The sequence below is a fragment of the Ostrea edulis genome, chromosome 1, assembly GCF_947568905.1.
Source record: "Ostrea edulis chromosome 1, xbOstEdul1.1, whole genome shotgun sequence".
Taxonomy (NCBI): domain Eukaryota; kingdom Metazoa; phylum Mollusca; class Bivalvia; order Ostreida; family Ostreidae; genus Ostrea; species Ostrea edulis.
In genome coordinates, this window is record NC_079164.1 from 86,594,210 (window position 1) to 86,652,729 (window position 58,520).

Sequence of the window (58,520 nt, forward strand, 5' to 3'; positions counted from 1 at the left end):
TGTGATTGATCAAAGGATTATGGCCATTAATTCCGAAATACGAATTACAACTAATTAGCAATTGAATTAGGAGAAGGAAGATATTTTACTAATTAAACATAAAAGTATACATGATGAATATTTGATGATGTGTTGAACTTTCCAAACTTATGTAAAGACTAAGAAATAGTTTTGCACTGCAGATAGTATAACTACACAAAATTTTGTAAAAGTTCATCAACAAAATAATTTGCGATTGTTTGCGCCTCTTACCATGCCACTTTTATATTTTAAAAAAAACCCACGTGTGTATGTTTACTCGGATAATTACCCTGGTCTACTATACCAATGTTTTGGTGTGGAAGATTTGATTAAAAGGTTTGGCATTCACGATTGTTTCTTTTACATCCCATTGAATAATGTTTCACTCAAACAGTGGCGTCACCAGCGGTTGATGAAAGGTGAAGATAACGAACAGTGATAAATCCCATAGGCAATGCAAAACAGACAGCATTTAAGCCAATAATAGGTTGTATTGGGAAACTAGATCGTTATAACGACCATAGAATTTGCGAAATGCTGAATTCTATCGAGACTGTTGAAACCCCTGTACCATCAACTTGTTTGTCAGTAGCTTGTCTCCATTCAAAAACTGACTATACGCAGAACAAGCTCTTGCGTATCGAATCAGTTGAGAAAAATGAACTCCATATAACTCATATTTGCTGCCTTCAATTCATTTGAAGAGAGCACCCATTCAACTGATGAGAGAAATAATTAATTTGATTCAGTTTATGAAAGTATTAATTGATTTGATGCGCGCATTAATTCAGTTGATGAGAGCAGTAATTGATTTGATGCGCGCATTAATTTAATTGATGAGAGCAGTGATTGATTTGATACGCACACCAATGTAAATGAAAGGTAAAAATACATGAAACGCCAAATTAACATAAAGTCAAATTATTACAGATATCTTCAATTCTTTGAAAATATCATCAATTCAATCACTGCGCTCAATAATTGAATTGATGTGTGCATCAAATCAATTATTGCTGTCTTCAATTCCATTGATGAAAGCATCCATTCCACTGACGAGAGTAATGATCAATTTGATGCGCGCATTAATTCAAGTGTTGAAAGCAATTATTGATTTGATGCGCGAATCAATTAAATTATTGCTCTCATCAATTCAATTGAAGCGCATCAAAGTGGTTGAATTATTGCTCACAAAATTTAATTTGGAGCTCGATATAAATGATTTGATGATCTCTTGAATTCAATTGAAGATATCTTTTAATTCTTTACAACACTTTTATATATATATATAAAATAATGCGCAAAGAAATTCTTTTTTAAAGAGAGCATAAATTCAATTAAAGAGATCATTAATTCAATTTAGGGTATGTTAGATTGCGCGCATCAATTGAATTAATAATATCATGAATTCTATTGTAGAGAGCAATAATTCAATTATTGTGCGCACAAATTGATTGGATTTGCGCTGCAATTCAATTGAAGAGAACAATAATTGAATTATTGCGAAAATTAATTGAATTGATGAGCGCATTAATTGAATTATTGCTCTCTTTAACTGAATTGTAGCGCGCATAAATTCTATAGTTGGTATCACCATTCGTTTGAAGAGAGCAACAATTCATTTATAGCGCTCATGCATAATTAATGCTATCAATAATCCAATTAATGTGCACAATAATTCAGAATTGAAGGTATCATTAATTATTTTAAGAGATTTTTTATTGAATTGTTGCGCGTATGAATGAATTGAGATATCTTCAAATGATTATTGATATCTTCAATTATTTTAGTTTATATTGATTTGGCGCTCCATAAAAATAAACCAGTGAGAGAATTTAAGATGTCAAATCGGTAATTGTCCAATCGAAATGAAGTTAGTCAATTGTAGTTCCATATATTTAAAGAATTTTTTTTCCTTGCGCGATTTTTCTCAATTCCTCTTCTTCTTTTCTCTTAATTTTTGTACCCCTAATTAGGAAATTTTGTGTAATTTGTAGAAATAACCAAATGTATGCAAAGGAACTATTTGCTGTTGGTAGCTGAGGCTACTTCCTGAGGTGCATTCCGGCTGTTTACACACATGTGAAAAACACGTAAATTTGAGGGTAGTCTTGTTTGCGGGCAATTTTTTTTTTTCGAAAATGCAGCCTAGGGTGTTGCTTTTCTGGTGTCGGAAAACGAGATGAGTAACATAGAACGTTTCCGACTGCATTATTCGGCATCAATTCTGTAAACTGATTTTTAATGATTTTTCCCCTCTATAGTAATATATAGTGAAAATAATTACCGGTGTGATACCTATATTTTCCAACAATTTCAGCAATACCGCGAAGTAGGTCGTAGAGTTCGTGGAATGTGTATACTGAGATGCGGTCAGACGGCACTAAAAACCGATCTACTTAGGTGTCTTCATAGTTTCAAATGACAAGCAATAAATTTCAATAAATAAAAAATCACGCGGAAAATACACAGTGAATGTAAGTATATCAGAATGACCTCTAATGTTGGACTGCTTCACAAATGAATCGAGAATCCCATCCTAGTTCATCATTGAGCTTTGAACGAGGGGAGTTAAATCTTAAACATGTTATTAGTTTGGCTGCCTCAACTTGAATGTCTTCTAATAATTTAGCGTCTTTTTTCTGAGCAATTATCCAAATCAACATCAGAATATTCAAGAACAGATCTAATAAATTCCAAATATATGTATATCTTAATCAGTGTTTTACGGTTAACCTTATACTTTAGCATTCGAAGAGTGTTTAATCTTTTTGTAGCCTTTTTGTGAATTGAAAGTAGATCCACAAATCATCATTCTGAAAATGGAGACCTAAGTGGGTGTGGAATTTACAATGTCTGGTCCACGTTCACCAAACTTAACATGATGATAACGACAAAGTCGATCAATGGAGAGTTCCTCTGTCTAATCCAAGTACTGTAAACCTATTATATTTGGCGGAAATCGTTTTTTCAACAAGTTAGCGTAGATTTGATTTAGCGTATTCCTGAATTACTTTAAACATCTAGATTTACGGATGGCATTTAGCGATGTACTTGATTTAGCGGAAGCTGCGTTTCGCCAAAGGCGCTAAATTGAATACACAACTAAATGTAATACATTTACAGTATTATGTATACAACTTATGAAAATCCTCCCAAGGATACTTAAAACTCATCGCGTGCCAGAGAAAATGCTGACCGACGGACTGAGAGAGTGCTTAATACTAAAGGGCACCCACCACATGGCGGAGCCTGAATAAAATCAAAAGGCCTTTAACACTTTGAAAGGATTATGGATCTTAAAATGCTTACCCCCATACAGCGGTGGTTACGCAGAGATCTGGATGAAAAAATAAAACAACCAATCAATTCTTATCTGTCGACGTTTTATTGATTATAGCTAATTTTCTGTAACAAGTTGCAGTGAAAGAAAGACAACTACTTCTGTGTCTGAAATTCTAACACAGCTGGGGTCCTCCAACTATAATGTGCGAAATAAACTATTCATCTGCTATAGACAATCTGTCTTCAGTCTGTATTTTCCATAGAAACCATTAATTTCATATTGAATAGTGCAATTAACATATTTTACACATATTCAGTTAATTTGTTGTTACTATATTGAATATACATTGATCATATAGACTTGATTATACTGTCTGTGTATTAGTTTTGCATATGTACTACCCATCAAAAATTAGAATATACGGATAATTGTCCAGTTTAAAGTATGCAAATATGACATTTATATATCTGTTAAGATCTTAAAATCAATGTATTCATAGTCTACTTTTCGTTCAGGATGAGAAAGCATTATCAATGAAAACATAAATCGGAGCAATACATTTTTTATATGAAACATTGCGTTCGATTTAAAAGAAGTGTACGAGTTAATAAACAAAGGATCAATATCAATTGTTGTAGTTTAGGAATTTAGCAACAATTAAGAAATATGGTGATACATATGGAATGTTTTTTTTAATGTATGCAATGCGCAGTGTTAACAAATTCTCGTGCATTAGTGTACACATTATCTTATTGCAATGTAATCAGGTACATGCAGTACATTGAACAATAAAAATGATTTACAACAGAGGTATAATGAATTGCAATAAGATTCGGACACAAGTTATAAAACTTATATTAATCCGTTTCCTTTAAGGTGATAAAACATTTGTGATAGTGATCTGCTTAGATTGGTGGTATAAGATGGTGATAAACATTTGTGATAGTGATCTGCTTAGATTGGTGGTATAAGATGGTGGTAAACATTTGTGATAGTGATCTGCTTAGATTGGTGGTATAAGATGGTGGTAAACATTTGTGATAGTGATCTGCTTAGATTGGTGGTATAAGATGGTGGTAAACATTTGTGATAGTGATCTGCTTAGATTGGTGGTATAAGATGGTGGTAAACATTTGTGATAGTGATCTGCTTAGATTGGTGGTATAAGATGGTGATAAACATTTGTGATAGTGATCTGCTTAGATTGGTGGTATAAGATGGTGATAAACATTTGTGATAGTGATCTGCTTAGATTGGTGGTATAAGATGGTGATAAACATTTGTGATAGTGATCTACTTAGATTGGTGGTATAAGATGGTGGTAAACATTTGTGATAGTGATCTGCTTAGATTGGTGGTGGTGGTATAAGATGGTGATAAACATTTGTGATAGTGATCTGCTTAGATTGGTGGTATAAGATGGTGATAAACATTTGTGATAGTGATCTGCTTAGATTGGTGGTATAAGATGGTGATAAACATTTGTGATAGTGATCTGCTTAGATTGGTGGTATAAGATGGTGGTAAGCATTTGTGATAGTGATCTGCTTAGATTGGTGGTATAAGATGGTGATAAACATTTGTGATAGTGATCTGCTTAGATTGGTGGTATAAGATGGTGGTAAACATTTGTGATAGTGATCTGCTTAGATTGGTGGTATAAGATGGTGATAAACATTTGTGATAGTGATCTGCTTAGATTGGTGGTATAAGATGGTGGTAAACATTTGTGGTGATCTGCTTAGATTGGTGGTATAAGATGGTGGTAAGCATTTGTGATAGTGATCTGCTTAGATTGGTGGTATAAGATGGTGATAAACATTTGTGATAGTGATCTGCTTAGATTGGTGGTATAAGATGGTGGTAAACATTTGTGATAGTGATCTGCTTAGATTGGTGGTGGTGGTATAAGATGGTGATAAACATTTGTGATAGTGATCTGCTTAGATTGGTGGTATAAGATGGTGTTTAACATTTGTGATAGTGATCTGCTTAGATTGGTGGTATAATATATTGTTTTGCCAGTAATCATCTACTCTCGTGCATTACGTGGACATCATCTAACCATCGTGCTTTCCGTCTGTCTATCTATAATCACTCGAGCAGACCCGGGTTATGGTAATACGTTGTATGCCTTACATTTTTTAAGTTATGTAACATATAATGGAACTATTTTTCTAATATAAGTAATTGTAATGAATCCTACATGAATTAAGGTCACTGACAGGTAATTCTTTAAAATTAAAAATACATACTTCAAATTAAAATCTTTACCTTACCTAATTTTATCTATCTATCTCTCTATCTATCTATCTCTCTCTATCTCTCTATCTATCTCTCTATCTATCTATGGTGACTGATAAACCCAAAATGATTTTTAACTTTTATAACATATACAAATGTAACTTATAAAATCAATGGAAGAAAATCAGGTAAAATTTAGAGAGTTTAAAGAGATCATTAAGTTCTGGATGTGATGAGAACGATAACAGTCTAGTCCCTTCACTTGGAATTTAAAGAAGTTATAGAGAGGGAAGGAACACGGTCTATACCTACTGAAGAAGTGAATTTCTTCTCGTGTCGCGGCAGGCGTTGGCACGTTAAAGAACCCACACTGCTACAGGCCTGAGCGCTAAGCATACGTCTAAATTTGTGGTATTTCACCTACAGCTGGTGACGTCTCAATATAAGTGAAAAATTCTTGATGGGATGTAAAACAAACAACCAACACACCATATACCCTAGCAGTGCTCTACTATACATCTCAACATCACACTGTCACTACAAACACCTTAATATCAACTCTGTCACTACAAACACCTTAATATCAACTCTGTCACTACAAACACCTTAATATCAACACTGTCACTACAAACACCTTAATATCAACACTGTCACTACAAACACATCAATATCAACTCTGTCACTACAAACACCTTAATATCAACTATGTCACTACAAACACCTTAATATCAACTATGTCACTACAAACACCTTAATATCAACTCTGTCACTACAAACACCTTAATATCAACTCTGTCACTACAAACACCTTAATATCAACTCTGTCACTACAAACACCTTAATATCAACTATGTCACTACAAACACCTTAATATCATTCTGTCACTACAAACACCTTAATATCAACTCTGTCACTACAAACACCTTAATATCAATTCTGTCACTACAAACACCTTAATATCAACTCTGTCACTACAAACACCTTAATATCAACTCTGTCACTACAAACACCTTAATATCAACTCTGTCACTACAAACACCTTAATATCAATACTGTCACTACAAACACCTTAATATCAACTTTGTCACTACAAACACCTTAATATCAACTCTGTCACTACAAACACCTTAATATCAACTCTGTCACTACAAACACCTTAATATCAACTCTGTCACTACAAATACCTTAACATCAACTCTGTCACTGCAAACACCTTAATATCAACACTGTCACTACAAACACCTTAATATCAACTCTGTCACTACAAAACCTTAATATCAACTCTGTCACTACAAACACCTTAATATCAACTCTGTCACTATAAACACCTTAATATCAACTCTGTAACAATTTGCACTACGTGTGATAAGAAATAAAAATGCAATGTTGACGTAACCAGTTTAGGTTACCAAGCCAACCGAACTCTGTAACTTTTTGAATTGGCTCTTGAATATTATTACATTGCATTATTAAACCCTGCGGTGATTTATTTTCAACTTGGGTGAGTTAGCAGTGGCCAATGCTTTTGAGTTTTCTATCTATCGATACATTAAGAAGAGTACGATCTATACTATAAATCACTTGCTTCGTGAGATTCTATGTTCGTGATTTTGTCATGTCGGACTACGGTTTTGGTCTTAAAGTTATCTTTAACACACATTGTTATCTAATTATGAATGGGTAAACATAACAATCAGCTGCCCCAAAGAGTTGAAAATTTTAGCATATTGTGAACCTTAGAACAATTTTCATATTGTATATTTTAGGGGGGGGGGATTATTATGTAAAGTCAAAACAAAAAAAAAAAAAAACAAAAAAAAAAAAAACAAACTTCTGGGGTTATTTTTAACGGAATGAAAATTTTTCCTTCTGTGAGTGTTTCAGGAAATGGAGAGATGTGAAAGGCTATTCCATTTGCAGATTCACTATAACGTACTTGATTTTATTGGTTGTTTTTATGTTCTGTGTTTAAATTTTCCCGCATTTTTATACTAAAATTCCGTTTGTTCACTTACTCGTCTGACGAGTTTATGTCTTAATTCAAGGAGGTACTCTGCATCGTCTAAATGGCTGACTTCCGTTTTAAACATGCATGAAAATATAAATTTTAACAATACTAGTACATTTCTATCTGATTAAATTGCATAGGTGAGTAGCTCATAAGGTTAGCACGTTAGTTGCTGAACAGTAGATCGCGGGTTCGAGTCCAGCAGGGGTTTTAATTGTTTTCCCAGATTGCTTTCTACTAAAACTGCATTTTTGATTAAATAAAATATATTTGATTTACTCCTTTCAGGGCCGTAAGTAGGGTTCTAAATCAGGGGAGGCAGGGGATTGGGGGCCGCCGATTGACTTTACGACTGAAAATGACACTTTTTAAATCCCAATTTATCATGTTTGTGTTTCATTTGTACTATGTAAAGAATCGTAATATGGTGTCAAAGACAAAGGTGCTTGTCTTCATTTTAAACATATATCCTATAATATAACATTTATATAATTTTATTTTCTTTTTTGCCAAAAAATCAGACGAGGCAGTTGCCTCGTCTGCCTCATCGGCAGTTACGGCCCTGCCTTTTATGTAAATTATCGTAGGGAATGGATACACTAGTCACGGGATCGGACCAGGTACGGGGGCCCAAACCAACCACTAGATATATATGCAAGATATGGTGTCCCGCTGGAGTCAGAACTCGGTGACGTTACCGGCATGGTGATAACAGCGTTGCATCTTACATCTTACCTGTTTCACTGCGTGACAGGTGTTTGTGAATGCCAACACTGTTGTGTTATTAACATTGTCCTACTTCATGTTCCAAGAATCCAGACCAGAAATAGGGGTCCACGTAAAAATGGCTGAGAACTAAACAATTTACCATTGGAAATTGAGTTTTTGTGGTTTAAAACAGTTTACTAGATAAGATATGTTGATAAAATGCATTTATCAGTTTCTAGATTTCGAAAGTATTAACTTACATATCCGAAATCTTCCACACTATTCTGAATTTCGCTGCTGTCATAGGCGAGAAACGACTCCGTGACCTGGACCGGTAAATGTCCTAGTAAAAATAAACAAGTGAAATCGAGAGAACGATGACGTATATCTTTGTTATTTTAAGAACCTGTGACTTGAAGTTTGGTCTAAATTCTACTGCCCTTTATCGGCAATGGTGACGTCTCCATATGATTGAAATATTATGAGTAAACAATACACAATCAATCCATATATACTACCCTTTGTAAAACATAAGAGCTTACTTTATAGTTTTACTTTCTTCAACCAGGAACTATCAAAATATGCTGACTCTAAAACAAACATGGTAATATGCCCTACTTTTGTAGAAACAAGATAGGGTGAAAGTGATTTGTACCCGAAATATCACAAAATATTATACAATATTGAGAAATGTCGCGTATGTTCTTTCAAAATCTTAGGTTTTGTGTCATGGTAGGTGTTGGGGCAATAACGAATTCACTTTTAAATGATTCAGATCACTGAAAAGGATCAAATATGTGGCACTTCACACAGAGATATACATGTGTACACGTGTTTAAGATTATGGCATAAGGTGTACATGTATTGAAAATTCGTGCTATGGCCGTTCTTGGAAACTGCTAGTAAGATAAAATAGGATTTTGGAATATTCGCCATATTGATATTGATTCTAAACAACAGTATCACTTTGGTTTGTGCCGTACCCGGGCGCTCCTGACGAGGCGTTCATTGAAGTTACAGTTGATCATAGGCGTGACGCTGCTCATCCTACGGGGGCGCTCCTGACGAAGCGTTCATTGAAGTTATAGTTGATCCTAGGCGTGACGCTGCTCATCCTGCGGTTGGCAGCCATACATATAACAATGTTACAAAACGACGTTGGATCATCACCAATTTCCTGAAGGTCAACATTGTTCTACATTAGACTGTAATATGGGTCTCAATAACGTACCAGTGTGTAAGGACAATTTCTTGGTCTGCGTTGGATAGTGACCGGTATTATATTGCAAAAACGCTACACATGGAGGGGGGGGGGGGTTGCTGTTTTGGTCACCAAAACTATCATTATGAAAACTCAACTGATTCAGAGACTTTTAAATATTTTGACTAATTCAGGATTTGTCCATGTATGATAAAACATTCAGAGAGGATATCTGAGATGTTTATATACAAAACATAACACTTCTGGGAATGAAATTCGATAAATATTATATCACACTCTAATGTTGATCTCGGACCTGGGATTTGTCCCGAGAGTTGATCTCGACCCGAGCCCTACGGGTCCGTGTTTCTGTTCGTCACTTCACCTTTTCATTGGTATGTTTATAATATCTGTCCTAATTTGAAATCTGCTGCATTGATGACAGAAAACAATTGATTGTATAATATGCTAGCCTTGTCTAATGGGTCTGGTCTAGGCCTCAGTGGAACTATTCCTCTCTCTGTTTTCCTTTCACTTATAGCTGGTCTTTTACTCGCAGAAACATTTAGGCTTGGAAGAGCTTTCATGTAAACTAACGTTGATAGAGGAGCTGTTGTGACGGTTCCAGATGTATCAGTGCTGACCCTAAGCCATCCAGTAGTCTTTTCCAAAGATGGGATTTTCTTTTCACATGACAATTTCAAATACACATTTTGCCAAGGCCATGTCAAACGTAAATATAGGTAGTGATTGTTCCTTCGTCAAACGCTGTAAAGCATTCAGAAATGCGAATCACGGGTCTTTCAGATATAACCTTGAAATAAGAGGTCCCATGTCGCAGCAGGCGTTGGCAAGATAAAGAATCCTCACTGCTACGGCCCTGAGTGCTAAGCTCAGGTCTAAATTGTGGCAATTCTGTTGACATTCTTGCTGTGTCAAATGTCAAGCAATTACAAAGCGAAGGTATATTGATACATGCAAGGTGAAGATAACGAACAGTGATTAATCTCATAACTCCTATAAGCAATACAAAATAGATAGTTGGGCAAACACGGACCCCTGGACACACCAGAGGTGGGATCAGGTGCCTAGGAGGAGTAAGCATCCCCTGTTGACCGGTCACACCCGCCGTTAGTCCGAAATATCTGACGTTTTCTTGGCTTTTTCATTGTTTTGATATTTACTGTGCCAGGAAAACGTCAGAACCGGCACCATTACGTAAACTGGAAATTCGCCGCCTCCAACTCATAATTAATCAATAAAACTATGCTTCTTATACTTACTAATACCGATTAAAAGAAAATATCACTTCAGAATTCGATAACAGAAGCACACAATTGTAGTCAACCGAATTTTCGCTGTCATTTGAGCGAACGAGTCACGTGACTCAAAACAGCTCGACAGTTTTTTAAAATGTTTTCATCAGGCTGTTTATGTGATGAATGAACCCATAAAATTGATATTAGTAAGTGTTATGCCCCACACTATGGTAATTTGGTAATTTTCCATTTTTATCTGTTCAGGAGTTATTGTTCTTTTCAATTATTGCAAAGTTTTATTTAGAGTAATCTCCCTTTAACGTTTATTGCCGCCATCTTTTGTTTTCCAACATCTCTATAATTTGTGGCCTACTACAATGTAAGTAGCTATGCATTATATTTGTGCATTTGTAGAATTGTTTTTTACAATATTTAAATGTTGTTCCCATCGTTAGTTTCATTGAGATATTTTATATAACTTTAAATTTAACAGATATTTCTACGGCACGTGTCTTGGGTAGATATTGTAGTCCCTATGAGCTTGAACAATTTATTTTAGGCTTTGTGCAGTTAATTTATAGTAATGTTTGCAATCTATGTGAATTATATATGTAGTTAATGACATATTTCCTGCAATTTTGTTGATAAGTACTTATACAAAGTAAACCCCTATTTGTCAGAAAAAGTTATGGAAAGCACTTGGTGTTATTAAGTATTTTTCTTGAATTTTTCTAATGTATGGTGTGCCATTATAGATATTATTCCAAAATGTAATTTCATTCTTTGTACTTTTACAGCCTTTTACCACACTCACACACACATCTACTCAGCCTCATCTTCATGTATTATGGAATACATCACTTGGGAGAAATAAATATATTATTCAGAATTTGTATTGGAGTAACTGTGTACGATTGGTTATACTACTGCCTCCGGGGCAGAACAGTAAGTACAAGAAGCTTCGTTTTGTTGATTAATTATGAGTTTAACATTGAATTCGACTCCAAAGTATTTAAAATCGGCCCGAGAATGCCGCCTCCAGCTGGAGGCGGCGAATTTCCAGTTTACGTAATGGCGCCGGTTCTGACGTTTTCCTGGCACGGTAAATATAAAAATCATAAAAAAAACCAGGAAAACGTCAGATATTTCGGACTAACCCGTCGTGAGCCCTATATCCTGATCAGGTAAACGGAGTTATCCGCAGTCGAAATCAGTGTGCCAAGAACGGCACATATATATTAACATGCAGTATAACACGACATAGCTACCTAAACAAGCAGGAGACCACGCCTGGACATACAAAACACACAAAGCACTGAAGTCCCACTCTCGCGGAACTTATAGTTATACGTCACGGGTCATTGGAATATCGAACCCGACCACAATCACGTATAATTGGTGACGTCTCAGTTTGGGTGAAAAATTCTCGACGGGACGTAAAACAAACACTAATCAAATACGCTTTTTATTAGTTTGTTTTATGTCCCGTCGAGAATTTTTCACTCATATTGAAACGTCACAGATTATACATATATGTGACCAAAGCCTGGTAAAACTTAACGCCTGTTTACCAAGTTAGGGCCATTGTTTTTAAGGTTATTTAACGTTTTACCATCTGTTCCAAGTTCTTATGTACCCTCTAAATAAACTTAGTAATAGTGTTTCCTTGAATTAACCCCATCGATGTCCTCTAACCCATTCTATCGTCCCATGACGCATAATACATGTTTCACACCTCGAACAAAACACTTTTGCGTGTACCAAATAACTTGGTACACCCCAAGTCCAAGCTTCATGGTTGGGTAACCGTGTCATTGTATCTATAATTATTAAACCAATAATTATCAATGATTGGTAACAATCAAAGAAGGGTGTCGCGCTTTCTGAATTCGTGCGACTTGGTATGGATAATTGAATATTTTAAAAAAATACAACCAAAAAAAAAATGGGTGGCTTGGGCGACCAACAGAAACAAGAGATCAGACAAGCTCTATTTAAGATATATTTACTCTCTCTCTCTCTCTCTCTCTCTCTCTCTCTCTCTCTCTCTCTCTCTCTCTGAGATATTTGTTATGCCCTATCACTAACACTTCATGAAAATAGTATAGGATGCGTACGCAACATCTCGTGTTCGGGCTTCGTTCACAAAGTGATCCATCATTTGAAACAAATTTAAGACACAGGGAAAGTTTTATATCACTCTATCAGCATATCTGATACGTTTTTGTTGGTCAGCCATATAATCTGTTTTCAAGATCATTTTCAGAAATGATATCTAGGAAACGCATGGAAGTATTTTCTATCATGCCCGAAAATGTTCAAAAGAATAGTTTTAGTAAGTTCTTAGCTTATTACCTGATCAACATCTAGGGCTCACGGTGGGTGTGACCGGTCGAAAGGGGATGCTTACTCCTCCTAGGCACCTGATCCCACCACTGGTGTGTCCAAGGATCCGTGTTTGCTCAATTATCTATTTTTTATTGCTTTATGTAGGAGTTATGAGATTAATCCTTGTTCGTTATCTTCACTTTTCATTTCTATCATGCTCAATTAAAGTTTGATTAAATGAAGAGTTTGCATAAAACCTATATCATCACCTGAGGGGATCGATCCACCTTAAAATGTTTTTGAATGGTTGTTTATTTCTTAGATGCTGTGGAATTTGCTAATTTGAATTGTCGCCTTATAGAGATTTATTATGCCGGTTTTCAGTAAATAGTATGTGAAGTCTAGTAATCAGAATAATTTCTTCCGCACATGGGTGTGGTGTTTTATCTTTCTCTTTACTCTTCCGGGAGATATGAATGTGCTTGTCAATGTATGCTTACGGCAAATGTAATACTAGTATTGTTTATGTCTTTTACATTGAAAATCAAAGCGGAGGTTTCAAATTAAAGGGCTCGGGATTTTTCATAAAGAACTGGCTGTCATATTGTAATCATTTTCTTCCACATATGACATACTAAGGACTAATAACACACCAAAGAAAATTGTTTTGTTTAAGTGAAAATTGAAGTTGGGGAAAAATCTATACCCTTGCAGGATTTAAAATCACGATCTACAAACCAGTAACCGCACCGGTTAACCCCACTAATCTAAACAGACTACAAAATATAGAAATACGAGGAATATAATCGAGCAATTGTTTTTCCAAGAAGCCAGCCGTTGTAACATATGTATTGCAGATCGATAACTATTTTCTTCGAACACGTTGATTTCCGGTAGGGGACATGTATTGCTTATACAATACTCCCAGAATAGTTGTTATCAATATATTTATCATGTTCGATGCGATATGAAGGCCGTTACATATATAATTATTTCTTACTTGCCTGATTTATATATAAATGAATGTAAAAGTTTTAGAGCGCGAATAAGAACTCAGAAAGCAGTATTTATATTAAAAGCATATTGTATTCTGTCTTTTTACTTTAAAAATTACAGTTTGATCAGAACTACGTGTATATATTGTTGTTTGATATATAAAGAAAAAGTGAAGACAACGAATAGTGAACAATCTCACGAAGAATACAGAATTTAGAACAGGGCAAACACGAATCCATGGACACACCAGAGGAGGAACCAGATGCCAAGGATAAGCAACCATCTCCTGTTGACCAGTCACGTCCCACCTGTCATGGGTCTATTAAGTAAACAGAGTAATGCGTAGTCAAAATCACTGTAAGGAACGCCTAACAATTGGTATGAAACACGTCAGACAGCAATCAAGCTAATGACAGGTTGTATTTGAAAATAAGATCTCACTGCATTTTCAGAACACTGTTTGTGTCTAAGAATTTGAGGGATACTCCGAAGGGAAATTAAACATAGCCAAATATTTTAAATAAATAATGCTTAACAGTCCCAGAGCAGTGTATCAGTTGCAGTATATTAAATCACGAATTTGGTGCTTCATAACAACGGATGCATGCACGGCTTGGGTAAATTATCTAGTTACAAGACTAGACAACGGAGATTGTCTACTTTTCAATCCCTCTTGAACAGGTTTCAAGGACAACAAAATCATGCTGCGTCTAAGGGTTGTGTCACATGGTGTGTACATTGTACGTGTATCTCATTCATAAAAAGTCCACCATTTCTCCATATGTGTAATGCGGGCGCATTATACATTCCTAAAATCCGATATAGAATATTGAAATTTTATATTAATTAATATATATATTTTCAAATCACACACAGTTCCGTCTGCCTCTACTAACCATTATATCTCATAACGTTATCGTTTTATATCTAAATTAATTTACTTTCACTTTTATTTTTTAATTACCCAATTTTATATTGTCATAGTTTTATGCTTCGATTACTTGTAGTTGTATGTCTAAATAATTTTGCAAATTTTTCCATTGCTATCAATATCGCTTTATGTCTAAATTACTTTACTTTGTAAATTCCCCATGTTTAAATAGTACCTTGAATATTGTGTGGGGGAGGGGGGTGTTGGTACGTTATTATTTTACATTCATAATACAAGTACATTTTTATACGTACATCGCATCAGAATAATTGATATTAGATAGATGCTTATCTAGATACAACTGTATTGTATGTCATGTATATATCATTAGCATGCACTTTTTTGTTGCTGACAATATCATACCTGAAATTATATATTCCGTGTTTACATGTATGGCTAAAAATTTTTATCCAAAATTTTAAAATTAGCCATAGTTAGTCAAAGGTTCTTTTAATCAACACCGTCTGTTCTGAACGATCCCTGGCAATGCTCCTTCCCTTTGGAATTTATCTCTAACATGCATATTATTTTTATTACGTCTTTTATTATATAATTGGATACAAATTCTTCAAATTGTGGAAATTTTAGTACAACATGTATATTGATCGTGACTTTTGTGTGTGTGTGTGTACCGTGTATCAAATATTTGTGAAAATTGCACAGAACCTTAATTAGCCTTTTCGTCAACACAGTGTAGACTTTGGTAGCAAGGGATTGTTTAAAAATTTACGCCCGGTCACATTTTTAAAAAAAATGGAAGTTGTCCACATTTGAAGTGATTTACATGTGTAAAAATGTGTAAAATAATTATGCCCCCTTTGGAAAGAGGGGGTATATTCTTTTGCACCTGTCGGTTGGTCGGTCTTTAGACCAGGTCTTTTCTGCTCAGTATCTTAAGAATCCTTTGCTTGGCAGACATCAAACTTGGTACACTGGTACAACGTAAAGGAGTAGATAACCCCTATTGATTTTGAGGCCATATGGTCAAGGGTCAATCCTCTCTGGACATAAGAAGATACTGTTCACTCAATATCTTGAGACCCCTTTCCTTGCCAGACATCAAACTTGGTACGCTGGTACATTATAAGGTGTAGATGAGCCTTATTGATTTTGGGTTCACATGGTCAGAGGTCAAGGGTTAAACTGAAAATAGTAATATATTGCCTCCTCTATATTTTGAGAATCATTTTGCTTGATTGACACCAAACTTGGTACACTGGTACTATTTCCCAAGGAGGACAAGACCCTTTGATTTTGAGGTCAAGGGTCAATCCACTCTGGACAGTGCGCTCAATATCTTGAATTGTTTTGACACTACTATCAATTTTAAAGTGATACATGTGTGTAATCCTTTTCAGTTTTGCACCACGGGAGTATACATGTTTCTGAAACATTTTTTGTTTGTTTTAAGATACAGAGGTGTACACTGTACATCAAAGTCATGTTATGTCGGGCTAATGAAAAATCATAAGTCCCTTGTACGTCAATACTTGTATTTCATATTGGTGTAGTTAATGAACTCAGTCAGTTCGGAGTAGATAGTTCTACCAACGAGCGAGATTTCACCAACTAGACAAAACTGTGTGTTTACCTCAAGCAGTTTGATTAATAATTAAACAGATGATAGCTTCGATAATTTTTTTCGCATCAGTACGCTGTATGTATCGACTCCCAAATCGATTTTGGACTGTATATAACAACAGACTCCATGTGAGCATTGATCATGGCACAGTGCGAAACCCCTAACACTGATAGTTCCATCAAAGTTCACTGTAGTCCTCAGCGCTTTTTTCTGGATTGCAGGGTCTGTAATTGAGTTCTAGGTTGGAGTGAATTTTCTGTTCGATGTGAAATCATTAAGGTTGGTGCTAGGATGAGGATCACAAGTTATTAAAAGATACTTTATCCTTTTACTTACAATAAAAACAAAAACAAACGTACGTAGCGTTGGCGGATTAAGAAGTTTACAGACCAAAGGACTACAACGACACAACGGTGAGTACGAACTCCAGCAAACAATACTGTAAAATATGTGATATAGTGTATTATAGGAAGAACTTTGATACTGTGACTTCAATGATTTACAATAGCAAATCTTTGATTTGCAGTTGTAAAATCTACTACATGTATATACTTTGACGATAGGAAAAGCTTTGATACTTTTACTTACAGTAGGAAAATCTTGGAAACTTTACTTAGAATAGGAAAAAACTTGGATACCATGATTTACAGTAATAAAAACTTTATTTTTACTTAAAATGGTAAAATTAGAAACAACTTTGATTAACTCCGGAGACAATTTTGATACTTATATTTGTATTTATGAAATGGTCGTAGATTTTTTAAAAAGATTGATGATATTGGTGATGATCTACTTTGATTGAGTCTATACATGGATTTTCAACTCAAAATCTTTGTTTTACTTTATCAAAAAGATCGATACATTGATTTATTGAAGTAAAACTTTCATATCATCATTAACTTTAGAAATAAAACCTTTGATATTTTGATTTCCTGTAGGAAACATTTCAATACTTTAGTTGAATATAAAATACTTTAGCTTACTGTAATATTTTTGTTAGGGTATTAGGTATTAGGCATCTGACCCATGTAAGAACTAATTGAACTTCCCTCCGTGATACAGCTGATCAGTTCGTTAAATTCTCAAATGAAATCCAGCTTCTTGACCAGTAACATGTGCGTCCAACGACATTAAGGTTTCAAAACCACGCCAAGTAGCTATGCCATGCACTCTGAGTCAGTGCGAACCTCTCTCTATATTGAATAGTTCTTTGTCAAAATGTGTGTTTTTCTTTTTTGTGAATTTGACCTTATTTGGGTTGAAATAATACAGACATTTTGCGTAGGATTTCTAACGTGACCACTCTAAAGGAATAACTGCAAGAAATCATGAACAGAAAATATATGCATATATATAAATTTGAAAATGTTCATATCTGCTATCGCTGTCTGTATATCTTAATGCACAGAGAGCAATAACGTCTGTCTGGTTAATATCAAACAGTCTTTTTAGGGGCCCCAAAATTAATATTCCTGGCAAAGTTATTCCTAAAACAATACACAGCTGAATAAAGTAGAATCGAGTATACTGAAATTATTCCCAGCACCACGCTGGAATGGAGGATATTAATGGTACCGCGGGGACCCTGGGATTAATGCAACACCTATTGATTAGGGAAAACTCAGGCCGGGGTTTACCTTGTTTGTATTCAAGTGCTAATCGACTTCATTGATTCCGACGATGCATACAAATTAATATTATGATGTTACAGTGAATGGAAATGTTAATTCATTGTTGTTTTGTTCATTTGATGATAGTTTATATTACGTATTATACGCGTTTATAGCTTGTTAATGATTATGAAAACATAATACAGGAGGGATGTGTTAGCGTCATAATCGAACGAACGCATACTACTTTTCTTCTCATTACGGGCATTTCGACCACATCTGGGTATTCGAAAGCGTCTGATTATATACTCACAACTGCTTGTCTTGTATATTTCTAGATCATGGCAAAATTATTCCGGATCGTGAAACTCCACGACAGATTCAATACAGAAGTCTTCACATTTCAGCTTCCGGCTAAACTAATCAAAGACAACGCCCCCACTTCTTTCTCAAAAGAAATTGTTTATGGCTACCAAAAATGGACAACAAATTTTGTGAAAAGCGAGAAACACTTGGGCGCGTTCCTGAAGCTCCAAACGGCGTCTCCACATGTAGTATGCCGGGTGGACTATGCCTTTACCATGGTTAACACAGAACACTTCACAAAAAACGAAACTTTTATCGAAAAGGGTTCAGAATTCTCAAAAGAATGCGACACCAGGGGACGCCAAACATTCATATCGTTGGAGGATCTGGTGACGCGGACATTTATACAACAAACTGGGGACTTCCTGGTGGAATTGGAACTAAGATATGTGACTACAGCCATGGAATGTTTCATCCGTATTCCAAAAGACTACCATACTAAATACGCAAGCAACACGAAACTTGAAACACCGTATTTTAGTTTCGGATTATTTGACTGGAGTATTTCTCTGTATCCGAACACACCCACTCAAGACACAGAGGGAAATGTTGCAGTGCAGCTGCACAGGCACACTAACTTTGACCATCTGTGTCGAGTTCGGTATGACGTCAGGATTGGTGAAAACCAAGGATTTGAGTCAGGTACCATAGAACAGTGGTTAGACGGAAGTGGAAACGGTGAACCCTACATCATCGGGTCTACAATACATATACTTTCCAGGGGGCGTTCTACTATTCGTGTCCGCGTGAACATGTACTCTGTTGTGTCTATGAGCGAGGCGGCACTTTCGGTCTTAAATAAGAACCGCAATCGCGTGCACTTGTACGACAGAGACAAACAAGCTTGGATGTTAGAATCTGACATCTCAGGAAAATATCTTGCCTTTAAACTCTACTATACCGACGTGTCACATGTTCCCAGAAAATGCACCCGACTTGTCAGCTTTGACTTAGCAGTGTTATCCGTTGACCTTGACCGACCAACGATCAAAGCTAGCAATGGCCCATTTAGCCGATATTACGTACAAGAGGACTTGGATGAAGGATTCAAAATGCACACAAATATTCTGGTTAGAGAGGTGGGTTTATAGACATATAGATTGTAGTGTCAATAATTAAATATCAATAAAATACATACTAGTAGAAAAATAATTAAATAAACTTTGAAAAATAGACGTATAAAGTGTATACACTATATGTATATGATTTTCCGCTACCAGATACCAATGAAATACAAGATCCTACATGGTTATTTCTTCCATGATAATTATGGATGTTGCCCGTCACGAGCTCTTTAAACCAACCCGGGTTACGGATGAATCACGCCGCCAGTTTCTCAAACTCAAATTCAAAGGAATAGACAACTCTTCCTGTCTGGGAGAAAACAACGAAATTAAATCCAACACGAATTTATAATTTCAGAAAATCTTTATGCTAGAAATATGTGTGTGTTATTAGTCGTCCATGCATCTAAACTTTTCAATAACAAACTTTACAGTGCCTAGATATAACCATCTTATACAGAATCCATCTCTTCTTTCATTTATAGTCCAGTTTCAATTGGCGATAGAACTTCATCTCCATTATAAATTCTGTCAAAGATTGTCAGACGATGGGCTGAATATGAAAAGAAAGAATTTTACACATTATCAAAACGGATAAAGAGTAGAGGAATATCAAAACACTGCAGTTGACGCATCGAAACAAAAGTGCATACCTTCTATCCTTCTGTGTTAAGTAAAACAGAAAGAATTGGATGGAATATATATATTGGTTCCAGTTGGTAAAGCTTGTAACTGCATTGCCTTTGTTTGTTAAGCTTATCATTACAACTGTATTTCAAACAAAAGTTGGCTTTAATTTGTTAATCCAACTTCTACTTCAAGTTCCCTTTCAATGATGAAATTCTTCTTCAAAACCATGCTTCAGTTTTAAACACATTTAATATCTCAGTCAATTGGTCAAATGGACAGTTACCTTACCTATACTAAATTCCTAAACTTCACAAAAACCCTTACAAAGATACATTTCTAGATACAGTCAATGTTCTACCAAGACCTTTCCCAAATAAACAGCGTCAAAACTTATGCCTTTTCAACATTTTTGCACGATCATTCCTCACGATGAATTAAAGACTATGTTTTTTGACATTATACACTGTAGTATGCTGCTTAAAAAATTGGAACACGGAACTATTCAATATTTTGTGTTCAGTCATTAAAAAACTTACTTTGTTAAACACCACTGATTCTACACACACGTACTCTGAAGATATTTTTTAAAAATGATGGAGTTCTTTATTGAAAATATCCACAAGGTCTTTGGTGATAAAGTCTTCCAATAGTCTGGTGGAATTCCCATGGACACGAATTGTGTTCCTTTATTAGCTTACTTGATTTTGTATTCTTATTCAAAAGCTTCTACATGAAAAGAAAAAAAATAGCTTGCTGTGGCCTTCAATTCGACATTTAAATATATCAACTACGTTTTATCTATTAACAATACCCATTTTCATTCATACATGTATGTCGATTTGATATATTCAGTGAACTCAAAATAAAGGACACCACCGACTCTTCCATATCTGCTTCCTATTATTGAGCATATATGTTTACGGCAAATTAATAACTGAAATGGGTGATAAACGGGATGACTAGAGCTTCTCCATCATCAACTTGCCATATCTATGTAACACTATTCCAGTATCACCTGTATATCGACTGCATGTCTCAAGACTGCTGCGATACACGAGAACATGTTCTGCGTATGATCATGGAGGATGTGACCGGTCAACAGGGAATGCTTACTCCTGCTAGGCACATGATCCCATCTCTGGTTTTTTCCAAGGGTCCGTGTTTTGCCTTCTTTTAAATTGGAATTCTTTATGGTATTTATGAGATTGATCAATATTTGTTATCTTTACTTTTTCATTCACGTCATTTTTATCTTTTATATCGCCCACAAACTCCTACAGAATCCTGCAATATGAATGGGTTTTTATGTGTGAATTTTGTTTAAATTTCAATTATGCAGAGACGTCATCAGGTTTAGGTGAAGTGCCAATTTTTTTTTACTTGTGCACTAATGGCAGAAATAATGACGGTTCCTTTTCGTACAAACGCTTACTGTAACACGGGGCCTCCATTGTCAATTTCATATTCGAAATACCACTGACTTTCGTTTCTAATGTCAGGCGCTTGTCAAAACAGTCATAACCCATGTGAAACAACTCAGGTTTGACGTGGCGCCGGGACTGAGAATTGAACACGAGTTGCGAAAACAAGCGCACTAACCACTACACTACTCCAACCTCGCGGGACGAAATCCACCTTTTAAAATAAGCATGTTTAGGTCGAGTGAAGGTCATACGCGTCGTTTCTCAATCAAATTATACATTTTCGTGTCATTTCAGGAATGTACAATTCACTTGTATCCTACGTTGTGTCTACGAAACACTTGGTGTACATTATCAGGTCTGTTTTAGAGATACACTGTATCATATTTTGATCATTTCTGGTTGTGGCAAGTAAAAATCTAAAGACAAGTCTTGCGTACTATAGAAGGTTGTGTATATATGGATATTATTAAGTAATTGTAACAGAGATGGGAAGGAATATTTGTGCCCTACTCTTAATTTTGTATTCTTTGTAGGATATTTTAGATCGATCACTGTTCGTTATTTTCACTTGTTCATCAATCGGAAATCAAACCTGGGCCCCTTGTATCACTGGTTAGGTGATATAACCGGACCGATATACGAAGTATAGTAATGTTCTTGCAGTGTGAAATTTAAACCTATATTTTGGAAATCATACAATAACTCTTCATATCGAGGAGATGAATAAATAGTTTTAGAAAAAATGGCAGATACGACGCGTATGTCCTTAATCATGCTTTTTATAGTTAATACATACACATGTGTATGCTTCCATAGGAACACTGATCCATTTTTACATGCACTATAGTTTCTTTGGGAGTTGTCAAAAATCCATGATTCGACAGGAGAACAATGAATTTCCGTGCTTATCTTTAGAGTACAAATTACACGTCAAGTTGATGTAGAGGCGCCATTTCAGTAATTGTTCTTTGAAACAGTATTATTTTTCCTTGGGAAAATGAGTTAGTGGTTGTGGTAAGAACAAATATTTCAATGAGATGAAATACGGAAATCGATTTTCTGAAAATTAATTAGGTTGCAACGCCTCTAGGTGTTAACATCGTTCTTCAGATACTGTGGATAATTTGTATTCATATGCCCGTCGTTAGACGGGACGTTTTATCAATCGGAACTCCTCGAATGTCTCGCGCACTCGACATAGATCTCGGATGTAATACGATGGCATCCATGAGCGAATTTGATGCATTGCTGTGACGTCACAATTGACAATGCATCAAATTCGCTCATGGATGCCATCGTATTACATCCGAGATCTATGTCGAGTGCGCGAGACATTCGAGGAGTTCCGATTGGACGTTTTATGATACAGCAATGGCTGTCCTTCCGTTCGGGGTTTTCTGGTTCTATTTTCATTTCTCTGTCACATATCAAGCTGAAACGTGCTATGTAGCTTCTTTGAGGGTCACTCTAGATCATTTTGCACTTTTTATCCATTTCAACTTCTCTTGCAGGAGTATTTCCGCCCGTCATAGCTTTTAAGTGATGACCTATTATTGATACAATGCAAAAGAAAATATGTCGAAGCTTGATGGTGACTGACACTACCTAAGTAAAGTTCTAAAACTCAGGACTCGAGAAAAACACCCTACATACCCTTGTGACAGGCATTATTACATGTATGTATCGTTTCCGGTACTCCTGTCAGGGATAGGCGATAGAGGTAGCATTGCTTACGTTCGTGTATAGTGTTTCTATGTCGTTATCTTGTATGGAAAATTTGCATGAAATATTGCCGTAGACAGTTGAACTCACCTCCTGTTGTAATAGGCTACATGCATTATGATCGCTTCGCGTCCGTCTGCCATGTGTAACTTCTCCAGAATGACTGCAATCCAATCAGCAATCCAGTAACTATACTAAAAGTGTTCTACAGTAGTCCATCGAAAAGTTTGCTTCTTTTTCTGCACGGGTCGAATTCTATTGTGGCCGTCGTGCTGTTTGATGTAGCCAAAATTTATGAGTTCTAAATTTAGCTTATCTCAACCAACGGCTCAAGTGAGTTTTCCGAATCAAAAATGTTCCGCCATCGTTGTTGGTGTATACTTTTCATATTTTCAACTTCTCCAAAACCTTTTGGTTGGTTTCAACCAAACTTTGTACAAATGATTTCTAAATTAAGCGGGTTAAAGTTTGTTCAGTGCAAGGGATGTGTTCATATAATAAAGAAATAGTGATTATAAGGTAGAATTACTACAGACCATCTTCCTGTACAACCAAAGAAATGACGAAACTTAGGTGGTGTACATGTATGTTCAATTGGTGGTCCATTTGGGGACAAGGTGGAGCCAAAAAGAGGTTCATAGTTCGAAAAGGAATTATATATAATAGTGTCTTTAGAGTTCTTCGTCTTAAGCAACACACTGACCTACATTTAGTGATATGAAAGCAACTCTATATATAGCGTAAATACACGTTTGTTCGAATGGTCAAACCAATCAATAAGACGGATGTTTAAAATCAAATTAGGTAACAATTTGTGAAACCAGGTATATACACTGTAGTGTAGATTCAGATTTCTTGTCACAATGGGAATCCAAAGCTAAATATAGAAATGAATATGGAAATTTCTTTGAAAGTGTTCTTTAATTCAGAACAACGAACGTACAATTAGTGAAATCAATGTTGGTTTTCGGGATCACGAATGGCCCACTCGGAGGGCCTGTAGGAAACTGTCTTTACAAAGGTTATTCTTCAGGATAACTGCTTTACTATTCATGAAAGTAATATACAGGATCTTTACATAGTGTAGATTCAAGATTTTTTAAATGACCAGGGGTTAAAGTCTAGTAAAACGGGGAGTTCTAAACTTATAGGAATATATACATGTAGGGTAGTGTGTTTTTAAAAAAAAATCTTTAAAACAGCTGGGTTTCCATTGGTGGAATTCATCTTTTTAAAAACATCCTCGTATATGTATGATGTATTTTTTAAATTATTATTTATCTTTTTATTTTATCTATATATTTTTTTTTATTTCTTTTTTTTTTAATTTATCTTTTTTTATTTTTTTTTTTATTTTATTATTAATTATTATTTTTGGTTTTGTTGTTGTTGTTTTTTTTTTTATTTGTTAATGATTTCTTTTTTTTAATTTATCTTTTTTCTTTCTTTTTTTTTTTTTTTTTTTTTTTTTTTTTTTGATTTTATTATTAATTATCTTTTTTTTTTGGTTTTTTTTTTTGTTTTTTTGTTTTTGTTAATGTTAAAATTTTTATAAGGTTCTTCCGACTTTCCTATTTCCAATCATGGCCAATGGAGGAAACGAATCCCGTAGCATGTGACAATTGGTTATGACAATTCCCCGGTGTCAGGAGGTAATCAGATAGCGGCTGTAGACCATTATCCCGGCATTTTCTGTCCGATTTCTATGTATGTGGTTAAGATCAGCGGTAAAGCCCACGGGGTTTCTTGTTTTTGTTGACGTTATAGCATTCAATTAGCTTTTCCATCATGGGAAATGCTCCGTGTGCAGAATCTCAATTCCCGTTCAATTTGTACCACTGTAAAATGTCGCACTATCAAGTTCTATTGGAATAGGTGTGTCATTTGGTGTATTTACCAACAGCCCTTGTCTTGCGAAACCCAAACCAATAAACAGATAATTTTGATAGAGAAATAATCTAGAACAAACTCAAATAATCTTGCGTCTCATTTCTGTGTAAATGAAAGAATTATTACAGAATTTTTTGAAATATCCACTTTGTACTGATAAAGCCAAAGTACTGATTCTATACGTATTAGCTGCAAAGAGTCTATACACCTCCTCTTCTTCTTTTCTTTTTGTACATATAAAACATCTGAAATGTCATTAAACTGTTTCCATTCAGACTCCTCTGATTATTGTCACTGTACGTTTTATCAACTCAAGTACAATATATTAAAGGAGAATAAGTTTTCTGAAAAGTTTTCTGAAAACCGCAGGATGGGATATAATAGCTCAATGGTATGGCGCTTGCTTTATGGTCGCGAAGTCAGGGGTTCGAGACCCTGTCGCGAGAGACCCGAGTTGCTACCATCTCTCGCCAAGCTTTAGAAATATAACATGTGAGATTTAAAAATCGAAGTCCCATTTCACGGTAGGCATAAGCATTATGAATACTTTCATTGCAAAATGGCCCAGATAATCTAGAATATAGATTTTTAAAAATGCTGGTACTTAAAGGAAAGGGGTTTGCAGATCAGATTTATTTTCACCAGCTATTAGTATCCGAGTTCAAATGAGTCAACCATATTTAAACTTTGTATTTCCGGTTAAGTTCCACAGCAAAAGTTGTAATATTGTTCAATCGTCTTGCACCTTTTAAACTTGAGTAATTTAGTTCTGAACACCCATAATATGGTTGACCTGTTTAAACTATATAACCATTTATTTCCTCGTATAACATGTCATATGTTGACTGACTCTCTCTCTCTCTCTCTCTCTCTCTCTCTCTCTCTCTCTCTCTCTCTCTCTCTCATATCCAAGCAATTTGGAAGGGGTGAAGTCTTTCACTACTATCAACGCTCATACTTCGCTAAATATTTTTCATCAATGACTTTCAAGCTGGGATTCTTCTCATCTACTACTGCTGTTAAAATAATGAGGGAGGGAGCAGCCTCCATCTATAGAATTTATTTGCATTACAAAATAAAAATTGCTTGGCGCTCATTGTTAAAAACGGGGGTAGGGGTGTGCCTAACTCTTCGTGCCTGTTTTGGAATACATTGTTAGAAACTACAATGTATATTTGATTTTGAACCTATTGAAAGATTTAGAATTTTTATGATCATTGGACAAAAACTGAGTGAATGAGAACAAAGTAAAAATTTCATTTATCCATTCTAAACACGACACATCGTCACAAACCACGGTTTATTGTTTCATTCTATTTCACAAACGTTTTTGAAATAGACTGAAACAATAACATAATAATAATAATAATAAAGCCTTTATTTATCCAGGATTACATATTTAGCGATAACGCTAGTTTTCAATATGGTCCTGCATATTGAGAGAGTCGTGGTTTGCGACGATGAACACGACATGGGTTCGGACAAAGCGTCTAGCTCCAGAATAAAAGAAGAGAACACTTACCATTAGGTCATAGTCTAACCAAGAGAGTAAAACTCATCAAACACGGCCTTATATACCCCAGCCTAACCAAGAGAGTAAAACTCATCAAACACGACCTTATATACCCCAGCCTAACCAAGAGAGTAAAACTCATCAAACACGGCCTTATATATATACCCCAACCTAACCAAGAGAGTAAAACTCATCAAACACGACCTTATATACCCCAGCCTAACCAAGAGAGTAAAACTCATCAAACACGGCCTTATATACCCCAGCCTAACCAAGAGAGTAAAACTCATCAAACACGACCTTATATATATACCCCAGCCTAAACAAGAGAGTAAAACTCATCAAACACAGCCTTATATACCCCAACCTAACCAAGAGAGTAAAACTCATCAAACACGGCCTTATATATATACCCCAGCCTAACCAAGAGATTAAAACTCATCAAACACGACCTTATATATCCCAGCCTAACCAAGAGAGTAAAACTCATCAAACACGGCCTTATATACCCCAGCCTAACCAAGAGAGTAAAACTCATCAAACACGGCCTTATATACCCCCAGCCTAACCAAGAGAGTAAAACTCATCAAACACGGCCTTATATACCCCAGCCTAACCAAGAGAGTAAAACTCATCAAACACGGCCTTATATACCCCCAGCCTAACCAAGAGAGTAAAACTCATCAAACACGGCCTTATATACCCCAGCCTAACCAAGAGAGTAAAACTCATCAAACACGACCTTATATACCCCAGCCTAACCAAGAGAGTAAAACTCATCAAACACGGCCTTATATACCCCAGCCTAACCAAGAGAGTAAAACTCATCAAACACGACCTTATATATATACCCCAGCCTAACCAAGAGAGTAAAACTCATCAAACACGGCCTTATATATATACCCCAGCCTAACCAAGAGATTAAAACTCATCAAACACGACCTTATATATCCCAGCCTAACGAAGAGAGTAAAACTCATCAAACACGGCCTTATATACCCCAGCCTAACCAAGAGAGTAAAACTCATCAAACACGGCCTTATATACCCCAGCCTAACCAAGAGAGTAAAACTCATCAAACACGGCCTTATATACCCCAGCCTAACCAAGAGAGTAAAACTCATCAAACACGACCTTATATACCCCAGCCTAACCAAGAGAGTAAAACTCATCAAACACGGCCTTATATACCCCAGCCTAACCAAGAGAGTAAAACTCATCAAACACGACCTTATATACCCCAGCCTAACCAAGAGAGTAAAACTCATCAAACACGACCTTATATATATACCCCAGCCTAACCAAGAGAGTAAAACTCATCAAACACGGCCTTATATATATACCCCAGCCTAACCAAGAGATTAAAACTCATCAAACACGACCTTATATATCCCAGCCTAACGAAGAGAGTAAAACTCATCAAACACGGCCTTATATACCCCAGCCTAACCAAGAGAGTAAAACTCATCAAACACGGCCTTATATACCCCAGCCTAACCAAGAGAGTAAAACTCATCAAACACGGCCTTATATATATACCCCAGCCTAACCAAGAGAGTAAAACTCATCAAACACGGCCTTATATACCCCAGCCTAACCAAGAGAGTAAAACTCATCAAACACGACCTTATATATATACCCCAGCCTAACCAAGAGAGTAAAACTCATCAAACACGGCCTTATATACCCCAGCCTAACCAAGAGAGTAAAACTCATCAAACACGGCCTTATATACCCCAGCCTAACCAAGAGAGTAAAACTCATCAAACACGGCCTTATATGCCCCAACCTAACCAAGAGAGTAAAACTCATCAAACACAGCCTTATATGCCCCAACCTAACCAAGAGAGTAAAACTCATCAAACACGGCCTTATATATATACCCCAGCCTAACCAAGAGAGTAAAACTCATCAAACACGACCTTATATATATACCCCAGCCAAACCAAGAGAGTAAAACTCATCAAACACGGCCTTATATACCCCAGCCTAACCAAGAGAGTAAAACTCATCAAACACGGCCTTATATACCCCAGCCTAACCAAGAGAGTAAAACTCATCAAACACGGCCTTATATACCCCAGCCTAACCAAGAGAGTAAAACTCATCAAACACGGCCTTATATATATACCCCAGCCTAACCAAGAGAGTAAAACTCATCAAACACGGCCTTATATACCCCAACCTAACCAAGAGAGTAAAACTCATCAAACACGACCTTATATATCCCAGCCTAACCAAGAGAGTAAAACTCATCAAACACGACCTTATATACCCCAGCCTAACCAAGAGAGTAAAACTCATCAAACACGGCCTTATATATATACCCCAGCCTAACCAAGAGAGTAAAACTCATCAAACACGGTCTTATATACCCCAGCCTAACCAAGAGAGTAAAACTCATCAAACACGGCCTTATATATATACCCCAGCCTAACCAAGAGAGTAAAACTCATCAAACACGGCCTTATATACCCCAACCTAACCAAGAGAGTAAACCTCATCAAACACGACCTTATATACCCCAGCCTAACCAAGAGAGTAAAACTCATCAAACACGGCCTTATATGCCACAAATTCTGTTCACGAATTCAAGCCAATCAAATCCAAAGAACTATCCTGACTTATCCTATTAGGAAATGGATAGCTTATTTGCTTAGGAAAGCTTGACAACAGGTATGATACTTCCTGTTTTTATTAAAATACAAAGCATGTGGAATGTAATCAAGCATGTCCAAACATGAAAAGTACTCAAAATAAATGATTGGCAGTAAGTTAATGAACTTTAAATGTAATAAGAAATTAAGCTGATTTAACAATCGGGGCTTGAAATAAAAGCTGTATAATAAATACATTCAGATCCGTCACACAGGTGTCCTTGTCATCAATCACGATGCGCACACACGTTAGACACCCTGAAGGAAAGAATTACATATACGCGGTTACAGATGATTTGGTTACACACTTTACGGGACAGTGAGTTACGAAGTGATTCCAAGTCAAAGTTACAACATCACTGCTCCTGACGATCACGTGCTCTTCTCACGTCATCCAATCACACACGAAGTTTTCCAAGTGACATCACAAATACACAAACCAAAAACAAAACAGCTGATGCGACAACCTACAAAAATGACACTGTTAATAGCATGTATACCAGATTATCATAGTGTAGAGTGAAGGTAATTATACTCACCCGAAAGATATACTCTTATTTGATGTGTTACAGCTCCAGGATCCCCGGTGTGAATTTCTCTCAGCAGACGACCAGAAAGTGACAGTACACATCCATTGGATAGATTCCCATCTCTTAACCACGCCCACTTATCACAGCCTCGATGATGTCAGCAGATTACATAAACACCAGATGACGTAAGTGCTAGGATATAATTAAACCAGAAAACTCTTATAACTTATATAAGAAGAGAGGAAATTTGATTCATCAGTGAAAATTATTAAAAATAGCAATGTCAAACCCGCTAGAGGTTGCTTATTATCGCAGTTTGCCCAAAAAGTCAAATCACACCCCTAATAGTAGAATTCTCTGTTTGGCTTGGGCTTTAAGTAGGACGTGGCTTTCTAGACGCTACATATTTACCGCGTGTCATATGGTGACTTAGATTCTCATTGGTTAAGAGTTCAATCGCATCATTGGTTTCTCGCTACCTATTAATCAATCTCATGACATTTGCGCTGTTTTCTATCACATGTGTATTGCTCCTGAATGAAAAGCATGAGTGTAAATTTCAGTTCAGAACATTGTCAGTCTTATGTCGTCCTATGTAATTTGACCGTCTTTCAAATCAAAATTCTATTGCACTGTTCAAATGATAAAAACAAATATTTGGTGGTATGGCGAGAAACCCGGGGATGAGGGAGTTATTTGCGATAAGATCTTATGATTTGAATTGAGTTTCAGTGTCTGATAAAAGTTTTCAACAGGAACCATTTTAAATTTCAGTCATTTCCATGACCTTTCAATATGACCCGACGTACAGGAAGCCGTTTATAATTTGCAAATTGTTGCTTATACGACGGTAGACGCTTTCGTAAACACAATTTGTTTTACGTCGTAATATCTTTAATGTAAAGATATTAAAATGTTAATGTGAAGTTTTTCACATAGTGTTGGTAGATCTCTTGTAAATAGATACTTTGAACTTCAACTATTTGACTTGCAAGTTCCCTTCTTTGATAATTTACACGTACGTGTCTGAGATAAGGTATGGTATTAAGACCAATTTAAGTTTGTACATACACGAGTGTGTACATGTAAGATGCAATTTTTCTTTGATTCCCTAGGAAGTCATTATACAAATTGCATTATAAAATGGAACAAATTGGTTCTAAATTCTTTTTTCAAAGTGTTGTATTCGCTTGTAAACATACTACATATATTTATGATACATCCCTTTCCCTTCCGCACAGAAAAATATCGAAAAGAAATAGATACATGTGAATAACAACGAAAAGCCTATGCTCTGGAAAGCATATCTACAACAAATACTTTATTTACTGCGTACATGTACATGTAAATACGACATGTAAACACCTAGAGCGTTTTATAATTCATACGGTTTTTAATCAGTCAGTACTTTTTACTTGTGTAATGTTATAAATATTGATGAGCTCATCTCGCAACCAATGAGAATGTAGGTCACCATTTGACAGGCAGTAAATAAGTAGCATCAAGAACGTCACGCCCTACTGAAAACCCAAGGCAAACAGAGATTTGTACTAATTCGCGCATTAAATAATATGAGGAATCACAGCCCTAATAATACCCGCATTAACTAATATGAGGAATCACACCCCCTAATAATACCCGCATTAACTAATATGAGGAATCACACCCCCTAATAATACCCGCATTAACTAATATGAGGAATCACACCCCCTAATTATACCCGCATTAACTAATATGAGAAATCACATCCCTAATAATACCCGCATTAACTAATATGAAGAATCACATCCCTAATAATACCCGCATTAACTAATATGAGGTTTGACATGCTGTTCTTAATTTCAGGCATCTCAAACTGATATGTATCAAGATTTGCTCATGTCTGTCAAGTCTTTGTTGGTTATTTCTTTGTATTGTATAATTTCTTATCTATATTGTATAATTTGTATATGTATAATTTTCATTTGTATCATTTAATTTTCCATTTGTATTGTATCATTTTTTTTTTCATTTTTTTTTTTTTTTGCGTTGCATATTTTTATTTGTATTGTATAATCATGTCTCCCCTTCCCAGAAAGGGGACATATTGTTTTAGTGTGAATTCTTCATCATCGTCTTCTTCCGCTTCTCATACAAAGTTTGTCCGGGCCATAACTCTTTTGTCTTTTGACACAAGCCTTTGATGTTTAGTATGTGGTATACCATGATAAGACAATGTGTCACGTGCAATTTTGATGAACTTTAACCTTGAACTTTTATGTATATGTCAAATAATAGAATTTTAAGGTATTTTTTGTCATAGGCTTTTGGTACATGGGTGTACCATGATAAAACAGAGTGTCGCGTACCATTTTTGATGACCTTGACCTTTCATGTAACGGTCAAATAACATAATGTTTAGGCATTTTGTTCGTCCAGACCATGAATTTTTTGTTTTTGTCTTTTGACATAGGCCTTTGATATTCAGTATGTTGGAATACCATGTTTTCAAGAATGGTTAGGCACCCCGTACTGATAAATACAAAATCAGATGATCCAAAAATCCCTATAGATGGAACACTTTGTTGGTTTAGTTTTTAAGAGAGCAGCGGCGGGGTAAGTGTATACACCGTATGTATAATTTTCATAAATCCTAATTTTTGCCTAACAACCACACGTGGTTATACACCCAGGCTCGCATCCTTCTGCTTATTATTCTATTTTCATGAAGATAACACTACCTACTAAGGCAACAAACCACCAATTTAATGACCTCGTGTTAGGCTTTTATCATTTAATACAGGGTCAAACTTAATTTATGACACCCTTAGTAAAAACAAAACCAATAGATAAACAACTGCTCTACTACAAAACTGATATGAAAGTATTTTACTTAGAAATATAAATCATAGAATACTATTGGAAAATTATTCATCAAAAATATAAAAAAAATAAATAAAGATAAAAACAAACACACAATGCGCATGAAAATTATATCATACAAACAAATAAAAATTCTACAACACAAATGTAAAATTATGCAGCATAAATGAAATTCTACAATATAAATGAACAATTATAGGATACAAATTATTACCAGACCAATGGAAATCGTCAAATATTGCAACTCTTGATATACCACAGAATTCAGTATCGTATTTAATTTCAAAATGTTTAATCACGGTAACAAAAGAATCACGTGACTTTGTTAGGCAAGATATTAGTTTTGTACCTATGCGCTAAATTTATGACACTACACCTAAAACAAGTTTCGTCTCAATATGAGTGAAAAATTCTCGAGGGGAAACTGTGAGAAAACGATTTAAAAATATCAAATACACCCGATTTTAGTCCGTGTAAGACTTGTGAACCAGAAGTAGTTTACATCATGTACAGGTAACTCGAGAAAACTCGACGGGGAAAATCGCATTCGGCAAACCTCGGCCGATTCCGGTACAGGGTACCGGAATCGGCCGAGGTTTGCCGAATGGGAAAATCGATCATGCCACAATTAAGTAGTTCTGAATCAGTTTCCGAGAATCCGGAAATTGACGCTTCAATCAATCCGGCTTTGTTTTACACTAAGTGGATTGTACAATGTCAAATCTTACAGACTAATTTCCCTTCGAATAATGCATAGAGTGAGCTGACCGGGGCTTTGGATAAAAGTGTTAGCTTGATAAAATTAATAGTTTGCTTTTCTCAAGTAATATACTTCATCTTATAGCAAAACTTTATTTGATTTGAAATATGAACGCAGGATCTAAATATTTTATTTAAGATAAAACAGAGACTTATTGAATGTGTTGTATATGTATCTAGTGTATTCCATTTTTTCCCGGCTTTTTCATACGATTTTTGTGAACGCGATTTCTCGGAAAATTTCGTGAAATTTTCAAGAACGATAGATATTCACTTGAACTTGATAGACATTAATCCGATTTTTATAAAGTTGTTTAATACGTAAGATATCAATGCTTATTCCATTTTCTGAGGTCAGTTTGTCCCTGTGTGTTCTTGAAAACTCCTCAAGATATCAAGTTGAAATCTTCAATGATTGTAGAGTTGAGTTCATAGATTTGCCGAATTCAAAATTCTTCAATGCAAAAAAAAAAAAAAAAAAAAAAAACATTTTCTTCAGTATCTTTTTATACAAATATAATTTAAAAAGACATTTACAACAAAATGTACAGAAATTTGTTTTATTTCAGCAGTCAGAAGTTTAGTTCATTTCCAGAGTTAAGTTTTGACTTAAGCTTCTTTGTCTCGAGAAATTAAGGTCATTTCTATTTTATAACTGACTTCTTATTAAGAAAAGTTTTGCATTAGATAAATCATTTAAATATAAACATATTATATATTATTTCATAAAATAAAAAATGGAATTGAAAAGCAATTGTCATCACTGGCATTTTTTAAATGTAATACATTACATTACGATTTCCTGTATTTGAAAAATGGGTCCATTACAATTTTTAAATTGAGACAGGCCACTGACAAATGAGTTGATGTTGCATGGGTTTCAACGGTCTCGTTGAAAGTCAGCATTTGGCAAATTTAACAACCATTATAATGACCAAATTTGCAAACACAAATTATTTCTGGGTCGAATGCTGCCTGGCGTGTTTCATACCAATTCTTAGGCCGTTTTCAACGCACTGATTTTGACTACGGATTACTCCGTTTACCTGATCAAAATGTAAGGTTCACAACGGGTGAGACGGTCAAAAAAAGGATCCTTACTCCTAATCCCATCTCAGATGTATCCAGGGGTCCGTATTTGCCCTGCTCTTAATTTTGTATTCTTAATAGTTTTTATGACATTGATCCCTGTTTGTTATCTTCACTTAACATTGATCCCTGTTTGTTATCTTCACTTTTTTGTCCATGGGAAATGTTGGGTTTTTTAAAACCAGAGTTGTTACTTAGAAATTTTTTTTATTGGGGAATAAAATTCAGAATATGAATATTGTTCCTCATCCTGATATTTGACTCTGGTTATGATTTTCGTGATAAGAATATTCATATTCAATGCTTTAAATTTCATGAATGTTTCAGTATCACTAATCAACCTTGCTTTATGGAGAACAAATTTACACAACAGAAAATAAGTGGTGTGAAATTTCAGATAATCACAATTTGCTCATTCACTCTAGCGTTTTGTTTCTTCGCCCTAAACGCACTGTTCCAACAGGAAACTATGTGAAATTGAATTGTAAAACAAGATTTGTTTGTGAAACACCGATACCCCCGGATTGCAACAAAGAAAAACTATAAGACATTGTAGCTCTTTTTTTTTTTTTTTTAAATTTTCCAAAAAACTAGTTAGGTCAATTGTCAAGGTCACAAGGTCAACAAATCTGATATCGTGAGAATGGCCTTCTCACAAAAATTGCACATGCTTGATATAAAAACTGTACGTCTTATGATTTGAAAGATACATGTATGGCTTATATTCAATTTGTTAAAAGTACGTCAAAGGTCAACGAAAAAGTCACCAGGTCAAAGATTTTGGTGTCAATGGAAAAGTCATGCCACAAGGATTACATATACCAAATATTAAAGCTTTACCTCTTCTGGTGTTAAAGATATGACCAAGGTTAAAGTTTTTTGCCACAGACAGACAGTCGGGCAGGCACAAAAAACCCTAAACTATGTCATATATTATATTGTAAGAAACTCAAACTCTCTCTCTCTCTCTCTCTCTCTCTCTCTCTCTCTCTCTCTTAAACAGTTAAACTATCAGATGAAAATGATCGATGGCACTTTAAATCATCTACTCATACTATTTCATCGGTGCTGTGTAACTTTAAACTTTACATCGATTGATATAGTCCTTAGAATGTCCTAAAAATGCAAACTTTATACGAAGCATATATTGATGTGTTCTGGGTCAATCAGAGAAAAGAGTAGGCATTTTCCCGGGATTTGCTGTCAAACTATGCTTAAATTACTATCGATTAGAAGCAGGTTATTGGTGATGTGTATTATTAATTGAAATACGAGGCAATTTTACTCGTTTCTCGTCCGCTGGTTGTCGAGAACCGAAAGTCAGTAATATGTCTGTAACATCTCTGTCGTCCCAGTTAAGGTGAGAAAAAAAGAGATTGCCTTGAAATTCAAAGGTTTAAACCCTTGACAAGGGAACCATTCTTATGTAACCGTTGAGAGTTGACTGGTTTTACATCTAAATATCTACATTGATAATGTTTTGTTAACGATAATCATTGACTAGTTCACTGCTTATAAAATTCAAGTTTACGTCACACCGACTCAAGATTGCTTTGCATGGAAAATTATCCGGAGCATAAAAATCCATATTTTATATTAGCATGCTTAACTGTTTATATACCCCTTAAATACAACAACCCGGACATTTATTGCTTAAGTTGGGGAATGTTGAAAATACTATCAGGAAAATAATCACGATCATGTCTATTTCATATTGACTTCCCAGAATGTATTATTGACCACCGCTCCGATAAAGACAGAATTCCACAGTTCGGGCCGGCTAATGTGTACGATCAAACATTTGGGATTGAGTCATTACATGTCTGACTATTCAATCATGATGCCATTACTAGTATGTACAGATAAAGAGATCAAAATACATAGAACATCAGAAGTACTAGGGGTTAAAAGGTCGTTTGTCACAATGTTTCACCCTGCAATGTGAGCGATTACAGTGATTTGTTTTAGCATAATAAAATTGACTGATTAGGACAACCTGAGGGATTAAAATGAGTATTTTGAAGAGCCTTGGTTCCACTTCATTCAAACTTAATTTCGCTTATTCTTTTAACACCCCTTCTCTATTGTGAGATTCTATACAGTGATTGTATTTTCGTGAGATTCTGTACAGTGATTGTATTTTTGTGAGATTTTGTACATTGATTATATTTTTGTGAGATTCTGTACAGTGATTATATTTTTGTGAGATTCTGTACATTGATTGTATTTTTGTGAGATTCTGTACAGTGATTGTATTTTTGTGAGATTATGTCCAGTGATTGTATATTTGTGAGATTCTGTACAGTGATTGTATTTTTGTGAAATTCTGTACATTGATTGTATTTTTGTGAGATTCTGTACAGTGATTGTATTTTCGTGAGATTCTGTACAGTGATTGTATTTTTGTGAGATTCTGTACAGTGATTGTATTTTCGTGAGATTCTGTACAGTGATTGTATTTTTGTGAGATTCTGTACAGTGATTGTAATTTTTGTGAGATTCTGTACATTGATTGTATTTTTGTGAGATTCTGTACAGTGATTATATTTTTGTAAGATTTTGTACAGTGGTTGTGTTTTTGTGAGATTCTGTACAGTGGTTGTATTTTTGTGAGATTTTGTAGAGTGGTTGTATTTTTGTGAGATTCTGTACAGTGATTGTATTTTTGTGAGATTCTGTCCAGTGATTGTATTTTTGTGAGATTCTGTACAGTGATTGTATTTTTGTGAGATTCTGTACATTGATTGTATTTTTGTGAGATTCTGTACAGTGATTGTATTTTCGTGAGATTCTGTACAGTGATTGTATTTTTGTGAGATTCTGTACAGTGATTGTATTTTTGTGAGATTCTGTACAGTGATTGTATTTTTGTGAGATTCTGTACAGTGATTATATTTTTGTGAGATTCTGTACAGTGGTTGTATTTTTGTGAGATTCAGTACAGTGGTTGTATTTTTGTGAGATTCTGTACAGTGATTATATTTTGTGAGATTCTGTACAGTGATTGTATTTTTGTGAGATTCTGTACAGTGATTGTATTTTTGTGAGATTCTCTACAGTGATTGAATTTTTGTGAGATTCTGTACAGTGATTGTATTTTTGTGAGATTCTGTACAGTGATTGTATTTTTGTGAGATTCTGTACAGTGATTATATTTTTGTGAGATTCTGTACATTGATTGTATTTTTGTGAGATTATGTACAGTGATTGTATTTTTGTGAGATTATGTACAGTGATTGTATTTTTGTGAGATTCTGTACAGTGATTGTATTTTTGTGAGATTCTGTACAGTGATTGTATTTTTGTGAGATTCTGTACAGTGATTATATTTTTGTGAGATTCTGTACAGTGATTGTATTTTTGTGAGATTCTGTACAGTGGTTGTATTTTTGTGAGATTCTGCACAGTGATTATATTTTCGTGAGATTCTGTACAGTGATTATATTTTTGTGAGATTCTGTACAGTGATTGTATTTTTGTGAGATTCTCTACAGTGATTGCATTTTTGTGAGATTCTGTACAGTGATTGTATTTTTGTGAGATTCTGCACAGTGATTGTATTTTTGTGAGATTCTGTACAGTGATTGTATTTTTGTGAGATTCTGTACATTGATTGTATTTTTGTGAGATTCTGTACAGTGATTGTATTTTTGTGAGATTCTGTACAGTGATTGTATTTTTGTGAGATTCTGTCCAGAAATTGTATTTTCGTGAGATTCTGTACAGTGATTATATTTTTGTGAGATTCTGTACATTGATTGTATTTTTGTGAGATTCTGTACAATGATTGTATTTTTGTGAGATTCTGTACAGTGATTGTATTTTTGTGAGATTCTGTCCAGAGATTGTATTTTCGTGAGATTCTGTACAGTGATTATATTTTTGTGAGATTCTGTACATTGATTGTATTTTTGTGAGATTCTGTAGAGTGGTTGTATTTTTGTGAGATTCTGTACAGTGATTGTTTTTTGTGAGATTCTGTACAGTGATTGTATTTTTGTGAGATTCTGTACAGTGATTGTATTTTTGTGAGATTCTGCACCAGTATGTTAATTACTTGCATTTCGGGTTAGCATTATGTAACCGGTATGGTTCTATGTTTAGTCACTTTTCTATCTTCTCTCACGTTTCCGGTTTAATAAATTTGCTGCGTTTACAACTGAGTGTTTGTTGCTGTGTTGGATACACACTAACTGGCGCTGTACAGTGATTGTATTTTTGTGAGATTCTGTACAGTGATTGTATTTTTGTGAGATTCTGTACAGTGATTGTATTTTTGTGAGATTCTGTCCAGTGATTGTATTTTTGTGAGATTCTGTACAGTGATTGTATTTTTGTGAGATTCTGTCCAGTGATTGTATTTTTGTGAAATTCTGTACAGCGGTTGTATTTTTGTGAGATTCTGTACAGCGGTTGTATTTTTGTGAGATTCTGTACGGTGATTGTATTTTTGAACATCCTTTCTCTATTACATGTATATGATTATGGAGAGTGATTATTATACTTACTACAGTTGTCCATTTAGATTGTCTTAACAGGTTTGTACAATAACGATTTGTCACATTTACCCTACGGCTGTTACTGTACAGGCTGTTGTAGCCTAGTGGTTAGGACGCTTGCTTCGAAACCAGAGGGCACAACTTCGATCCTCGACCCCGGCGCCGTGCCACAGCTCTGATGTTTAACATTAGGTAGTTACTGTTCCTTCACCAAGCGCCGACATTAGAAGTAAAAGTAACAGGTCTTTCGGATATGACCTTAAAAACGTTTGTTCCGTTAACGAAAACCTCACTGCTCTGACTCTGGGTGTCATGGATAGGTCAGATTTTGAGGCACTTCACAGTTCTTATATTTAGCATTCTCAAAGGAAAGGACGTTTTGAATTTAGCGCCCTCACTGGCGCCTGCGCTTAAGGATACGATCTTTTGCGTAATTATAAATTAATTTTGGATATGATATAGAAATCAATGCCTTCAAGTACTAAAGCACTATAATTAGGAAAATCAGAATGATGTCAATTTGAAAGGGGAAAAATCGAACACATTCTTAAGCCAGATACCAGTTGTTTAACTACATGTAAATATTTTACACTTTGCAATTATTTCATACGGTGGCGTAGAAAGGCCAAATTAAAAAAAATATTCGGACGAATTAGCACTTTGTTCGGACGAAACAGAAATTCGTTCGGACGAAATAGCAATTTGTTCGGACGAATTAGCAAATTCTTCGGACAAATTACTTTGTTCGAATGAAATAGAACTTTGTTCGGACGAAATAGAAATTCGTTCGGACGAATTCCAATTTGTTCAGACGAAATAGAAATTCGTTTAGACGAATTAGCACGTTCAGGCGAAATAGAAATTCGTCTTGACGAATTATTTGTTCGGACGAAATAGAAATTCGTTCGAACAAATAAATAAATTTGTTCAGTCAAATTAATAATTTGTTCGGACGAGTTGACAATTTGATCAGACAAATTTGTTATTAGTTACATTATGTATATATGACAAAGCCGATGGCGTAGTCAAACATCTTAAGAGTGATGGTAGGGGAGCACTAAACTTAAATTGGGACACACGATGTAATGGGATTCAATTCCAAAATTTTCCATATAAACATTTTCTTAATCAAGATGGAGACAGTAGATATGATAAACTACACAATCATCCCCCAAACCCTTCAAATAACAAGCTGAGAATGGAGATCGGTAATCCTTACATCCGGTTCAGTCTTAAAGTTTGAGGTAGGCCTCTTTCTACGCCGCCGTAATTTCAGTATTACATGTAATAGACCTGGTATTAGCACCTGGTTTACAGTTAGCTGCAGAATTGTGGCTCTCTGGGGGTTGGGGGATTGGGATATATCAGAGAGCTACACATCAACCCATTATAAAAGCCATCGATTTACGGCGCAGTTTTTTATCATTATTTTTACATAATCGTCTCAAATTTTAATATAAAAATATTTCTACCATGTTTTCCCACTGGATTTATATTCAAACATACTTCAAACATTCATTTATGCCCCATGAGAACCGAAAATCCACAGCTTTTGATAAGTTCGAGTATTAATGTATAGCCATGTTAGGTCGAAAGTAAAACCATACCCCTTTGATTTCCACTCTCATACTTATTTTGAAACAATGGTGTCTATGTAAACTATTATCCACAAAATATGTATTTTTGATTAAGTGTTTGGGATGGAAAAAAAAAAGAATTGTTTAATTAGGTTTGAATGTTGAAATAAATTTACGGCTTATCTCTAATCATTTTGGTCCGTGTTTACCCAACTCTTTATTGGGTGTTGCTAAAACGCGGAACGGAAGACGGAATGATTATGTAGCTAAGATAATAGCAACAAAAAAAAAAATGGAAGAAAATACTTTATTATGATTAAAATCATAATTCTGGGAATTTGTTTACCAGCGGTAAAACAATTTTATCTTAAAATTCTGCACCTTACATTGATTAAGCGAAGTTAAACGTTTGTATAAGAATTTACAAAGTGTTTAACAAGAATTTTGAAGTGTCGGCATTGACAGGTGTGTTAGCAAGCAACGACACCTATGGGTAGAAAATGGAAAAAACACACGTACTTTAACACCCACCCACCCCCGTGGCAAAACGCCATTAACGCACATTTACATGTAGATTTACACATAATACCATATATGTGTATACTTATAACAGGGATTTGGAATGTGGTATGTATATAACAACGACAATTCATGATCTTCGTCTTTGTTTGATATATTATTTTTTAACTAACAGAGACTTTGTGACCACAGTACTCCAATCTTAAATAGGGAATACTTTTAGCAATTAATTTCTAAACTAAATACTTGTATCTTAATATTTAGATTAATAATGAGGTGACCTTTTAATTCCATTCAAGCATAAATTGTCTGTTACCCTTTTTAGCTATTTCATATTTGTTAATTCCTCATACTATGGATTGTAAACTTCACCTTAGTTTTCATTGGTTCTGTTTCAATCTTCCTTTCCCGCTGTATCTCAACACTAATCCACAGGATATCGGTAAATGTACGAACTTTCACCTAAATTCATCCCAAATGAGGCAAAGCTCTTATAATAATACATGTACATACCGAACTCGTTCGTTTTAAAATTTGATGTGATACATGATTGATTGTTTATACGTACCTCTCGAGAATATTTCACTCATATGGAGACGTCACCACTGCCGGTGAAGGGCTGCAAAAATGCGTCCTATGCCCGGCGCTTACGATATTTGAGCAGGGAAGGATCTTTATCGTGCCACACCTGCTGTGATACGGGACCTCGGATTTTGCGGTCTCATCCGAAGGACCGCCCCATTTAGTCGCCTTCTACGACAAGCAAGGAGGTACTGAGGACCTATTCTAACCCGGATCACCACGGGATTGATGTGATACATGAATACATATATGTATTATATCAGGTGTAGAACTAAATTACGAATAAAAGCAAGTTCGATTTAAAAAAAAGCTATGTTTGGGGAAAATTATTGAAAAAATTATTCATTGGATATAAAATTTGAATATTCAACTCTTTTTCAGTTTGATTATTTTTCATATAATATATTTTTTTTCTTCATTGATATTTTCCATGGTAAGTTAATAACTTTAAAATACATTATATAAATAGTATGAAGTACCGTATAAGAAAAGACTAGACGAGATGTACCAGGTATAACTCAGGATGTTTATTCTACAAATGTTCATTATACATCATAGATTCTAAAAATTAATTCTATATACATGTATAATACAATATTGTTATACATGTACTGTATTTCTAGACAGCTTTATTTGCTGTACACTTTTTTTTCTGTATTTGGTCTTTTGATTGTCACTTTTTTTCTTTTTTTCTAAAGCTTATATGCCCGACAGGGCCCAGAATTGGATTTGTAAATAAAATAAATATATTGAAGTACCGTATATGAAACGGTTGATTCTGTGGATTACTTCCCTCTCTCTGTAATTTCTGCTTCCCTAATCATGATAAACCTTTTATTTTGCAAAATGCTGACCTCCTCATAACATTATTGCATACAATATTTTCCGTTTTCCGTTCCGCGTTTTAGCAACACCTCTCTCTATTTTGTATTCCTTATAGGAGTTATGATTGATCACTGTTCGTTATCTTCACCTTTCATTTGAAAAGTCAAAATTGACATGAAAGCTTTCTGAGATGCAAATGAGTGCAAATTCAAGTTTTGCGCAAATCATGGCCTCCATGGGTAGGGTGGGCCACAATAGGAGATCAAAATTTTACATGCAAGTATATAGGGAAACTCTTTAAAACTTTTCATCTCAAGAACCACTGGGCGAGGAAAGTTGAAATTTACAAGAACCACTGGGCGAGGAAAGTTGAAATTTACATGAACGCTTTCTAGCATAGTACAAATTCAAGTTTGTTAAAATCATCTTCTCAAAGACCACTGGACCAGAAAAGTTTCGATTTACATGAAAGCTTCCTGACATTGAGTAGATCCAAGTTTGTGCACTTCATGGTCCCCAGGGGTAGGTTGGGGCCACAATAGGAGATCAAAGTGTTATAGTGTATATGCTGATATATAGGAAAAATCTTTGAAAATATCTCTTGAACTATTTATATTTTGTACATGTATATACATTTTTTTACGGAAATACCTTGCATGTGATGCAATGGTGTGTGATCTTGTGACCTTGACCTGGATGTTTGATCTATTTTAAATAAAAATCTGACCTATCCACTACTTAAGGCAGATCTTTCATATCTTGTATGTATATCTCTAATGGCAAGACCTTTCATTTCATATCATGATCTTTGACCTTGTGACTTTGAACTTGGAGTTTGACCTACTTTTGAGAAAACATAACTTATGAAATCTATCGGAAACTATCTAAGGTGGGGCTTTCATGTTTTGTATATACATATAGATTCTCTTTGGCGAGACTTTGTACACAGTGGTGTTTGATCTTTTGGCCTTGGAGTTTGACCGGATCTTTATAAAAAAAAAAATTCCTGACCTATTCATTTTCTCTTGTTTATAAGGTAGGGATTTCATAATTTGTATATAGGTTCTTTATAACAAGACCTTATTCTTTTGTAAAATTGACCTTGTGAACTTGACCTTAGAGTTGGGCATACTTTTTAGATATCCGACCTATTCAATATATCCTGTACTATTCCAAGGTAGATCTTTCATATTTTGTTTAAAGATTTCTTAAGACAATACCTTTTATTTCATACTATGACCTTTGAACTTTTGACCTTGAAATTTGGCACCTAATTTTAAGTAAAACGTAGCCTGTTAAATATCTTCAGAACCATTCTAGGTTGGGTTTTCATATTTCGTATGTAGATTATCTAGGACAAGACCTTGTGATAGAATTGTATTTGATCTTGTGGTCTTGACCTATTTTCTTTGAAAACCTTATCTAATCAATATATCCTATTGAAACTATTTATGGTAAAACTTTTATATTTTGTGTATAAATTCTCTATGACAAGACCTTGACATACTTCGGTGTTTGATTCTGAGACCTGGACCTTGAAGTTTGACCTACTTTTAATACAAATCTTACCAATTCAATATCTCCTGAACTGTTTAAGATGGAGTCTTCATATTCTGTATGCAGATTTCTTAAGGCAAGATCTTCATATCATGCCATGATCTATGACCTTGTGACTTTGGTCTTATCTATAACAGCAAGATCGTGTTAGTCATGTTGGCGTTAAGGCACCTCTGTGTTATATGAATTTATCTTCAGTTATGTTGTGATCCTTTGGGACTAGGTTGGGGCTACATTATGGGGTCAAAATTTTATATGAGAATAAACATTGATAAAAAATTCATTTTGAAATCACAACAGCTGAACAATGGCAGGGCCAAGGTGGCTCAGGTGAACGATGTTGTCCATGGGTCTCTTGTTACACTTCGCTAATGAAAATGAGTGGCTGGGTGGGGACCTGAAAAGGTTGCATCTAAACCTGCCAAGATTACTTTTCAATTCATGCCCAAGAGTTTATTTTACGTCTAGAGAAATTGTAGATTTTTCACTATTTGTGATTATGATTATGACCAAATACGTACCTAGTATTGGAATTATGAATAGATACAATAATCTACGAGGTTCGAATTGACTGGCTACCTAACATGGCCATGTTAACAAACGAAATTCATTGTTTGAAGCTGTGTTTTCAGTTTTTTGAAATTTTATGAATGTTTGAAACTTTGTTTGTAGTGGGAAATTAAGTTGATTTTTTCATATTGAAATATGAGACAGAAATGCAAGAATGCAGCGATATAAAGCCTCATCCGTGCGCATAAGAAATGCACCGTAATTTTATAAATCGAATATTTTTGTAATGGATGAACCTGTAGCTCACTGGTCTGTCTTCATTTTTCCCAGAGAGCTACAGTTCTGCAGTTGGTTTACAGAGAGCTGTAGTTCTGCAGTTGGTTTACAGAGAGCTATAGTTGGTTTACAGAGAGCTGCAGTTGGTTTACAGAGAGCTACAGTTCTGCAGTTGGTTTACAGAGAGCTACAGTTGGTTTACAGAGAGCTACAGTTCTGCAGTTGGTTTACAGAGAGCTACAGTTCTTCAATTGGTTTACAGAGAGCTACAGTTGGTTTAACGAGGGCTATAGTTCTGCAGTTGGTTTACAGAGAGCTACAGTTCTGTAGTTGGTTTCCAGAGAGCTATAGTTCTGCAGTTGGTTTACAGAGAGCTATAGTTCTGCAGTTGGTTTACAGAGATTGCTTTACAGAGAGCTATAGTTCTGCGGTTGGTTTTTCTGCAGTTGGTTTCCAGAGAGCTATAGTTCTGCAGTTGGTTTACAGAGGGCTATAATTATGCAGTTGGTTTACAGAGAGCTATAGTTTTGCAGTTGGTTTACAGAGAGCTATAGTTATGCAGTTGGTTTACAGAGAACTACAGTTATGCAGTTGGTTTACAGAGAGCTTTAGTTCTGCAGCTAGTTTACAGTTAGATTACAAAGTATTTTTCCGCTATGTTTGCATACAAATTTCGAGTTATCAGCTGGTTGACCCGCTACCTACTCTTCTTTTGGTAGTAGTGAATGGTAGTGGAAATGTAATATAACCTTGAACATATTATTTGAATCCATGTACTGAAGGATCAATCTTAACCACCACACCACCCCCTCGAATTTAGAAATTTGAGGTTTTGGCAGAACTACCCCAAAGAGGTTTTTTTCCCTTGCTTGTCAACAATTTTCAGACAACTTCTTCTGCGGGTGTCCCCTTGAAAACAATGTTACCTGCCTAATGATATTATGTGTATGCTTAAGAAATGTTGAAAAACTTTGAATTCAGAAAGGAATCTGAATGTGTGATTTTCCAAAGACAGTATGCCTGTTAGCGTTTCAAAAGATGCTAATGCTTTTGTATGCCTATTTTGAAAAGTGAAAAATAAGTCTGGAGGACCTCGCTGTGGGATATTCATCTATGTCTCATGTCTAGAGATTCACATTACTATGAAACATTAGAACCACGACTTAAAGATTTTATTGGAACTAGCACCAATACTTTATCATGACATTGCTGAATTATGAAACAACCGGGGGCCTAAATGAAATTATACTTTCCATTAAAATTTGTCTTAGTCAGCTACCGGGAAGTGATCTGCGAACTTAAGTCAGCAGTCTGCTTTTGCATTTTAATACAGGGAGACGAGACAACTAAGCGAAGGCAGCCAATTTTTCCTTGTAAGCGAAAAGAACAATATCTGTAATTTGATTATTCCGCCATATCATTTACTGCTTCCGTTTGCGTCCTGATTGCCTGCGTGGTATGGCATTACAGGAGAAAAATTATTACAAAAGTTTACGATCTAGTTGCAAGCATTGTATACTCTGTTTAATCTTTGAAAGCCTTTAATTAAGAGGAAATCAAGGAACACTTCGAAGTGGAAATCGATTCTTTAGATTTCTTTGTACATTGCTTTCAGCATGAAATACTTGTATACCGTATTTCGTTTGTAGTTCACCTTAGCCTTTATAGCACACTAATGGGAATAAAACCCCGGATTCTGTGAGTGTTATTTTCAAAGTGTATATCAGAATTTTATTTCGACAGAGATGATATCTAGAGACTTTACGATGTTACAAACGCGAAATCGTACGTTTTCATCCCGCCGTGATTCTACTTTTTATTTCCTACATTTAAAGTCTTGCGAGATTTCCTACATTTAAAGTCTTGCGAGAACCAAAGTTGGCGCGAATTTTAGCAATTATTTAAAAAAGAAAATTACTGTAAGTGGTAGTAGCGATGGTGCTCCATTACTGATCGCAATGCACTCGCTAAAGAAATGAAAAGTATTCATATATTTCAATTCTTAAAATTTGTAGTGTTTGTTGATTTTCCCCCGTAATCATCTGCAGTCATTTTTACTACTTTCTGTCATTTTTGATAAGGTGAAATTAATAAAATGACGCCAATTTTAAAATGTAAGTCCTCCCAATAAAAGTTATTCAATAAATAAAAAGATTTTGTCATTTATTTCTCCGAGAGTGGAAGAAATTAGTGTTTCTTCTATCGTTTACATTCTTTTAAACAAGAGACCACGATTTACCTTAAATTTGAAAAATTTACGGGAGGGGGGGGGGCATTTCTAATACATAAAGTAAACCAGTAATTCAAGATCTACATATGTATCATGCAAAGGTTTATTATTCGTCTTGTCAAATCCCATTACTCTACTTTAATTTTGTGAAATTTGACAATTTTTCTAATTGTAGGCGGGAGATTCTGGCCCTTCAGTCTGAGAACTACGCCCTGGAAAAACAGCTATACAGCTACCAGAAATCTATTGCTCGAACAAACTCCAGAGGGCAGTCCGAATCGGACGATTGTCTTAACGATAGAATCCATTATCGATAAGACATGCAGTATCCGAACGAGAGTAATGAGTGGGACCGGATCCGACAGTGACCGGATATTATTAAGCAAGAAAGTAAATCGAATGAGTATTCCCTATCCGATACTTTGAACGAATTTTATTTTGATAGCACTCAGTTTTTTTCCACTACTCGATAAATAATCGATGTCACTTATGGGATTTTTCACAGCACTACGTTACACAACAATGACCTGCACAGTTTGTAGCATTAAATTGAACTTATACGTACATCAATGGAAAACAGAAAATTCATCTTAATTACGTACATCAATGGAAAACAGAAAATTCATCTTGATTAAAAGTTTGCACGTTAGAATTAGAAACTGCAGAAAATGATTGAGATTAATTTCACAATTAGCACATCATCACGTGTCAAAAAAACAAAAACTGCTTAATAAAATCTTGTAACGTTCTAATTATATTTTTATCTTTTTTCCCGACATTGATGAATGTTTCGGCAAGCACGTGAGAGAATCAACTATACATTTCTCTAGATAAGTACTGCGTGAATAAAATTTAAAAATAAATCGTTGTTGGTAATGTTGCTTCTACGGTCTTTAGATAAATGGGACCACGGGCAGCTACATCATTTTGTACAAATTTTGCACCCGCACACGAATCTTCCAGAAAACAATTCAAGAGTGAGCCAAAAGTTGAACTTGGTCTTATAGAAATATGGCTCATAATCTTGAAATTATAGCTATAAATCTGGAACACTATGCTTCTATGAATATGAATTTTTATTCAACATGATCAATGTGTTACTGTGGTCAAAAGGATTTCAAGTAACTTTCACAAGAAATATATGAATGCCAATCTGGCTTTGGGATAATAAATCGAACAAACTTGAATATACCGGGTATATCTTACATGTACATTATATAATGGTACAAATATTTCATTATTTTTAAAAAGTGTAACTTTCAGGTTTGGAAGAATATTTTCTAATTTCCACTTGGTCCTCACCCCGATTTTAGCTGGGTAATAGTATGAAGAAGAAAAACAACATTAGACGATGTTTGGGAATACTTCATCGTCGGAAACCCACGGTTGATTACGTTTCTTTCCTCTCTCCATCACCCATGGGTCCATTTATTCCTACTCGCTCGTTCTCGTGAATAATTAATGAGGCAATTTGATTGGGCGCTCATGGAAAACCCTAAGCGAATTTGTCCAATCAAAAAGACACTTTCAGCCCAATTTCGGTATGCAATTGCCGTGATAGCAAAGTTAAGTTAGCGCTACCTTTAAAAACAGAAGAGTTGATTGGACGATATTTTGAAATATTTATTCATGAGAACGAGCGAGTAGGAATGAATGGACCCACGGGTGATGGGGAGAGGAACGAAGCGTAATCAACCGTGGGTTTCCGACGATGGGAATACTTATGTAGTGTAGACAATTTCTAGCTTGGTTGTTCTTGATTTTATTAACAAATCTATATTGCCATGACACAATTGCTGATAAACATTGTATTTATTGCATATAATATTCACACAATGAGCTTGAATTTTCAACACAACAATTATAAAATTTGCATTCTGTGCGTGCCGCACGTGTTGATGTGAAATGGAAAGCCGAGCCGTTGAGCCCTGTTCGGATGCTTTTTGTAATGAATGGTTATGTAGATAAATTATCATAGATGATACATTTGCATTGCATATGCCCTGGAAGCGCAAGCGGTAGGTATTCTGATATCATTTAATAACTTTTAAAGTGATGACTTAACAACGATGTTGATTGGATGAAAAATTCGTTTGATTTCTGTGTCAAAAAAAAAAAAAAAATTCGTCCGGAGTTCATCTACACTAAGTACGCAGGACTACTTTTCTCTTGAATGCGCCTTTCCCATTAACGGCCGTTCTAATTTTAGCGCTATTTATAGAACGGGAATTCCCACACATGCATTGTAAACGAAATGTATTCGTTTGATGCTACCAAAAATAAACACAGCCAAAGATTTGAATAAAATACAAATTAATCTAAAGAAACAACACACATAGGGCTGGTGATGACGTGGCAGAATAGTCAACTTGATGACGTAGGACACTGATTGGTAGAAGTAGACAGATTACGGTATGTATCGTCTGCTTTACGAGTTCGATAAAATCACGGAGCAAGCAGCTACGCGCATTGATGAAGTTTCCCGTCCAATTTTTCGTTTGATACCTGCATCAAATAAAGAATTATAAGTTTCATTTCTTAAGTTAATTCTTGGCATGCATACATCAAAACTTTATTTACAGAAAAGAGTACCTGCACCACCTTACTATAATAGAGATTCATGAAGATTAATTTTTATCTTATTGTGATCTCTTTATTACACTACACCGTTGTTTTTCTCTCAAAACATCTTTATTCCATTGGTAGAGGCTAGATTAGGCGAACATTTTGAAGGGGAGGGGAGTAAAGATATTTGCCTATTTTTGTGCAATTTCAATTAAAGATACTAAATGGTGGCCTCTAGTATAGGTTGGCCCCTTAGAAAAAAATTGCAAGTGGTGAAATCCTCTCCTCTGGAAAAAACTCCTTACACTTATATGTTCCTGCGCTCGCCCTAACGGTATCTAGCACCCTTGGCATATTGCTCTGTTGTAATTTGAAGAAAGGCTTTAAAAATACAATAATGCTTAGATATTTTCTTAGCATCTTAAATAACCCCCTTATGTTCCTGTCGTTATGCGCACGGCATTAGAATGGCTTAGGCATTTGCATGTTAAAGAACCGTTACTGCTACTACCGCAAGTGTAATACATAGGTCAAACTTTATGGCCCTTCACCTAAAGTTGGTGACGTTTCTATTTGAGTTTAAAGCGTAGAACAACATACAAGCAAATAACTTGATTTCACAATCCCCTCCCCATAGAAAGTGGTGTGGCCCTTTGTTTGAACAAACATACACCTTTGTGACAAGTTTGGCTGAAATTATTGTAGTAGAGAAGTAAACTGAACAGAACCACCACACTAATTACTAATGCCTCACAAAAGTGTTTAAATGAGAGATATCTTTTAATTTTTAGAGATATCTCTCTAAAAAGCGATATTTCTTTTATGTAGAGAGATATCTCTTTCACTTAGAGAGATATCCCTTTCACTTAGAGAGATATCTCTTTTCCTTTGATGAATCTCTTTCACTTAGAGAGACATCTCTTATACTTAAAGAGATATCTCTTTCAGTTAGAGAGACATCTTTTTCACTTAAAGAGATATATCTTTCACTTAAAGAGATATATCTGTCACTTAAAGAGATATCCCTTATACTTTAAGAGATATTTCATTCCCTTAAAGAGACATTTCTCTAGGAATTCCTAGAGAGATATATCTCAAAGTATAAGAGATATCTCCCTAGCTTTAAGAGATGTTTCTCAAAGAGAAAAAGATATCTCCCTAGCATAAAGAGATATCCTTTTTAGTTAGAGATATCTCTTTTGTTTAAAGAGATATCTCTTTGGTTAAAGAGATATCTCCCTAACGTAAAAAAAATATCTATCTAACTTAAAGATATCTCTACAACTATCAGAGATATCCCTCTAGTGTAAAGAGATGTCTCTCATATCTAAAGAGATATGTTATTTTACGAATAAATCGTAAAAGGGCTTGTCATACTAGTAAGTCACAGGTCAACTGAAAAGTGAAACATATATCCAGCAGAAATGAGTAGCATGATGAAATCATATCACTTTGCATTAAAACATGGTTTGTAGAGAATCATGAATGGACATGTGCATGGTGACCTATGATATAAAGCATGAAATATGCTAGTATCGGGCAGACTGATAATGACAGAATATATCAACGTCTTTGACCAGAAAACTAATTTGACTGTCGGCTTAAATCAGTTTCTAAGATTTAAAGAAACTGGATGTCTTCGAATGACTTGTCAGAAAATAACGATTCACGTATTATGGGTTGCCAGGCTTCACTGCGATTATATTCTCTCAGTTGATATTATTTGGCGTGATGAACTGACAATTCAAAATTTAATCAGTTGTAAGAACATGTAATGAGAATAAAGATGAGGCTGTGGAAATTTGATAGTAAGGGTTTGAGATCTGCGTAGTATGAAAGCAAATACCAACATACGCATCATAATATACAAGAGCCAGCAGATACACAACAACCCCTTGTATATTTGGTGTTGTATTTCGAGTGAATTAGATTAGGAACCATTTGTTGAAGTCGGTTACGTTTAATAATGGCCTTCTCATATTTTGGTAATCTTAAATGTACAATCATTGTGTTATTAAGAAATGTATACGACTTCGAAAAATTCACAGAACCAGAAACAAAGTTTACGCCACATACGTTGCAAAATAGGTCTATGACAAAACACTGGGAAACTTTATTTTCGACAGTCACGAGACATTCGGCTATCTGCGACAGTCACGAGACATTCGGCTATCTGCGACAGTCACGAGACATTCGGTTATCTGCGATAGTCACGAGACATTCGGCTATCTGACAGTCACGAGACATTCGGCTATCTGCGACAGTCACGAGACATTCGGCTATCTGCGACACTCACGAGACATTCGGCTATCTGCGACACTCACGAGACATTCGGTTATCTGCGACAGTCACGAGACATTCGGCTATCTGACAGTCACGAGACATTCGGCTATCTGCGACAGCCACGAGACATTCGGCTATCTGCGACACTCACGAGACATTCGGCTATCTGCGACAGAAAAGCTGCAAAGGTTTAAAGTTTAAAATACCTCTCATATAAAAAACATTATTCCTTTAAAAACATCATCAAAATCGTACGAGTAAAAATGAGGACACATGAAAAGGAGAACCATACCTCAGGTGACTACATCAGGACTACCATACCTCAGGTGTCTACATCAGGAGTACCATACTTCAGGTGTCTACATCAGGAGTACCATACTTCTGGTGTCTACAACAGGTGTCTACATCAGGAGTACCATACCTCAGATGTCTCATCAGGTGTCTACATCAGGAGTACCATACCTCAGGTGTCTACATCAGGAGTACCATACTTCTGGTGTCTACAACAGGTGTCTACATCAGGAGTACCATACCTCAGATGTCTACATCAGGAGTATCATACCTCAGATGTCTACATCAGGAGTACCATACCTCAGATGTCTACATCAGGAGTACCATACCTCAGATGTCTCATCAGGTGTCTACATCAGGAGTACCATACCTCAGGTGTCTACATCAGGACTACCATACCTCAGGTGTCTACATCAGGAGTACCATACCTCAGATGTCTACATCAGGAGTACCATACCTCAGATGTCTACATCAGGAGTACCATACCTCAGATGTCTACATCAGGAGTACCATACCTCAGATGTCTCATCAGGTGTCTACATCAGGAGTACCATACCTCAGGTGTCTACATCAGGAGTACCATACCTCAGGTGTCTACATCAAGTGTCTACATCAGGAGTACCATACCTCAGGTGTCTACATCAGGAGTACCATACCTCAGATGTCTACATCAGGAGTACCATACCTCAGGTGTTTACATCAGGAGTACCATACCTCAGGTGTCTACATCAGTAGTACCATACCTCAGGTGTTTACATCAAGAGTACCATACCTCATGTGTTTACATCAGGATAATCATACCTCAGGTGTTTACATCAGGAGTACCATACCTCAGATGTCTACATCAGGTGTCTACATCAGAAGAACCATACCTCATCTGTCTACATCAGCAGTACCATACTTCAGGTATCTACATTAGGAGTACCATACCTCAGGTGACTACATTAAGAGTACCATACCTCAGGTGACTATATCAGGAGTACCATACATCAAGTGTTTTCATCAGGAGTGCCATATCTACGAAGCTGGCGTACACAATTACCTACGACGCTGAATAAACAAGAGACCCATGGACCTAAAATCGCTCTTCTGATACATTGTAGAACAGGCAAAAATTCCCACTAACAAAGATTCATCAATTAACAAAGTTTGATGATGTTAAGTCAAATAGTATCTGAAAATTTAAATGTAACTGTCCAAAAGTAGGTCACGGTGACCTACTTTTGGTCGACATACTGAAGACTCAAAATGCATCAACTGAAAAGTCAAATAGTATTCAAATATGGCCGTCAAATTCCAAAAGAAGGCCACAGTAACCTACTTTTTGGTCGACACACTCCAAAGACTCAAGATGCATCAACTGACAAAGTTTGATAATTGAAGTCAAATAGTATCTGAAATATTCAGATATAAACGTCAAATTCCAAAAGTAGGTCACGGTGACCTATTTTTTGGTCAACAAACTATGAAGACTCAAGATGCATCAACTGACAAAGTTTGATGATCCTAGCTTTCATAGTGTCCAAAATATGCATCTAAAAGTGAAAATGTGAAATTTGAATGTCTGCAAAATTCAAAAAGTAAGTCACTGTGACCTACTTTTTTTTTATAAATATGTTTCGAGGCCTCTAGGTGCATCAACTTACAAAGTTTGATGATTCTAAACCTCTCGGTATCTGAAATAACAACCTAAAATGTATTCATAAATGATTAGCCATAAAATTCAGAAAATAGGTCATGGTGACATACTTTTCACATGATGCACTTCAAGGTCCCATGATCCATGAACTGACAACTTTTGATGATCATAGGCTCAAAAGTGTCCAAGATATGCATCAAAATCCATTTAATAATAATTACCTGCAAAATTCAAAAAGTGGGTCACCATGACCTACTTTAGAGACAACATGATATTAGGTCCTAAGATGCATCAACTGATAAAATTTTATGATCCTAGTCCTTATACTAAGCAAAATATCAAAGTTTTAACAAAACAAAATTTAAGGTCAACTTTGAAGTGACCTTGAGACCACACCCTTTGCCCCAGGATGATGCTTTGAAATCTTTTTTATCTACAACCTATCCTCATCCTTATGCATAAGTTTGGGGATAATTTGCCCAGTGGTTCTTGAGAAGAAGATTTTTTAGCAACCACTACTTTTGTTTGCATTTTCCTAATTATCTCCACTTGTTAAAGGGTCACAACCCTAGTTTTCGTACAAATGAAAGCCCTTGGGCCAAGGATACCCTGTGACAAATTTGACAAAAATTGGCCAAGGGGTTCTTAAGATATAGCCCTTTTTCCAAAAAGTTGACACACACCGCACGCCATATGATTAGCTCTTTGAGCCTTCGGCTCAGAAGAGCTAAAAACCCAATGCAACGTTAAGGATGTTACACAAAAAACCATGTTACTAAGTAGGAGTAAAAGGGACACCCTCCAAAGTGTTAGCATCTAGCAACGGGAAATAAATACTTGACAACGGACGCTATTACAGAAAATTATCACATGCCTCAAATTGAGGTGGGTACGGTTCGCTTTAGAAAATGTCGTTGGGGCGGTCTGCAGTGCGTTACAGCAACATTTTGAATGAAATCGATTGATTCAAAGAAACATAGATAATCGGCCGATGGCAGGTATAATGGTACATAACGTGTAATTATTAATTTAGTGTAGCGGACAGTATTTTGGGAAATTATACTGCGGCGCAAGTGAGATAGCGTTTCCTAGTGATAGGGTAGTCTTTCTTGATCACTGCGAGCGTGATCAGTACTTGGATGGGTGACCGCTACACGTTACAGCAATGTCTGTATATATATATATATATATATATATATATATATATATATATATATATATATATATATAATTCAAGTTGAAAGGTCAGTGCTTTTATCAAGGAATATAATATATTGAAAAAGTGTTAACGTTTATTACTGACAAAACATTAGTAAATACAGACAGATTTCTATGTTTATTACTGACAAGACATTGGTAAATACAGACAGATTTCTATGTTTATTACTGACAAGACATTGGTAAATACAGACAGATTTCTATGTTTATTACTAACAAGACATTGGTAAATACAGACAGATTTCTATGTTTATTACTGACAAGACATTGGTAAATACAGACAGATTTCTATGTTTATTACTGACAAGACATTGGTAAATACAGACAGATTTCTATATTTATTACTGACAAGACATTGGTAAATACAGACAGATTTCTATGTTTATTACTGACAAGACATTGGTAAATACAGACAGATTTCTATATTTATTACTGACAAGACATTGGTAAATACAGACATATTTCTTTCTAATCTTGATTTGATTTTACTGTAGAGTTTTATTTCGTATCTTGCAAGATAATTAGATATATACTTATACGAAACATCGTTAATTTCTGTACTTTACAAGGGAGGAGAGGCTCGTGTCAATACGTGAAACTTCATAGAGAAAATACCCAGTATTAATTTATTACAAAATGCTGGACCCTGTCTGTCTTCTGTCGTGATATAAGTAGAACATGTAGTTGAGGGCAACACTGAAAATTTTCATATAAGAAACCATTGTCAACCGAGAAGCACCAAGTTTCCCAGGGGTGAAAATTTTCAATGTTACATGCATTTGCTCTAATATGCTCAATGTCATAGAATTTAAAAGAGCTTTAACGAGGCGGAAAGCGTTTGATTGTGAATAACGCTAAAACATAAAGCCAAGAGTAAACATTTCGTAACGTATTTCGTAAAACAGCTCAATAAATTAGGATGGGGAAAAAAACATCGTATATTATTGTTGGATTTTTTTCTTCTGATTACCTATACCATGGACTTTTTCTGCAATTTCCCAAAATACATACATACATATATATATATAAGCTATATATAGCTAAACGACACAAACAATTCTATAAGTCCAAGGGTCGAAACGTCCCTTCCTCAAGACAAACGAAAATGAAATTACTGATAAAAATTATAAATGAAGGGCTTGACGAACACGGACCCCTGGACGCACTGGTGATGGAATCAGATGCCTGGGAGGAGTGAGCACACCCTGCCGACCGGTCACACCCGCCGTCAGCCCGATAAGATAAGTAGTATGTTGAATTACTAATTTAAATTTGAAGGAACCACTTTCTAGGAAGACAAAAAGGTTAAGTAATCTCTAGAAATAAATCAAAAGTATTACCATAAAAAAATGTAATAATCATTTTAGAGATGTCAATTTCTACTGCATTTGTGTCGGGTTCAATTTATTTATTCATTACTGTATATTCATTCATTCATTCATGAAATACAAAGAGTGTGTTATAGATTCAAGACTATCAACTTGTTTAAATCGCTATCCTTCTGCTTAAAATTGTATCCACTCACTAAATTTGCTTACTATAGCAACGAAGATATATTTTTAATTAAAATGTAACTTCACATTAACTCTTCGTCCTGAAAGGGTGTACAAAATGTATATTGTCAATGTGTTCTGATTTAAGAATAACAACAATAATAAAATTTAAAAAAAAAAAAAAAAGGAAAGAAATTCCATTATCTGCGGTCTGATATCTTTGACGCTTGCGTTGTTTTCTTGGTAATTAAGTATTGATACCCGTCACTAGATATCAACACCCTGGTTCTCTTGTTAATTAAGTATTGATACCCGTCACTAGATATCAACACCCTGGTTCTCTTGTTAATGAAGTATTGATACCTGTCACTAGATATCAACACCCTGGTTTTCTTGTTAATTAAGTGTTGATACCCGTCACTAGATATCAACACCCTGATTCTCTTGTTAATAAAGTATTGATACCTGTCACTAGATATCAACACCCTGGTTCTCTTGTTAATAAAGTATTGATACCTGTCACTAGATATCAACACCCTGGTTTTCTTGTTAACGAAGTATTGATACCCGTCACTAGATATCAACACCCTGGTTCTCTTGTTAATTAAGCATTGATACCCGTCACTAGATATCAACACCCTGGTTCTCTTGTTAATGAAGTATTGATACCTGTCACTAGATATCAACTAGATTAGCTATTCAATCTTTAGAAATTAACCAAATTTTGAATTTCATTTAGATGAACTCCCTAAAAATACACTCTCTTTATTGCTTAACACATATGTCTCATCACATCAATTTCATAAATACATAAAAATGACAATTTTACAAAATTTACATACTCTATTTTCTCTAAGTATATTGTTATGGCGACCTGTTTCAATTTCAAGATTGTCCGAAGATAGTCTAATTCGACAAATGTGCCTTAAATTATATATGTTAAGCATAGGTTTACAAAGGTAATGCTGTAACGAATAGTTATTAAAAACTTGTTTGTAAATAATACAATTTGACGAACAATTAATTTGTTCAACTAAACTTTGAACACACATATCAGTCAACCCCTGTTTTATAATAGGAAAGAAAACTTTAGAAGTTACATTCTCCTAATCACGCCAAATATATCCTAACCCTACATCGTACAATTTTTGTTTAATGCAATAGGCCCAATTTTTGCTACAATTTTTCATTCTATCACAGTTGTAATATAATTCATCGTAAAAATTTCTAATTATTCAATTTTCACTACGCAACATTTTAAACCAAAATTTGAACATTCTGAAGAATCGAATGGTTTTCATAGGTAAACCCCCAGTTTCAAAATACACCGAGGCAGAATTTATGTGGGGTTTTTTTCACCTAAAACAGATTTTATAAACTCTAACTGTATCTTTTCTATATTTCTGGCATTATGGCTACCCCATACTTCACAACCATAATTCAGGATACTTGCTACATATGTGTATGTGTCAAAAAGTGGCAATAGTGTTTCTGTGTTAAGGCACGTATTCTTAACTTTTAATAAAAGAGAAATAATATGTAGAATTAAGTATCAAAGTTTAGATTACCTGTAGAGACAGGACGATGGTTAAACATACCAAGAAGTGACAGAGCATGCACCTTGTGTAATTATAAAGATCTGGCTGAAGCGTTTCATTACCTATCTAAATGTACTGATGAAACTATTCAAAAAATCGAGATTGGAAAACGTAGATATTATACAGAGAGACCAGATAAATATAAAACAGCTACTTAATTGTAAAATTGTTATTGTACTTA

General features: G+C 35.3%; 1 protein-coding gene across 1 annotated transcript; it reads left to right on the forward strand.

Annotated features, from left to right (window-relative positions):
- The first annotated feature begins 16,695 nt into the window (after positions 1–16,695).
- Positions 16,696–48,112, forward strand: LOC125676940 (uncharacterized). The gene is made up of 4 exons (XM_048914817.2): positions 16,696–16,974; positions 18,510–19,616; positions 30,010–30,152; positions 47,428–48,112. The coding sequence occupies exons 2-4, from the start codon at positions 18,513–18,515 to the stop codon at positions 47,567–47,569; spliced, it is 1,389 nt and encodes a 462-aa protein (XP_048770774.1). The 5' UTR covers positions 16,696–16,974; positions 18,510–18,512; the 3' UTR covers positions 47,570–48,112.
- The last annotated feature ends 10,408 nt before the right edge of the window (positions 48,113–58,520 follow it).

What these genes read in the sequence shown, in the direction of transcription:
- LOC125676940 (XM_048914817.2), top strand. Translation starts at nt 18,513, where the DNA reads ATGGCAAAATTATTCCGGATCGTGAAACTCCACGACAGATTCAATACA. An exon ending in CAAATATTCTGGTTAGAGAG is followed by an intron (nt 19,617 to 30,009) that starts GTGGGTTTATAG and finishes GATGTGTTACAG; the next exon opens with CTCCAGGATCCCCGGTGTGA. An exon ending in TTACATAAACACCAGATGAC is followed by an intron (nt 30,153 to 47,427) that starts GTAAGTGCTAGG and finishes TTCTAATTGTAG; the next exon opens with GCGGGAGATTCTGGCCCTTC.